The following is a 72089-nucleotide window of genomic DNA, read 5'->3' as shown; positions in this document are numbered from 1 at the left end:
TTTCGTTTGGATCCTTGGGCCTGGATTGAAGAGTTTGCAGCTAGGGTTTCATGGGTTTGTCTGCAGCGGCGCAGTGGAAGGCTGAGAAGGAAGATGAACAGTGGCCGGATCGGTTTGACCCGATCCACTCCCGATCCAATCTAGCACATGCATGACCCAAATCCGGCCCATTTCATTGTTGACTTATTTCTGGTCCAAACGAAAATTACTCCATTAACCCCTTAATCAATTAATCACCCAATACACTTATCTTAAAGATAGTAATAATAATTGTTAATACTTATCTAATAATAATTAATAATACTAACACTAATAAAATCATAATAATAGGATTAGTAGTAATAATATTAAAAAAAGATAGTAAAATTTTAAAATCAATATGATAACCTTAAAGAAGATTAATATTAACATATTAAGTTAAAAACTTTAAATGAATATTAACTTTCTTCTTTTTTTTTAGAAGAGAAAAAAAAATATATTTATACAAGGCTTTAAAGAATGTGAATGGGCCTAGTGTTATTAAGAAAAGTTTGCTACTCATGCCCTTATTTTATTTTAAACCAATTTATACAGGAGTTTTATAGGAGAGCGAGTTTAATAATAGATATATCAAACCCTATGGCTCCTAATTTTTAACGCCCTTGATAAATTGAAACGGGAATCACATCGGGTAAATTTTGGGGTATGACAATGATTGTCACAAGGACAATTTTTTAACTTTATATAATATAAAAAATAAAAGCCTAATAAATTGGAATTTTTAAAAATAAAATAATTATTAAAATTTTAAAAATATGAATACTAAATTTATTTTTTATCAAACTAAATATATTTTCTTGCAAGAGTAGTTCTGTCTTTTACATATTATATATACACACCTTTATTTTACTTATCTAACATATGTACTATAATTCATGATATTTTTCAAGAAAAACTGAAATTACATATTCAGTAGTGTTGATGAGTTTTTTATTTATTTTAAATTTATAGAAAATTATTAATTTTTTACCAATTTATAAGTTTTTAAATGTTTTATAAAATAATTTGGAAATAATGTAGTTGTTTGACAAGGATAAATTTGTTATATATATAATATTATTATATTTGATATCTTGTATGAACCAAATTTATGATATGATAATTGTGAAGAATATAATAGATACTCAACAATGATAAAGACACAACATGATGACAACTAGAGCTGACAAAACGGGCTATCCGATCCGCTTTAGGCTGACCCGTGACTAGGGGTGGCAAAGCGGGCGGCTCGCCCCGTTTAGGCCCGCTCCATTTAAGCTCGTCCAAAAGCGCGGCGGGGCAGACCTACTTAGGTGTCCGAGCTCAAAAGTCATGCCTGCCCCGCTTACTAACGAGTTGGCGGGTTGGCGGGCCGGCCCGCCAATTTTTATTTATTTATTTCTTTTACTGTTTGATTTACCACATAATTTACAAAAAAATTAATTATAACCAAAAAGGTCGATAAAATATTTTTTTAACAACGCACGATAGAACTTCAACATATCTTAAGTCCAAACAGTTAAAAAAATAAATCAAATAAAGATCAATTATAACAAAAAAATTAACGAAATAAACTCAACCACAATAAAAAAGCGTATCAAAATAAATAAATAAATAATATATATCACTCTAATCCTATTTAAAAACTAACTACTAAAATATCCAATTAAGAATTTACATAAGACAGAAGTGATAACAATTACACCGCATAATACATCACAATGCATAAAATAGTAGTGCATAAAATATCAACACCAAACTTTGTCACTAATTACTTCATATAAACTTTTATATTAACTGATTCCTTAATAGTTAAATCCAAAATTTGTCACACTTATAGACTCATCAAATCCCTCCTTTTCTTAAATCAACATCTATTTCTAAAGAAAACATGCGAGCTAATATATTAACAACTTAATAATTATGCATGTTATACAACTGTTCTTTTATTTCAAACTTTTCCAATCAACACATGTATTAGAAAGTTATAGAAAGAACGTACAATTATAATTCAATTTGTATATAATAATTTAAAATACAATTCAATCAACATAATTCTAAGAGAAGAGTGTTGTTTTAATAGTTAAAGTTGTTTTAATTCTAAATAAAAAATAATTTTTTTTAGCCAAAAGTCCGCGGGCTAAATCCGTCCCGCCCCGACCCACTTTTTTAAGCGGGGCGGGCCAACTTAAGGTACCGAGCCGAAAACCTCAGCCTAACCCGCCTAAAATGGTGGGTCAAACGGGCCGACCCGACGAGTCTGACCCGTTTTGCCACCCCTACCCGTGACGAGTTTGAGCTTTTCCGTGACGAGTTTGAGCTTTTTGCGGGCCGAGCTAAAAGGCCCGGAAATTTAAACGGGTTACATTTTGATTGTTCAAGCCCGACCCTTTACAGGCTACAGTTATTCGAGCTAGACCAGATTTATTTAATATTTATTTTTTATCTTTAAAAAAATAATTTTTTTACTATAAACACTTAAATAATATTTTATTACATGTTATTATTATTATTATTATTATTATTATTATTATTTTTATTATTATTATTATTATGGTTAAGCAGATACACAATGCTATATTAGTATATTCCAGTATCCATCCAATTTAATTATTTATGAAGTAAAATTATAAATAGCTATTTAGCATAAAAAAGCCTCATCTATTCACACTCCAAAAGACATATAAATACATTGTTCTCATCATAGTGAAAAAGAAAAATAAAGTTGTCTCCATGGACTTTACAAACGGACTTGGATCCTCTTCTGCATTTTTCTCTCCTTTCCTCTCCATCCTCTCTATCTCTCTCTTAATATCACTCTCACTCATCATTAAAAAACAAAATATAATAAAGAGAGAGAATGAAATTAAGAGAGAGATAGAGAGGATGGAGAGGGAAGGAGAGAAAAATGAAGGAGGGGATCCAAAGTGCTTTACAAACAGTATACAAGACATACATAATTCACTAATAACAAAACAATTTTCACCTCATACATTCACTTATTTTTAAATAATTATTAATATTTTTAATTTTTGAACTTAATTATTTTTCTAAAATATATTTTAAATTTCAAACTTTTATTTTTTATTAAATAAACGAGCTACTCGCTACTCGCTACTCAGTCGAACTAACCCGATTAAAATTTAGGCTTCAACGTGCCAGAAAATAATTTTAACATTATATATTTTTGTTTAAGCTGCACGGAATATAAAAAGTTAGTGGAAATAAATTAGCTAATAATTAATAAAATAAAATCAATATTTTTGTTCTATGAAATAATTAAAAAGATGAAATCATAATTTAAAGAAATCACTTCTAACACATAAATAGCTTTGCATATTAAATACGTGTTCTCCACACTTCTCTCCAATGTATTTTGAGAGGTAGTGTTACTATGAGTATCAAAACTTTTATCAGTTTAGTTTTGTTTATAACTACCATTGAAAGTTAAGTATAAAATAAAAAATAATAATTAGTTAGTTTACATTTTTCAAACACAAACTATACCTGTAAATCAAAAACAAAATCATCAGTTAAATTTAATTACACAACTGAAATTGACTGAACACAACTATAATTCAAAAATAAATTTAGCAGATATAAATAAGAAGATGAGAGGTGAGAAAGTAAAATACACTGAGAAAAATATAACAAATGAAGTTTGTATTGTAATTCTTTGTCAATAATAAGAATAATATGAATTATATGAGAATTTAGTTGTTAATATTTAATAAATAATTAAAAAACGTGGTTAGTTAGTGGGGAAAATTTTGATTATTAATAATAAATTATGATATCTTAAAAAATAAAAAAGGTTATTTGCATTAATAGAAGAGATAATGATATTTTAATATTTAAAAAGGAAAAATTAATTAAAAAATTAAATAATTAAAAAACATGGCTAGTTAGTGGGGGAAAATTTTGATTACTTAATAATAGATAATGATATTTTAAAAATTAAAAATAGTTATTTGCATTAATAAAAGAGATAATGATATTTTAATGTTTAAAAAGGAAAAATTAATTATAAAAAACAATTAGAAAATTTTGGATAAATGAAATTACTAAGTTATCCCTAGTTTTGCCTTCAAAGATTTCCTACTAACTTAACCATTTTACCTGCAAAACTTATTCTCCCCATGATGGAAAAACCTGTTGTGGGATATTATTCTTCATCAAAGTCATCATGATGGAAAATGTGATGAGGAAGTTTAGTTTCGTCAGAAATGAAGTGGTGTGTGATGAAATCAATTTTCTCATTTAGTATGTAAATTTTTCCGCATAAAATTTTCATCAAATCTCTGGTTGTGAGAATGTGAGGAGTGGAATCATCACTTTCAATAATTTTTATGGGTATGTATTGACTACTGATCTCTCTCTCTCTCTCTCTCTCTCTCTCTCTCTCTCTCTCTCTCTCTCTCTCTCTCTCTCTCTCTCTCTCTCTCTCTCTCTCTCTCTCTCTCTCTCTCTCTCTCTCTCTCTCTCTCTCTCTCTCTCGTTGATAACTGGATTTCCTATTTTTTTTACATTCTTCAACTCATAATGCATTAAGAGTAGGATAGATTTTACTATTTTTGTGGTTTTCTGATTGAAGTTTGTTTTCTTGTTAAGGTTGAATTATGTTTTCTCCAATATTTTTGTGACCAGATTCCCATATGGTATAGGTGCATTTTTTGTTCTAATTTCTAACATGTAATCAACTAATAGTTGGGCCCAATTTAATTTTACTTTATTTTCTATAAATCATATGGTCTTTACATATGTTTGGGTTAGAAAACTAAAGTTTCCCGATCTGAGAAAGAGAATGTAGATTAAAATGTAGTGGATCATTATACTTTAAAGGATTATATATCCGGCTGTGAGTGGACAAGGAAGTTCTCTAAATTGTTAAACTGTTGATTGTGTGATTGATACATAGAGATTATTTCTTCGTCTAATCCTTCAAACAATCTTATTGATTTGATTACAATCTATGTGATTGTTATTGGCCTCTCATATCAACAAAATTCAAAGAAAAATCTGGTTTGAATCGATTGCACACAAAGTGTTTGACAAATTGCTTAATTTGATTTTTGTGTATTATTTCATTGGAATTTGGTTACTACTGTGTCATTTATATTCAAACTCAAATTTCTGAAAATATATTGGTTCTCTTTCTCATCTCACGTATTCGTTCTACAAGTTTACTCATATCCGATCTTTTTGATAACGGTTCAGGATAGATGATTGTCGATTCGTAATTATTTCTGCGCACCATAGTTAAACACTTTTCAAAACAAAATTTTAATATGAAAATTTCATTTGCAATCTATTCACCCCCTCTAGATTGTAGCTTATCATCTAACATACTCTTTCTCCCTTTGAATCCCCAATCCATGAAATACTGATTGATTATGCTATACCAGGCTTGAGGTGTTTGCTTCAGACCATATAGTGATTTTCTTAGTCTTAACACTTTGCTTTCTTCCTCTTCAAACAAGAATCGTTGTGGCTACTTCACATATATCTCTTCTTCCAGTACCCCGTTAAGGAAGATAGATTTGACATTTAGTTAATGGATACTCCATCCTTTTAGTGCCACAAGAGCTATTAGAGCTCTTATGGTATCAAAACGAGCTACTTCTGAAAGTGTCTCATTGTAGTCAATCCCTAGTTGTTGTGAGTAACCCTTAACTACTAGCCTCGTTTTATGTTTTTGAATGGTGCCATCAGGGTTGAACTTTGTCTTATAATCCCAGTTAACCCCAATGATATCTTTTCCATTGGGACAATTTACTAACTCCCATGTGTTGTTTTTCTCGATCATATTTATCTCGTCTTCCATTGCCTTGACCCATAGTTCCTGGTTTGACGCTTCTTCAAAGCTTCCAAGTTCAAATATGGTCAGGTTGGAGGTTTCATATATGTCCACCAAAGACCTTACTCATCTTGAAGTAGACTCTGGTGATGATAGTTCTTGTTCTCGTTGTTGAGGTGGAGGAAAAACAAGTTCACTTGGATCTTCTTCCTTAGCTTCTTTTTGAGGTAGTTAAGTTGGTATAAGGATGTTCTTCTCCACTTTTTCTTCATCACAATTCCAAAAAGCACTCTCATCAATTTCAACATCTCGACTGATGATGAGTTTCTTAGTTTGCAAATTGTAGATACGATAACCTTAGAGATTGTGCTATACCCCGGGAAAATACCTCATATAGTCTTATCTTTAAGCTTGTTCCTTTTCACTTTTGGAATGTGAATGTAGAAGATAGATCCAAAGACCCTTAGGTGCTTTGCCGATGGATTCTTCCCGTTCCAAGCTTCAATTGTAGTCTTATCTTGTACTATCTTATTGGACATGTGTTAAGTATGTAAATAGCAGTGTAGACTGCTTCAGCCCAAAATGTGTTAGGGAGTCCCTTCTCCTTAAGCATCGATCTATCCATCCCCATAACTATGCAGTTATTTATTTCACACAGACCATTTTGTTGAGGAGAATATGCGACTGTAAGTTGACGCTCTATGCCTTCATCCTTGCAAAAAATTTCAAACTCACGAGCGGTGTACTCTTTTCAGCGATCATTTCTTAGTACTTTTATCTGTTTCCCAATTTGATTTTCAACAAGGGCCTTGAACTTTTTGAATACTCCAAAGAATTCTGATTTTTCTTATAGGAAATAAACCCATTTCATTCTAGAGAAATCATCAAGGAAGAGTATGAAGTACATGTTGTTCTCATTTAATGGCATTCTCATCGGTCCACTGATGTCAGCATGTATACACTCCAATAGGTATTTCACTCTCCATGCTCTGCCTATTGAGAACGAAAATCGGTGTTGCTTATCGAGGAGACATCCTTTGCGCGCACATCATTATTCTCCTTTATTCTTGGAAGATCTCTCATCATGTTCTTCTAGTGTAACAACTTCAAGGCATGTATGTTGAAGTGACCAAATCTTTGATGCCAGAGCCATGAACTATCAACTTATACCTTCATGGCAATGTTAGTTGCATATTTCAAATTTAGCGGGAAGCTTCTATCACTTTTCTCCATCTTCACTTGGGTTATCTAAACCCTTTTATTTTTATTGACGAATATTTTGCATACACCATCTTCAAAGTAAAGTGTGTAGCCTCTCTCCATCATTTGACCAATGCTTAGAAGATTTTCTTTAAGGCTGGGAACTAGTAAGACATCATGGATGAGTGGCATACCTTTATTTGTATCCACCATGATAGTGGCTTTTCCTTTTGATTCTACCATACTGCCATTTTCTAGTCGAATTTTGACTTTGGCAGTCTCATCAATGCTTTTGAAAATGGTCTCATCCTTGGCCATGTGATTTCTACAACCACTATCCAAGTACAAAATTCCTCCTTTTCCTCTAATTGAGTATTGACTGACATAAAACGTACTTTGTTCTTGATCATGCTCCTCTGTGATATTAGCTTGATGCCTATTTTTGTTGCTATAATTTTTCTCTATGTGCCTGAACTTCTTGCAATGGTTGCATTGTGACATATTATAATTTACAGTACCAACAATATTTCTCTATGTGGCATGGTCTTTTGTAGATATTACATGGAGGATTTTGGGGCTGAAATTTGAGCTTTGACTGGAAGGAATTTTCAAGTGTATCTTATTTATGCCTATATAGTCTTTGCTCATATGCTTCAAGACAGTCTACTTGTTCTATCAGTGATAGAGTAGACAGATCTTTACTTTCCTCAATCGTTGTTATGATTGAGCCGAACTTGGGGGGGAGTGTGATAATTAGAATTTTCTCAATAATTTTCTTGTCAAGAATATCCTTCCCAAAAGCTTTCATTTGACTAGTTATTTCTTTAACTTTAGAATATTAATCTTTAACTGTCTCTATCTCCTTCATCTTGAATAGTTTAAAATATCTTCTTAGAGAAACAAGTTTAACGGGACATACCTTGTCGCTACCTTGAAACTCCTCCTGCAATGCGTTCTATGCTTCTTTGGCAATCTTAACACCCATAGTTCTTGGAAAATTACATCAGTCACTACTTGTTGCAAGGAGAACAACGCCTTTGAATTTTTCTGTTTATTTTTCTTCAACTCTTTTTCTTGAGCTGCATAAAGAGTTGAAGTATTTATGGGAGCGGTGTCCCATAAATCTCGAGATGAACAAAATGTTTCCATTTTAATACACCAAAAATTATATTTTTCACAATTGGAAACAGGGAGAAAAATAGATGACGATGATTGAGTGGTGTTATTCATAGCTTAGGAAAATTATTAGTGTGAATTAATAGTACATGACAACTTTTTTAAAGTAGTTGAGAAAATTTTGGAATAGTAGGTAGGTAATATAACTACTCCCAATGTACGACTCAACGAATCTCTGATGTCACTGTTGATATTTGAATAGTTGATAGTTGATATAAGATAGTCTTAGAGAGTTGTTTAGAACAAAGACAATATGAAGTTTTTTGGATGATCAATTATAAAGTACCAATTGCCTATTTATAGGTTCAAGTTAACAACCTCTCAATAATGATGGCCGTTTCTAAATTATTTGACTTCTTTATAGATGTTTCATGATAGTTTAGTATCATAATAATTCTAGGTTCTTCTAGCACTTACTTACACATTATTATCTAAGAAAATTCTAAAAATTTGTAGCAATTTCAACACAAGCTAAGGAAGACAAATACATACCAACAAATGCATACCAGGACAAAACAGTAATAAATAAATATCACGATCTAAAGAACAAGTTAGATCTCAAGCCAATAGTGCTATAACCGTCTAATCAAAGCCTACCAGAAAAAAGAATTGAACACTCACTCACAATTTGACGAAAATATCATCCGCTATTGATCATTAATCAGAGTGATAGAATTTCGAAGTCATTCTATAAAGGTGTAAGAGTTATCACCTGATCTACTCAAAATCCATTTCCATATCAAATTGAAACTACGATTTGTATAGTTTTTTTTAACATGATTTTTCCACTCAAATTTATTATATTTAAAGTCAATTTGAACTAAAATCAAGTTTACAACACCAATTCAATTAAAATTAAATTTTGTCAACACATACACTCCATTGTTATCGCATACTTAATATATAGTACTTGACTTGATTAATTGTATTTAACAGCAGCACATGAAATGTCAAAGAGATATCCCAATTTCAAAAGTTTAATATGTACTTGGCCATACACACACAAGCTATACCTAGCTGTCTAGCCTTTGTACTTGAACTTAATTTCAACCTGTCATCCCACACCACAATAATAATAGTACAACATATACATTGCATGCAACAGAGAAACTAAAGAAGAAAAGCCAAAACACAAGATGATTCATGTCATTGCTGAAACATAATGTAAAGAAGCAATAGAAAAAAGTGATAGATGAATTTATCAATGTGACATAACTGGCAAATTAAAGTAAGCAGAGAAAAAGTGTTTCTCTCTTGACCAAAGGACCAGTACTTTGTAGTAGCCAGCCACGATGTGTCCCTATCTTCATGTGAAACAGTGTCTTTTTCTTCACCTTCTTTTACACTAGACAACAATCTCTATTTAACAATGTCTCATTACACAATAACGTGAAAAAAATTCCTGCAAATGTTTTCACCTCCCATTTTGTCATTCTAGCTAACTCATCAAAATCTCTCATCACTTTTGATAATACAAATAATAAACTACAAACACTAATACCATAATATTTGAAACCTAGAACTAATTAATGTTACCTTAATGATGATAATGATGTTGTGTAGTGTGGTAAATGAATGAATATATCAATATTGTTGTTCGTACTTGTGCCAACATAGTAACATGATAATGCACCTCTTTAGTATGTAGAGTCTTGACCTGTGTTCCTTAGCTTTCTTGAGGAACCTTTTCTTCAAGGTGGAGTTAGGTAGGTTTTGAGAATTAGTAGGATATGTTTTTGAATAACAGTTATCCATGTTTGTTGAAGAATATTTATGAGAAGGTGGAAGTGAAAGTGATGATGATGATGAGGAGAAGAGGGGAGTGAAAAACATGAGATATGAAAGAATGAAGTAGTAATAGTAGAGTATGTATGGGAAATAGTACGAGTAGGAAGCATTGTAGGGCTTGTTTGGTACGATCTGAGTCATAATCTCTGTGTGGGCTTTCTCTTGGTTTGGGACTCATTGGATAGATAGATAGATAGGCCCGTGAGAGAGAGAGAATCCAACAATCTTGTGAATGGATATATCCCAACTTCAGTTACTTTCCTTGCTTCAATACAATATACAAAAATCAACTTACTATTTTGTTTTATTTGTTGTTTGTTTTTGTTATAAAATTAAACAAAGATAAGTTACTATTATTGTTATTATTATTATTATTATTATTATTATTATTATTATTATTATTATTATTATTAAAAATAGGACTAATAATTACTTTTACAACTATAAAGTGAATGTGAGATTTGAATCATGTTCTTTGCAGATATATCACTCCCTCCAGTGAGATAGCACCAACCCAACCTCCCTCCATCCAGGGACGAAGCTACATGATGGGAAGGGTGGGCCTATGCCCCACCATCTTTTTAATTTTTAGTATATAAAATATATTGTTTTATATTAAATGCAATATAAGTTAGGAAGAAAATTTTATATTAGTTTACATTTGATAAAAAAAATAGTGATTTGTATAGTTTCCAATATCATCATTCCAGCCATTTAAAATGTAACCATTATTTTGGCTGCTTTGTTTTTTTTTTTAAATGTTTGGTTTAAAGTAATAAATTAAGGTGAAAATATAACCATTATTTTCTTCTTTATTGCTTACCTTTTAAAAGATAAATTTTTAATTTTAATCTTTATATATTTATTATTTATTTTTATTATTGTAATAAGATTGAAAATATATGTTTTTACTTTAACAAGCTTGAAACCATGTATACACACAAGTGAGAATGACTATTGTCTTTGAAGGATTCTTCGTTATCCGATTTCTAAATCATCTAACAACAAGTGAGAAACAAAGAGCCTTGATTGGAGACCGCATTATTTTTCATTCAATTATATATATCATCGTCATAAAAGTGAATGTGACATGGAAAACAAAAATTATTCCAAATTTGCATGGCATTAGGACAATCTATAAGAGTGTGTAAGATAAGTTACACCGCATCTATAACAAGAGGCATCTGTTGACATGTGATGAGTTACTCGTGTATAATTGGTAGGTAACTTCCCATGCATGATGATCCACACTAAATGAAGAATATTTCCAAATAACTTGATGTTCCAAAAAGTGGAAATATTCTCTTAATGTTAAAGTGGGTAATCATTCAAATTCTATAGAGTAATGTGAACAAAAAACTGAAAAAATTATTATAAATATGGAGAGTTAGTTTGAGTTTATTTACCACAACACTTGTTGGGAGGGTTTTTATTTTCTGTCCAAAAATAGTTATTGAGAGGTTTGCAATTTTTCCAAAAATGTTGCTGAGAGAATTTGCAATGTTTTCGTCCAAATTTTTTTGTTAAGAGGGTTTACAGATTTTTCATCCAAAAATTGCAAGTAAGTTGTATTGTATTTGTATTCAATTTTTGAAGATTTACTCTAGTTGCATACTCAACAACTGGCATCAGAGCAAAGATTCTAATCAAGGGAGAAATCATAGGTTTACTACCATCTCCTTGTGGCAATGCACGATACAAGACTATTTGATCCAACAAGGTCTTGATTGTGCTTTGGTAAAGGAAAAATCGAGTGAGATGAAAGAATATGATTCGAATACAATCTCATTGACACTTACTGCATGTAATAAAATGTATGTGATGAAATAAATCTCTCCAAAGAAATTGTGTGATTTGTTAGAAAGTAAGTTTGCATCAACCATATTAACCAATCGATTGATGATGAAAATGATTTTATAGTAATTAAATATGGAAGATGGTGGCATGATATATTTGACCATATTAATAAATTTAATAAATTGGTATCTAGAATCATGAATGCAAGGAAGATATCAAAGATGAAGAGAAAACACTATTTTTGTTGGCTTCACTACCCAAATCTTACAAATCATTAGTGCAATCAATATTAGCTGGGAAGAGCACACTACAATTAGATTAAGTAGTGAAATCATTGAAGGAGAGTCAGCAAATGACGGGTACTGATAAATCTCCCAAAGAAAATCATATACTAGTAGCCAAAGGGGGACAAGGAATGAACTATGATGATTAATATGGTAGAAGTTTTCAACCAAGAGATATGAATTATGTCAAGTGCCATTATTATTAAAAATTTGGTCACATACGATCTAGATGTCCAAAATTCATAGAGGATGTGTGAAGCCTAAAGAAAAAGACAAAGCAACTAAAAAGAGCTCCTTCTGCAAACATGGTTCGTTGTGAAAATGATCTTTTAGTTTGTGAGGATGAAGATGACTATGAAGTGGAGATATGTAAAATTTTGCATGAAGGGAGGATATGTGGTGTTAAAGTGGATACTCATCCAAGTTTCACATCAAGTGGGTTTTATATTTTTCCATCCAAAAATAGTGGTTGAGAGGATTTTCTACCTTTCCGTCCAAAAATAGTTGTGGAGAGGGTTTGCAATTTTTACTGTCCAAAAATTGTTGCTAAGGGTTTGCAATTTTTCGTCCAAAAACTGCAAGTTAGTAATGATTTTTTATTGTGACTTTATTTTATTTTATTGATATTCATTTTTTTTTAGATTTACTCTAATTACATTCCTAACAAAAAAAATGATACAGTGAAAAAACAAAGGCAATGACAAGCGTCATCACGCAACTTCCTCCACTATCTTTGCTGAAGTAGGGAGTCTTCTTGATCTTATCTTCAATATAAAGTTATTGGATCCCCATAAACCATGGTAATAATAGACTTAAGGATTTGATATTCTTATCTAACAATAGTTAATGATGATTGATAAGCAGAATCTTCAACTCATAAGGTGGAAGAGAGCATAAGTGACCCTAATATCATTGTATATCAATTGTAGTCACAATGCTGGTTGAAAGAGCATTTTGTGCTAGAGAAAACTATCAAGTTTGTACATAATTTCGTCGTTGAATTTGAGCATCACCAACACCACTCTCTACCATATTTCAAAACTGATAGTAGCTAAGACAATGCCAAAGAGAAAAAGGAGGAACTCCTAATTTAGAGTGACTTAAGTCTCCAAGTAAGTAAGTATGGTTGTCAAATTGCAGTAGGGATGTGATGATAGTAGAGATAGAAAGTCTTCCACTAGCGATCCTGACACTAGTACTTAAAGTCAAAGTCTGGAGCATGTTTGACACATTCAAGTGAAAATTTAATTCTCATGTTGGTTTGCAAGGAAATATTGCCAACACCAATTAACTTATAATCATTATCATTTGTTTAGCGTTCTGCTAAATTTGGGGGAAATAACATGGTCCCTATATTTTATTTAAACATATATGGAGTCTTAAGTGTCCTAATTGAGTTAAATAATTTGAAAATTATAGATAACATCCATAGTTATTAATTTTACAGAACAGCGGAAATTCATAGCAAATGTAAAGGGTGTATGTAAGTTCCTTGATTTTATGATTGACAACAATTTTGCTAAAACATGGTTCACACCAAGATATTGTGACAGATGTCTTGATATGTTGGCAAGACATCTTAGAAGACAGATGTTCTGAGAGATGTCGTAGCATGTTATACCAGAACGTCAGGACATTTCAGGTTTTTAAATCTTCGAAGATTTGTTTTTTTTTATGAAGATTCGGTATGGTTTTAGTACTTATACAATCGCAGATAAAGAAGGATATTTTAGGAAACATTACAGATTTGATTTGGTTTCATAAAAAGGATCTTGGAGACCTTTTAGAAAACTTTGAAGACTTGTTCCTACTTTTGTGAAAAAGATTTTGAAGAAGATTTACAACTGAAATAATGGATTTGCTTGATGAGTCCAAGCCCATACTGCAAGAGTCTATTTAAAAGAACTTTCAAGACCTAAAAACACTTTGAGAAGTCGTGTGCATGAGATAATGGTTTAGAGTTTTAGTGTGTTCTTTGTTCATTTTGATACACTCGATTATCTCTTTGATAATCAGAGTTAGACTGAATTTTTATTGTTTATTAATCAATCACTCACGAGCTTTTAAGCAAGAGTGGATTGTGTGTCAAGTTTTCTATTATTTATCAATCAAAAGCTTTTAAGCACCACTCATGAAGGGACTTCAATAGTTAAAATTTCAAGACTTCAGCTTCTCACTACTCAATTTGAGAATCTCATGATGAAGGATGATGAATTGATGCATGACTTCCACATGAGCATTCTTGATATTGCCAACTCTACCTGTGCCTTTGGAGAGAAAATGTCAGAAGAAAATATGGTTAGAAAAATTCTCAGGTCTCTACCTAAGAGATTTGACATAAAGGTGACAACCATATAAGAATCCCAAGACATTAGCAACATGAGAGTGGATGAACTTGTTGGGTCACTTCAAATATTTGAATTGACTATTAGTGACAAATCTGGAAAGAAAAATAAGAGCATAGCTTTTGTCTCCAACATTGAAGATGAAAAGGGTCAATATGACCTTGATATTAAGGAATATATGTCAAATTCTATTGTGTTACTTGGGGGGCAATTTAACAAGGTGTTCAAGAGAATAGACAGAAGGGTGAGACCTAATGTCAAGAACATATTACTTGACATTAGCAAGAACTATGATTTTCAGGGAAGAAACAGAACTGGAGAGAAGCCAAATCAAGATAAAGGTATTCAGTGTCTTGAGTGTGAAGACTTTGGTCACATTAATTCTGAATTTCCGGCCTTTCTCAAGAAACAAAAGAAGGGTCTTTCCATGTCTTGGTCTGATGATGATGAATCAGAAGATGAAACTAATTATGTGATTGCTCTCACTGGAAGATGGGGATATGATGTAGAATCTTATGGTGAGAATGATCTTTATGTGGACCTGGATGTGTCTTACAAGGAGCCATGTGTCAAGTGTGATGAAATCTATAAGGTAGAAGAAAATCAGAAAAAGATTATAGCTCAGCTGAAGAATGAAAGGGAGAAACTTGAGTACTGTGTCTGATCTTCAAAAAGAGGTAACCTTTCTAAATTCCAAACTTGACAATTTGACCAGATCCTTGAGAAGGGTGAACAATGGAACTTATGTGATGAAAAAGGCAGGAAATATGAGTAATAATGATCAATCACTTAATCAATAAGGCAAAGTTCCTGAAGGGAAGTTCAATTCTTCTAAAAGGAAGAAAGTGATCACCATGTCCACCCACATGTTACAACATCCTGGAAAACATCTTGAACCTCCAACTAAAGCTAATTCTTTACCTTGGAGATGCCATTATTGTGGTGAGAATGGTCACAAAAGCCTTTTTTCTACAAATTGTATGGAAGTTCAAAAACCTTCAACTCATTTTAAGGCTAATCTAGTGAGTAAAAAGAGATGTTCTAAAGATAGGGATGTTATCCTTATAGCTCATACTTCTTTGAGAGCTTCAACTAGAGAAGATTGGTACCTTAACAATGGATGCTCTTAACATATGACAGGGGCTCAGAAGTTGTTGGTGAATATCAGATCTCAGTCCATCGATTCTATCAGATTTGGTGATGGATCTAAAGGTGAAATTAAAGGAGTTGGATAATTGGTGTGTGTTCTGGCTCTCCTATTCTAGAAGATGTTCTTCTTGTTAAAGGACTAACTGCTAATCTTATTAGCATTTGTCAGTTGTGTGACCAATGATTGTTATTCAACTTTTTAAAGTCAGAATATTTAGTCAAGGATGATAAAGATGTTATTCTGATGAAGGTTATAAGGTCTAAAGACAACTGTTATCCGTGGGAACCTCAAATAACTGATTATTCTTAACCATGTTTAATAACCAACGAGGATGAAGTGAAGCTATGGAACCAGAATGTTGGACACATTCATCTCAAAAGAATGAACAAAATCATATCTGAAGGAGCTATTAGATGAATGCCAAAACTAAAGAATGAGGATAGGAAAGTCTGTGGTGAGTATGAAATTAGGAAGCAAACCATGATGCCACACCCAATGTTGCAGCATCAGGCTACTTCAAAAGTTCTAGAACTTCTTCAAATGGATTTAATGGGACCAATGCAGATAGAAAGCATGGGTGGAAAGAGGTATGTCAATGTGGTTATAGAAGATTTTTCTGGGTTTACAAGGATGAACTTTCTTAGAGAAAAATCAGACACCTTTGAAGTCTTCAAAGATCTGTGTCAAAGTATTCAAAAGGAGTAGAATTGTGTGATTGTCTAGGTTAGGAGTGACCATGACAAGGAGTTTGAGAATGCAAAATTCTTTGAATTTTGTGCTTCTGAAGATATTAGTCATGAATTATCTTTTTCCATCACTTCTCAACAAGATGGAATTGTTGAGCAATATACTAGGGCTATACAAGAATCAACTATAGTGATGCTTCATGCAAAGAAATTTTCATTGTAGTTTTGGACTGAGGCTGTGAATATTGCATGCTATATTCATAATAAGGCCACTTTGAGGGAAGACACTTCAGCCACTCTCCATGAGTTATGGAAAGGAAGGAAGCCTACAGTCAAATACTTTCATAACTTTGGAAGTAAATACTATGTCTTGACTGACAAAGATCAAAAGGATAAGATGGATCCCATAAGTGATGAAGGGATATTTCTGGGTTACTCTTCAAACAATAGAGCTTATAAAGTTTTTAACTCCAGAGTTAGAGTTATACTGAAAAAGAGATGGATGTCGAAGACAATGTTGGAACACTTTTGTGCAGACTCATGAGGCAGGAAGAGAAGTAATTTGTGAGTTCACAAGTATTGAATCAGGTAACTCTCAAGTCACTTCAAGTATCTCTATTAGAGTTCAGACAAAATAATCCAAGGAAATATCAAATTCATGTCTTGTCTCTAAACTTGAACCAAGGATGAGCCCTATTATTCAAGAAAAGAAGATCTTGAAATGTATCATTGGAAAAAGTTTTTATGGTGTGCTTTACTCTCCTGAAAGATTTTTGCAATGCAAAGTGGGATAGTAGTGTTGATGGATGTGTCTCTTTGAGAAACAGTCTAACTTCCTGGTTCAATAAGAAACAAACATGTGCTTCTTGGTATACTGCTGAAGCTAGTATGGTGAAACAAGAAGAAGTTGCTCTCAACTAGAGTGGATGAAACAGATGCTAAAGGAACATAATGTCGAACAGGATGTCATGACATTACATTGTGAAGATTTGAATGAGATCAAATATTTCATTCAACATAGCTTTCATCTGGTTTCACAATATTCTTGATCACTTCAAAAACATCTTGATAACGAAACACCACTTTCATCTGCTTACGCCACTTATCATAATTCTCCGCGTCAAGAATTGGAAGGTTTGCAAGAATTCGCTCATTCGAGGTTGAGACCATCATACACTAGATCAAGGAACCTGACTCTTGATGTCAAATGTTGGAACAAGAAACACAATATTACAATTGATAAAAAAGTAACATTGCACAAAAGACTTTAACTAACTAACTTAACTAAAAAACCTAAAAGATTACACTCGTGTCGAATACAAACATACCATAAAGTTGTATTCGACTACCAAACAACTGTATTTCAATTCCACAAAACTTGATTTACAAGTTTTACAAGAGAGGAATCCTTTCAATCTAAAAGAGTTTGTTTTCTTTCTGTTTTCTCTCTAATCATATAAATACATTTGTTTGTTATGAACACTTTCTTCAATACTTTACTCTACCCTCTTGGATCTCCTCCTTACCTGACTCTTTTGGAACCTGCTTATACAATATGTGATTTTTGTTTTTTGGTTTTTTTGTTTTTTTTCCTTTCTTTTTTGTTTTGTACCAAAAAAAAAAAATTGCATTTACTAGGAGGAGGGTAGATCCATATCTTTGTTAGCTATATTCTAATTGTTGTTTTTTTATATAAAACAATAACACAATATATTTTAATTGGCATTTAAATTAGTTAGGTGTCTACAATCTACTTAGAATCAACATTATCTTGAATCAAGTTGTAATCCTCCTTATACTATGCCGAATAATTGTTTTGCTTATAAAAAATTCATTCAAACGAGGTTATGTTATTCAAAATGGCACCAACAAAATAAAACATCTAAATTCATCAAAAACTAAAAATTGTAAGAGAAATACAAAACTAACAATACATGCTATGCTATAGTGATGAATTAAAAAAAAAAAAGGAACACCAAAATATCCTCCCATTAACCCAATTGCTTAGTTGCTGTCTTTCTCTTGCACAAACTTTTGAACCACTTGACACAATTTGATGCAGTTTCTTTCACTTTGCTTAAACCACCCTTACCATTTGAGTTCTTAATCTTTGCATCATTTTGAGATTTAGTGTTGTCATCTTCCATTGCACCAAAACCACCAGCACCCCATTGATCAGCCCAACTTGGTGCCTCACTTGCCATTTCTTCTAGACCCTATTAGACCATATAATAAAAAAAAATACTATATAAATCTCAATCTTATGATTATATATATGATGAAAATAAATAGAAATTGTTTAGATACATGAATAGTATACCTTGAATGATTGAATTGGAATTGGATGTAGAAAATTGTAGAAAATCAGAGAAGCTTGATGGAGGTGTTAAAAATGGACAAAAAGAGTATTGAAATGAATTATAGCTATATAGGGAGATAGATATATGTATATATATATATATATATATATATATATATATATATATATATATATATATATATATATATATATATATATATATATATATATATGTAACCATGTTATATATGTTAGATGGGCTCTCAATGTTAGATTGCTTTTTCTTTTTCTAATTTATATCTTTTCCTTTTTCATGACTTGACAACTCACCTTATGCTTTGAGTATTTCCATCCTGTTAAGCAAACTATGTGCGACATCTTTACATGCTTATTTAATTTTAAATATTCATATACTTATCATATAATAGTGGGTTGATACTTTGGTTACCAATGTGACTTAATTATATGCTCCACTTAGACACTATGTGGTATTAATATAATTTTGATGAAAGGTGTGGATGGTATCCGATTCGTGATTTGAATTTTGATGTGGTAGAGTGAGCTTTTGATATGAATTTTGATGTGGTAGAGCGAGATTTTGATATGGCAGAGCGAGATTGAACATGCAAATTAGGGGATAAGTGATAAAACAGTTTGAATGTGTGAACGAGAGATAATCTAAAATGATATATGCATGTTGGACTTTATATAGCGTGAACGGTTAGAGATGCCTAACGTCTCATGTGGAAGACCTTCCAATTATATCTAACGCTCGTTAGCGCTTTGAGCCACTAATATTTTAACATGCACGTTCTTGAACTGGATCTCATTGTATTTGTGCTTTATCGTATTTGGGCATGTAGTCGGTCTGGAACATAATTTTTATGTGTTAAGTTGATTAATTATTGTTAGGCTTGGTATGGTTGTGTGGCACTTTCATAGAAGGCCAAAGGTATTTGTCATTCAATTAATGTTGTTGGCATCAACTTATCCACTTTTTTTTTTTTTAATTCATGCATTTGCAATTATAGATCATTTCTATTAACTTTTGAACCTACTTTTAACATTTACTTGAAGATTTTTGTTGCCTAAGGAAGAAAAATAAATCATTGAGTAAATTAGATTCTGTAAATAAATTAAATCTACCTAAATTCATAACTATTTTTATATAGTAACATCATCTATTTGAGTAGATTCTATGAATATGAAGTACATCTAATATAAAAACTAACTATAGTAATAATAGTAGTTACAACTTATTGTTTGCTGTCTTTAGTTTACACCACTATTACTATTTTAACTCACCACAATTTGATATTTTAGATTCTTGAAATCACATTTGTGAACATTTCTTTAAATCATGAAAATGTTAAATATACTGTTTTTATTTTTATTGGTTAAGAATACATTATTTGTAAAAATGAATTATTTTTAATAAACATTTTGTTTCCTCTCCATAGCTATTAATTATTTAAAAATCTCACATTTAGCAAAACAAAAAATATTTTAATGACATTAAACGAGACTTAAACTTTCAAGAGGCTGTTTTTCTTAACCTCAATTGTTTTTCATGACAATATAGTAATTTGGAAACTAAATATTTTTTCAAGCGATTCATTCTTAATTGAACGTCATTAAACACTAATTCTTCATTAAATTTTAAAAGCTTTTTTTAATTAAGGAATTTACAATCTACTCTATATATTTAAACATATTAAAATATACTAATAAAAATATTTTTTAAATAATATATTTAAAAAAAATACATTATCAAAATCTTCATAGTTCAGATTGTTTAAAATAGTCTCACATTTCTTAATAATCGAGATTAAGGGTAGTTTATATACAACACTTATCTTATACACCTCAACTAAATGAGATGCGTTTTTTAAATAACAAAGTCATGACACATTTTCACATTCAAAGCGGACAATACGTCGTAATCGCAGTAACGCAAATTTGAAGCCGACCAAAATATTTGTGTTGTATGTGTGAAGGCGACCCACATGCTCGAGGCTCACATATCGCCTCTTAGCTTCGACTAGGGACAATTTTTCTTAATTAGCCAAAATAGTCTCATATTACTTAGATATCGAGATTAAAAGGTAAGTATGAAAAGCAATCTAATAGGAGTGGTGGTGAATTGTATTCGATAAATTTTTTTTGTTATTAGGCAAAGTTTCTTATCTTTTATTTTTACCAGAAATAACAAGGGATTGATTGTAACTTTAATATGAATTTAAGTGTACGTGAAAAATTAAACGCAAAATGATAAAGGACACACAAAAATTATACTAGTTCCTTTATCAACAATGGTATATCTAATCATTTTATTCCTTAAAAAAATTTCACTATGTTTAAATCCTTGTACAAGTCTTCACACCAAGACTTCGTTATAACTTTCTAAAACATAAACAAAAAAGAAAGAACGCTATTTTCTTTCTAATACAACTAATCCTAAACTTTGTGGTGGCCTTTGAATCACCCCAACTCAAACAAAAAAATTCATAATCACCAAACACTATGGTGAAAAAATAATATACACTTTGTAAATGATTTGAATAATATTTGTCTTGCCTTAAATTCCATGTTGAATGATTAATTTAATATTTTCTTTCTATATTTCACAATTTAAGATAATATCATTTGAGTGCTCATATTCTGGTTTAAAACATGTTTGAATTGTGTAAAGATGATTTTATGAAAGAGGCACACATGTATTTATGATGTATAGACCCTTATATACATCCTTAAACACCCATTTGAAATGATGCATAAGTTAAAAATTAAACCATGAAACATTACAATGAGTTACACACATCATAACTTTGAAAAAAATGCAATGTTTCAGGTTGGTAGTCGAATATACCAATATGAAATAGTCGAATACCACTGTCTCAATGTTTAATTTTTCAAAATTTGAACATTGGGATAGTCAAATACCATTTTTTCCCGCACTCATTTTTTGCAAAGTTCATTTTTTTACCATTCAATTTTTTTTTATCATTTAGAATACTTAAAATAAATTTTAAGAATATTTTTTTATATAAACGAATTCAAACCAATTTTTTCTACAATTAAGAAACTCTTTATAAATTAAAAAAAAGGAAAGCTTGCCTAAAAATAGTAAGGAGAAAATATATAAAGATTATGGATAAAAGTCCTTTGTTCTAAGGACTCTCAATTCTTTGGAACAAATAGATATTAGACTTTTGAAGTTAACAATTATATATATATATATATATATATATATATATATATATATATATATATATATATATATATATATATATATATATATATATATATATATATATATATATATATATATATATATATGAACTTAGTTATATATATGAACTTAGTCTGGTACCTTCTCTCCATTACAATTATTTATTTTAAAAAATATTATGTATTTTTCTTCAAAAGTTAAAATAAAGGTATATATTTATTATATAAAAAAAAAACACTTCGACATACCGAAAAGGAATGTTAAAAAAGATTTCATCTTTTTGAAGTACCGGATAAAGATACGTTATTGTGTTTTCTTTAATAGAACTGTTCAATAGAAAGTATCTTTAATAGAAAGCTGTGTAGATTCCCTAAAGATACATTATAAATACCTTTTTGTAATTTAATCTTAAATTCAATTGGTAGTGAGAATAGGAAATGATGGGTGTACTAGCAAATAATTTGAGGCTAAGTTATTAAAAGTCGCGAGTGTGGGTGAGGGTTTAGAATATTGTAGATTGGAAGTAAGAAAAACAAAATAGGGTTAAATTTATGTTGAATTTTAAAAAAAAAAAAAATTATACTTATATAAAATGTGTATGACAGTGGAAAGTAAAGAGAACAACTTGTAGGGACTTGTTGTCTTAAACTTTGAATGTGTTTCTTGTCGAATGAATTCTAAGCAGCATTTAAAACTTTAAGATATTAGAGATATGTATCATTCTTCATTTTTAGTCGATGTGGGACTTGACCACTCACACTTAGTTCCAACAATTTCTTCCACAGATATGAGTCACTCACATTACAAGTCTTGATTCACACTAGGATCTAGTCTCGCTCCCCCCACCGAGCCTAACCAGACTCAATAGAATGAAGCACTGAAATTGTCAATAGGCTAAATATTCAGGACCCAAGAGACATTAACACCACATATTCACTCAAAATCTTAAGGCATTATGAATATGAGTCATTAATCTTAAAAAGCCAACATTTCCTCCATTTCTAGTCAATGTGAAATTTAACCACTCATACTTGAATCCCAACAATCTCTCTCACAAATATGAGTCACTCACATCACTAGTCTTGATTCACACTAAGATCCACTTGCCCTCTTCCACCGAGCCTAACTAGGCCCTGATACCATTTGTTGGGGAGTCCGGAGAACGAAGCGTCGAAAGTTAATGTTCAGAATCCAAGAGACTTGACACCACATATCCACTCAAGAGTCATGTAGCTCATTAATACATCATAGTACTATTTTCTTAAGAAATTTGGTGGATGTTTGATTTACTTAGGAAGAAAGGTAGCTTCGGAGATGTATCTGCAAATTTATCTTTGGTTTATTCATTGATGCATCTCCGAACTAAATTTAGGCAGAAAATAGTATTCTTTTGTGTTCGGAGATATATCTCCAAATTCATCCAAAGATATTTTAGAATTTTCAAAAGTGTGTCTCTGCAATGAAATTGCCTTAATATAGTTTAAAGAAAATTTTAGAAAGGTGTAGAAGTAGATCAGTAATGTAGAGACATAGTATTGAATGTATGTAAAAGATAAAGAGCTCTGCAATCTAAAATTCTAAATTAAAGGGCGCAACTAAATGATGTTATAAAATAACATAAAAGAGATAGAAAAATGAGGATTTCATCCTAAGATAAACTATGACAAAACTTCTTAGGAAATCAACATTATTTCTAAACAGGTGCCTGGAGTAATGCTTCTCTCCCTTTGACTCCGGTTGTAACCTAGCCGCTCTTGCTGTAAGCAAGACAAACAGCATCTATGGTTGCTTCTAGCTATACTTTAAAGACGTTGAAGAACTTCTATACATGTGTATCCATTCGATAACAACCAAAAACTCGAAGAAAACTAGCAATTTCCTGAAATGTAAATGCAAAAAACAGATTTTAATTAACTCGAGATGGCTTCTGATATGAACGCTTAACATAGAACTAGAGAAGGGTTTTTTTTATCATGGGTGGATTCATGTATTTCCACACATGCAAGGAATTTTAATAATGTAACATGCAACTTATATGGAAGAAAATTTTCTAACTGGGATGCTGCTTGGATCGAGTGATTAAGGAAAAATATTTAGAAGAGATAAGGTGACATAGAAGTTAGAGATGGTAATGGACGGACCTGCAACTGTCCTAAAGCCTTTTGTGCACGAGGCTCTGCCATTGAAGCTTCAAAATCGATGTAGAAGAGGTAGTCAAAATACCTGTCAACAGAAACACATTTACAATAAACTTCCATGCAAAATACCAGAATAATTGATAATGAATTAAAACCACAAGAATAGCTTTGAAAACTGGATCAGTCGGTTGAACTGAAAATGTGTTAGGTATAAGCCATTTTAAACCTATGAAGCATACGTTGGTGTCTAACACTTGTATGACACGTATATGTCACATGTCAAACAATTCAGACAAATATTTCAAAAAAAAAATATATTGTTTTTTTCTTTACTTCAACACTCTTCGAATCAATGTCTGGCACCCGTAACATGACACTCATACAACACTTGTATGAAAGCACTAGTTACTGTTCAATTTGTGTTAAAGTTGAAAATTTTACACACTAAACTCAACTATGGAAAATCTTAAATAGTGAACAAAGCAACTCACTTGGAACTCCCTTGATTTGAATCATCAACAATCCTTAAGGGGCGCTGCTTCAGTGGACGACTCTCTATCTGAAATAAAAAATACTGAAAAAGTTAGACCAATGATTGAATGTGTGTTTTAGTTTCAAAAGTTCAACATCAACTAATCAACTCGCCTTTGACAAATTAATATTCCTCATAGAAAACGCCGACAGTGCTTTGAATAGTGCACCTGGACCTCCTTGTAAGCTGAAAACAATGCTAGTCTGAAGAAGAAAAAAATCATGAACATGTCAGTAAATTCAAAAAGTAACAAGTATTTAAATACAACTTGTATACCTTATGTGGACCGTCAGTTCCTGGAATTCTAGGCTCCCTCGCAAGAACCAAGAAACGCGTAACATTTTCATCATCATCCTATAAAGATAACAAAAAACAGCTCAGCTTTAATCTTGACTTAGACCAGCACACGCAAGAATATATTATTACACGAGTTATGGCAATGTTCTTTGGCAGCTCAATCTTCAAAAACGTATAAATGAAGTATTACCTGAATTCCTTCAGCAAGAATGTCCAGGCCATATATTTCTGCAGCTCGGGAACTAGCAATAGCTCCAATGTGTCTTACACAATTTATGGCCACTCTCTGTCAACAAAATCTTAATAGTTATGACATGTCACTCTACAACCAAGTCGATACGTACTTTCACACAAAGAAAAATCATAATATACCTTAGCAGCAACAGCAGTATCCTGGTCACCAACTTTGTCAACACCTAAATCGTCAAGCAGCGTCTTACATTGAGCAAGAGCCTGCATACGAAAAATATCGGTTATTCGTTGTCAACATGTAAGCATATTCTAGAGATACAGTTTGCAGTATCAGGAGTCTGCGCAAATCATAAACCAGGTTAACACGTGAAAATCGGCATATTTAGATAAGCCAATAGATTTGATTCCATTGAGAAATAATCACTAAATAACTGACAGTAAATATGGTTAAGGCAATTTAATAAATTGTATTAAAGTCACTGCAAATTTTAAAGCATATCTATTCAGCGTAATTGAATAAGAAACATAACGTATCATCTTCATTCGTTCTCAATCAAAATGGAAAAAAATAATTATACAAGATACATGATAACCAACCAACCTGAGGATGACTCATAACACTGTTGAGCTCCTCCTTAGACACACCAGGCAATCCTAAAAGACAATGGTTGACAAGCAGTTGCACCTCTCCGACAATGTGCAACCTATGTCGAAGAAGTAAGTCATAATTGCGGTGGATGCTTCCATCCACAGAATTTTCAATTGGTAGAACCGCTTTATCAACCAACCACAGTTCAACTGCCTACAATTAGAATACAAATATATCAATACAACAATTACAAGTCATATATTAAAGCATCAAGTAAGTCGATTCACAAAAAAAAAATCAAGTCATAAATTGAATAATTGAACCTTAAATGCAGCTTCGTAATCCTCACAAGGCACAGTCTCACATTTTGGATACGCTCTAAAAGCAGCATCCTCACCGTATGCTCCCGGCACTCCCTATATCGAACAAATTATTAGTTAGCACAACAAACAATTTCATGGATATTTCAGTTGAATAGTAGATAGAAATGCTTACGCATGATACCTGATAACCCACGCGCAACTTTGATCCATCACTCGCAGAAGAAGAATCATCGATTGACGTTAACGGCTCTGCAATTATACATTTTACATCGTCATGCTAAAACGTATAGTAAAATAGTAAAAGGACACGAGCACCATGTTCATATCATATAACATTACAAACACAAATCATAATTAGTCTACTGCCTTTCTGCTAATACCTAGCAATAACAGCTTCAACCACAAAAAAAGCATTTCCCCCAAGTTCAATAGGAGATATACAAGTTCATAATCGATCAAATAATAATATTAATAATAATCAATGAGAGTTTGAAAAACTCACTGGGAAGCCTGTTGATGTCTTTATGAAAGCCCTTGGAGTGATTCTGCTTAGCAGAACGAAGCAAGTGTTTTTGATCTTCAACAGGAGTGGTAGCTCTCTGATGAACTGAAACTGAAACACTGAAACAACTACGTTTGTTCACAATTTCGTATCTCAAATTCCCAATCAACACAGAATGAGAAGGAGAATTGGAGCAACAGCCCAATATGAATGTAGTAGAAGTACCCTTATTAATAACAAAATCAAGAGCCATCATTTCAAAATCAAACAAAAAACAGTCTACACTATAGTTCAGAGTTCAGAACTATTCTTGTGACTTAAGAAGACACTGTAACTGACCCAACCAATTCTGCTTATATATGTACTTGAAATATATAGATAGATGACATGCTTTGAATTTTGGTGTCATGTTTTTTTTATATAAAATACTTGGTTTAATTACCAACTAAAGTTTTCTTTGGGTGATGTACATATCTAAATAATGTTAGATATGTACATAGAATATAAATGGCTAGATGGAAAGGATGCATTTTTACCAAAAATGAAATAAGTTAATGCAATGTATCAAATATTGTTCAAGGAAAATTCAACTAATACCAAAATAGTGAATGGAAAAAACATTATAATCATAATAATAGTATTTTTTTTTTTACCATTATAAGGTTAAAAGATAAACATGTAAAGAACATAAACATTAAATATAATAATAATAATAATAATAATAATAATAATAATTATTATTATTATTATTATTATTATTATTATTATTATTATTATTATTATTATTATTATTATTATTATTATAATATGTATCAAATCTCATTCCTAGGGATGTAAATGGATATCCATGGGGACGGATAGTATGATATCCGCATCTGCTCCGTTGGTTAAATATGATATCCATATCCGCCCCATATCCATGCGGATATTTGTTAAACGAGTAATCCGCGGGTTTAAAGGTATCTGCAGATATTTACAAATATCTATGGATAACACTATTTTTTTTAAATTATGTTTTGAAAAAAATATTTACAGTCTCTTTTAAAGACACAAGACGTTATTTTCACATAACATTCATACAAATCTCTCTTATTTTAACAACAAAATTTCTTCAAATTAATTCCCTTCATTTTCACCAAAGCATAATATCCCATACATTTCTTTTTTAACAAAAAAAAAAAAGAATGATATTGTGATTGTGAGCTATGATGGAAGACCGGACGACGGAGGAGTAGAAAGGATGATACTGATTGGGCGGGAAAAGAGCGGTACTGGTTGGTTGAAAGGTGGAATTGTTGATGTGAAGTATGGAGTATAGAAGAAGCTTAAGGGTATGTTTGGTTGGGGGGAGTTTGGAGGGGAGGGGAGTGAATATTTTAAGTTAATTATGTTTGGTTCAATTTTTAATGAGGGGAGGGGAGGGGATTGGAGGTAATCAGATTCCCTCTTAGAGCAATTTTTTGTTACCTCCAATTTGGAGGGGAGGGGAGGGAGAGGAGTAATAATAAAATTTATTTTTGTATATATTGACAAAATTACCCTCACTTTTTAATTAAAATCCTAAATTGTTTTTAATATATATTATATGTTATTTTTGTCGCTTTATTAGAATTCCTCACTTTTTTACGACAACTCTATTATTTTTTTTATTAATATGCTGACTCAACTTTCTTTATTTTTTCATGTGCTTTATTTTATTTATTATTTTGTTTATAAAAACTTAATTGTTTTATAAGATATTTTGTTGTATTACATATCTACATATAATTGTAGTGTGTGTGTGTGTGTGTGTGTGTGTGTGTATATATATATATATATATATATATATATATATATATATATATATATATATATATATATACATATATATATATATATATATATATATATATATATATATAATTTTATAAATATTTTATGGAATTAGATAGATCATCAAGATGATAAGTGATTCATCTGATCATAGATTATATTATTATTGTATGAAATTTATCAATATTTTATTTACGTTTTAATATATTTTAAAGTATTTGAAATATTAAATATTTTGTGTTAGATTATCTATGTTGTTTATGAATTGACAAATTTTTTTGTGTGAATATCACATTGTTTTTATTTGATTTAGCATGAGTGTTATAATATTTTAAGGGTTAAAAGGTAAATTAGTTTTAAAATCCCTCCCCTCCCCTCCCCTCTTGAACCAAACACATTTCTGATTAAAAATCCTCCCTCCCCTTCCCTCCCCCTCTTTTGAACCAAACATACTTTTAATTAAAATACCTCCCTTCCCCTCCCCTCCCCTCCCTTCCCCTCCCCTTTATTAAAATCTCTCTCCTCCCCTCCCCTCCCCTCCCCTCCCCTCCCCTCCCCTCCGTTGAACCAAACAGACCCTAAATATGAAATGGCCAATAAAATTTGTATACAGTATAATGGTTTTCACAAATATAACACTACACAGTCCCTCAAGCAGGAGGGCTTGTAAAAATGACAAAGTGTTTTGAGGCGTACTTCAAATTTTTCCCCGTGGTATGGGGTGAGTCTTTTAATAGGAGACATGTCCATTGTCTTAGGGCATAACCCTTTCGAATGGGAGGCAAGACCCTCAGCTTGGGGCGAATCCCTCAACTGAAGGCATCCTTTCGAAAGGGAGGCAAGTCCCTCAACTTGGGAACAAGTAACTATCTCTGGCTAGATGTTTCCTGGATAGCTAGGCATTAGTGGGATATGTCAAGTTTCTTTTGATTGAACTTTGAGACGTCAAAACGTCAATCAATTGTGAAAGCTTGAGTGCTTTAGTGGAGAAAAAGCGTGGGTAGCATTTAATGCAAATCATAATGGCATTCCTGGGAAAACCAATCAGCCTCTTTTTCTTACACGCATCTTCCATGTGTAATCTTTTCCATTCTTCGCGGCAGTTATCCCATTGGCGGGATTTATTGCTTGTGCTATTAGATTTCTATAAAGAGATTGATAGCCTGCCCTAGAAAATATTTTTTTCTTCTTCCTCTTGTTTCTACTTTTCCCTTCTCAGAAAAATACACAGGCCTAAGACAATTTGTTCCTTTCCTAGGGCAGAAACACCAATCCTTGCTCTTACTTCTGAAGAAAAAATGGGTAAGAAGAACATCAAGCATATTCATGCTCGAAGAGTATGATATATATATATATATATATATATATATATATATATATATATATATATATATATATATATATATATATATATATATATATATATATATATATATATATATAAATCATACTCTTCGAGCATGAATATGCTTGATGTTCTTCTTACCCATTTTTTCTTCAGATGTAAGATTTCTTCATATATATTTAGTCCATTAGTTAGGCCCATTAGATTACCCATTAGATTAGAATAGTCTTATATAAAGAGATTAGTGCTTGAAATTTTAAGATACTTGAAATATATTATTCAATTCCAGAGATGATATCACGATCTTTCGTTCGAGAGGGTTTCGCGCATAAAAAATCCTAACCGCCTTAATTGCGATTCTTTTTACAAAACCCTAGCTGCCTTAAATGTGGTTTTTCTTTCAAAACCCTAGCCGCCTTAATTGTGGGGGTTTAGGTTCAGAAACATTGTTCACCACAGGATCACTGTTCATCCACATTACTGTTCATTGTCGGCAACATTGTTCTCCACAGAAATATCGTTCACCAACGGTACTGTTCACCAGCGGAAACATTGTTCATTTGCTTCATTGTTCATTGCGGAGGCACTATTCACTTTAAAAAAACAATTAAAGGTTGTCGGCCTCTTTACGACTAGTTTGCTTGTTATTTTTTATTTTATTAAGTCAGACACATTCGCATGACGTCCATCAATATGTCAAAAAGAGAATTGGTTCAACTCAACAAAGACGAAGTAGAGAGGCTGAGATCTCTCCTTAATAAGTTAGAGAAACCAACATGTACTTCTATGTTGGTACATTCAGGTACGTTTTCATTTTCACTTCCTCTGGGTAAGTCTCAATTTTCTTTCGAATTTAATGCCTCAGATAAACTCTTTAACCAATATTGAATACTGGATTCAGGAGCCACTTACCACATGACACCTTTACCCACACACTTTTCTACTTATTCACCATGTCCTAGCAACAACAAAATATCCACTGTAGATGGTACCCTTCTAAATGTAATTGGCCAAGGAGATATCCAAATAAGCCCATCTATAATCCTTCGAAATGTTCTTCATATTCCCAAATCTATCATGTAATGTTTTTTATAACAATGCTTGTGTTTTCCAAGACAAGAATTCAGGGAGGAAAATTGGAAATGCTAGAGAATGGAATGGCCTTTATTACTTGGATAACGAAAATATTTCTCCAAATCTATTCACCAACAACAAATCATTTTATTCAGAATCAATTAAAATCAACATAAAGAAGGTCTATTTGTATCATTGTCGCCTTGATCATCTATCATTTAAGGTCATAAAACAATTATTTCCTTCATTATTTAAAAGTTTAGATGTGGAGAGTCTTTTTTGTGAGGTGTGTGAGCTTGCTAAACACAAGTGTGTCTCTTTTTCACTCAATAATAAAATGAGTACTTTTCCGTTTTATTTAATTCATACAAATGTTAAGGGTCTGTCGAATGTTCCAAATACATCAGGTGCTCGTTAGTTTGTAACATTTATCGATGATTGCAGTCGGGTTACTTGGTCTACTTGTTAAAACAAAAATTTGAAGTTTGTTTCGTGATTCTTCACTTCTTCTCTATGGTTAAAAATCTGTTTGGTGTGAATATTAAGAGAATTAGGTCTGTTAATGCCAAAGATTTAGATCATGGGAAAATTGAAATACTTTTTGGGAATTGAAGTTGCCCACTCTAAGAAAGGAATCTTCATATCTCAACAAATATACATTACTAATCTTCTACAAGAGACGGGTAAGAGCATGCAAGCCTGCAAGTACACCAATTGATCCAAGTGTAAAGTTGGGGAACGCAGAAGAAAATATTTCGTTTGGTAAGGGACCTAATTTCACGCACCCAACTTCAGCACAATTCTTGACAAGGATCTAATTTCACGCAAAACTATTTTGGAGATGCATCTCCAAAAGATTTAAGTAGATGCATCTCCAGACGCTACCCGTTCAAATACGCGCCAGAGCCCATTCGTCTTCCTCACTCACTCAAACTCAATTCAAAACCCATTTCCAAAAACACTCCTCCACCCCATTTTTTCAAACTCACTCATAACACACCCAAACAACATCAAAGAGCATCAATCTTCATCAAACATCTGACTTCAAACAAAATTGAGCAACAACAATCAACTTGAAGACACAAATTGTAAGTTTTTTGTTAAGTTTATTGAGTTTATGTAAAATTGTGTAGAAGTTGAGTTTTAGGTTATGAAATTGAAAGATTTTTAGTGTTTGATAGCTTAGAACTAATGAAGAACGATTTAGTTAGGTATTTTTTACGATTAATGGATTATTTTTTATGTTTAATGGGTATGCATTCGGCCGTTCACGGTGCTTGGAGTTGCCGGAGTTTCCGGATATGCATATTCGGAATGTTTCAACGTTTATCCAGAACTGCATATGCATCTCCTTAAACAGTCTGTGCAGTGTTTTTGCCTTTTTTCTTAATGAAATCATCGTGTAACGCTTTTCTTGTCTATTTACATTAATTATGGCTAAAAGACCATGCCGGTTGAGACACGTTAGGCTTGCACAACATGTATCCGTTCTGAGAGAAAAAATGTAAGCAATCGCAGGCTCCTTCTACCACTAGACCGGTTGATGCAGAGGGGTCAGGTTCCGGGACTCAAGTATCTCCGCCTTCTTATTCGCCTTTCCGTAGCAGGCGAGGGTCTCCTGCTCATGCTTCCCCTGCTCATGAGTTCAACTATTCAGGCACCTGAGGCACGAGAGACATCTCAGGCCCAGCGACTGAGGCGACACCTGAGGCATCCCAGTCCCAGGCGGCACCTGAGACATTCCAGGCCCAGGTGGCAGAGTCGGCAACTGAGGCACCTCAGGGTTGTGGAGGAGGACCATCAGACTTATCATTGCTGCCTCTTTACCCGGACCATGTTGCCAGACATATTTGGGACAGAGAGGTAAATTTTAGTTGGAATTATTCATTTAAACCAGTGTTTGTTTTATTATTAACTTTTGTTTGTTTGAATCATTCTTATTAAACCATGTATGCAGGAACATGATCCGCTAAAAATCATCAACCATATGCGGAAGATCACTCGCCTGGAAGAGCCCAATGAGCAGTGGTTTCAGAATGTTTTGCAACTATCAGAGATTCGAGACTTGAGAAAGACTGGTTGTGTTACAGTTAACCATGGTATGATTAATGCATTTGTAAAGAGATGGCACATGGAAACCTCATCATTTCCTCTACCACATGGTGAGATGTTTATCGCACTGTCTGCTGCATCTTCCGGTTAGGGAGAGACTTTTAGATTATGGGAGGTGTAACAAAGAGAGGCCCTGGAGTTAATGGTAGACTATCTAGGAGTTGACTCAGAGGCTGCCATGGAGGAGCTTGACTTCACCCGTGGGACTCATACTAGGTTTAGCTATTTGCAAAAGGTGTTTGATGATGAGATAGCAAGATCACGGCAAGTTGTTTGTGATAACGAGCAAGTATGGCTGTATAGAGGGTATGCTATGAGATCTATTGAAAGGAATGGTAAAAAAGCTGTTGTATTTTATTCCTCAGCTCTAGGTTGGTATATATAATGGTGGCTGATATATATAATGGTAATACAATAATGATATTAATTCTTTCCTTAATGGAGAATAAAGGGAAATAATACAAATAGAAATAATATATTCCAACACCCCCCTCAAGTTGGTGCATAGATATCTATCATGCCCAACTTGTCAATCAAATGCTCAAAGGTTGGTCTTGCCAAACTTTTGGTAAGGATATTTGCAGTTTGCTGATTTGAAGTCACAAAAGGGAGACATATGATTCCAGCATCTAACTTCTCTTTTATGAAGTGTCGATCAATCTCAATATGTTTGGTTCTGTCATGTTGAACTGGGTTATGAGCTATGCTAATGGCAGCTTTACTGTCAGAGTATAATTTTAATGGAAGCTCAATTTTCATCTTAAGTTCTTCTAGGACTCTAAGGATCCATAACCCTTCACAAATACCTTGAGACATAGCTCTAAACTCAGCTTCTGCACTACTTCTTGCTACAACTCCTTGTTTCTTACTCCTCCATGTCACAAGATTACCCCAAACATAAGTACAATATCCAGAGGTTGATCTTCTATCAGTGACTGAGCCTGCCCAATCAGCATCCGTGAAGATAGACACATTTCTTTCACTAGTTTTCTTAAAATGTAAGCCTTTACCAGGCTTTCCCTTCAAATATCTCAGTATCCGGTAGACTGCCTCAAGATGTTCCTCGTAAGGAGAATGCATAAATTGACTTACTACACTAACTGAGAAAGCAATATCAGGTCGGGTGTGTGACAAATAAATCAGTTTTCCAACCAACCTCTGATATCTTCCAGTGTCAACAGGAACACTACCTTCTCCCCAAAGTTTAGCATTAGGATCCATAGGGGTATCTGCAGGACGACATCCACTCATTCCTGTTTCTTTCAATAAGTCTAGAATGTATTTCTGCTGTGAAACCACAATACCCTTCTTTGACCGAGCAACCTCCATACCAAGAAAATATCGCATGGATCCTAAGTCCTTGATTTCAAAGTCTACTGCTAATTTCTCTTTTACTCTTGCCATTTCAACCGTATCGTCTCCAGTAAGGACAATACCATCAACATATACAATCAGGGCAGCCAATTTCCCATCATGGGAGAACTTTGTGAATAAGGTGTGATCAGCCTGTCCTTGAATGTACCCTTGTTTCTTCATGGACTGAGTGAATTTTTCAAACCAAGCTCTAGGAGACTGTTTTAATCCATACAAAGACTTATTTAATTTGCATACATTTGATCCAAATTTGTCTTCAAAGCCAGGAGGAATGTCCATGTATACTTCTTCTTCTAGATCGCCATTAAGAAAGGCATTTTTAACATCTAACTGATGTAGGGGCCAATCCAGGTTAGCAGCAAGAGATAAAAGAATTCTTACAGTGTTCAGTTTTGTAACAGGAGCAAATGTCTCTGAGTAGTCTATACCATAGGTCTGAGTAAATCCTTTAGCCACCAAGCGAGCCTTGTACCTTTCAATGGACCCATCTGAATTATACTTCACAGTAAACACCCATTTGCATCCAACTGTCTTCTTGTCATTCGGTAGTGTCATAACACTCCAAGTTTTGTTCTTTTCTAGAGCTTTCATCTCCTCAAGTACAGCTTCCCTCCACTTTGGAATTTCTAGAGCAACCTGTACATTTTTTGGAATTTCTACACTAGACAATTTTGAGGTGAAGGCAGACAGAGATGAAGACAAATTTGAATATGATATAAAATTGGACATGGGGTGTTTAGTACACGATCTAACAGGTTTTCTAATGGCAACAGGATCATCTATATCAGGATACAAAATACGACTTTCAGAAACAGAGATGGACTTACCTTTCCTATTCTTAGGAGGTTGATCATTCCCCGGTTCAGATTCCTGACAGTGTGGAGATGTGGACTCATCCATTCCTTTGTGGTTCTTTTTTTCAAAAACCTTCCCTTTCCAAATCCCGTTTCCTAATTCAAATCTGTTTTCCTGAAGTGACTCATTATTCTGTGGCATTTCAATTAGATCATCACTATCATCGTTTTCAGGAATTTCATTGTTTTCTACATGAGAAAATGTAGGCTCAGATTCGCAAGGATCGTTACTCATAACAGGAGTAGGATTAAATAAAGAATCATGGCCATTTTCTGTTGGTGCAGAAGTATAAGTCTCAGAACTTTGTGATACAGGCAAAGATAAATTATTTATAAAACTCATGTTCTCAATTTGAAACAAGTCTTCCTTTATATCCCCCCCTTGATGAGTGTCATCAAAAAAAGGTTTATTTTCAAAAAATATAACATCCATAGTGACAAACATTTTTTTGGTTTTTGGATCAAAACATTTATATCCGTTTTGGGTTGGGGAGTATCCAACAAAAACACACTTTATAGCACGTGGTTCAAGTTTTCCAACATTCTTATGTTCATGAACAAAAGCTGTGCAACCAAAGATTTTTAATGTCAGATCAGTTAAAACACGAGAACTAGGAAAACATTCTTTGAAAGTATTAATCGGAGTTTGAAAATTAAGAACTTTGGAGGGCATTCTATTAATTAAATATGCAGCTGTTAAAACGGCTTCGCCCCACAAATATTTTGGTACTTTATTTGTGAAAAGTAAAGCTCTAGCAACCTCCAATAAATGTCTATTTTTCCTTTCGGCAACTCCATTTTGTTGAGGAGTATTAGGACATGAACTTTGATGTACAATCCCATTTTTTTGAAAAAAATCATCCAGGATAGTGTTAAAATATTCTTTTCCATTATCACTTCTAAAGACTTGGATATTTGTTTGAAATTGATTATGCACCATTGTAAAAAAATTCTTTACAGCCTGACAAACATCTGATTTCCCCTTTAACAAGTACACCCAACATACTCTTGTATGGTCATCTATAAATGTGATAAACCATTTTTTGAGAGAGAGTGTACTTGTACGGTTAGGGCCCCAAACATCACTGTGAATAATAGAAAAAGGTTTTGATGGTTTATAAGGCTGTATTGAAAATTGGGAACGATGATGTTTTGCAAACTCACATGCTTCACATTTAAACGAAGAAAAGTTCTTATTATGAAATAACTTAGGAAACAAGTGTTTTAAGTAACGAAAACTAGGATGACCTAATCTTAAATGCCATGTCATAATGTTTTCATCTTTATTATTCAAAACAGAAAAAGACTCAAAACAGGAACTTATTGTTTTTGAAGGTAGTTGTGATGCAGATCTAATGTCAAGGTAGTAGAGTCCTCCACTCTCCTTAGCACTGCCAATCATCTTCCCCGAGTTCAAATCCTGAAAGACACAGTGAGATCAGAAAAAATTAGTTTGACAATTTATATCTTGGGCTAATTTACTGACGGACATTAAATTACATGATAAATTTGGAACATGAAGAACATTTTTCAGAGTTAACATTGGAGACAAGACAACTGACCCTTTACCTGCAATGGCTGAAAAAGAGCCATCTGCAATTTTTATTTTGGTTACCTGCACATGGACTATATGAAGAGAAAAAAATAGATTCACCTGTCATGTGATCAGAGGCACCTGAATCTACTATCCAAGTATGACTGGGACTGACACTAATAAATGCAGAATTACCTTTTGTTGCTATAGAGCAAGAAGGAGTTGGAGACTCGAGAAGTTTGTACAGTCTGTCTAGTTGTTCTGTAGTGAGTGGAAGCTGCGGTGAAGAAATTTGCTGCCCTTGATCAGAATTACTAGCCTGAAATGCACGACCACCTTTCTTCTTCCAGTTAGGAGGTTTCCCTTTGAGCTTCCAACAGGTTTCACGCGTATGCCATTCACGCTTACAGTGGTCACACCAAGGAACTTTGTCTACCCTTTTTTCCTCGTCAAGGTTCCTAGTAGCCAAAGCTGAGCCTTCAGATTCAGAGCTTCGTGGTGTTTTGCCCATCATAATACCTTGTCGTGCCTCCTCCCTTCTTATTTCTGCAAAAGTTTCACGAAGAGTTGGCAATGGTATTTTTCCTAAAACTCTACCTCTTACCTCATCAAGGTCTTTATTAAGCCCAGCGAGAAACATGAAGACGCGATCATTTTCTTGTCTTTTGAGAAACAAAACACTATCTTCTGTACACCTCCAATTGTCATCATAACATAGATCCAACTCTTGCCAAAGGGTCAACAACTCATTGTAATAAGCAGTAACATTCATGTCCCCTTGTTTCGCATGCCATAACTTTGATTTTAAACCAAAAATTTGGGAAGAGTTTTGAATATCAGAGTATGTTTCCTTAACAGCTTCCCATACATCCTTTGCAGAAGGCAAAAACATATAAGGCTTACCTATTCCAGTTTCCATAGAGCTTACCAACCACGCAATAATCAAGGAGTTTTCAGATTTCCATTGTTGGTAAAGAGGGTCTCCTACTGCCGGTTCAGCTACTGCTCCAGTTAAAAAACCCAACTTCCCTTTGCTATCCAATACCAAGCGAACTGTCTGGGCCCATTCATTATAGTTATTCCCATTCATCTTAGGAATATTGACCTTGAGGGAGTATGAGGAACCCTCTTGGTCATTGCCGCCTATATTGAAATAACTGCCATTGTTTGTGACACCCGATGTTTCGTCGCCGTTTCCGCCACCATTGCCATTTCCGCGGCCACCACCGTTACCGCGGCCGCCGCCATCACCGCGGCCACTGCCACCGCCATTATTGGATCCGGTGTAGGCAAAACCTAGAGCGGGCCAATTCGTGCCGTGATTCGCCATAGGGATTAAACGGGTATGTCAATCGGAAGCTGTTGTGGAAGTTTTACAGTAAACCCTAACCCAGAGCTCTTGATACCATATTGAAAGGAATGGTAAAAAAGCTGTTGTATTTTATTCCTCAGCTCTAGGCTGGTATATATAATGGTGGCTGATATATATAATGGTAATACAATAATGATCATACACCTTGTATTAGGTTAGTACTGCCATTTTTGTGGACAAGAGTGTCATTTATGTGGATGTCATATACATGCGGTACTTTGAGGACTTTGAGCAGACCCATGAGTACAACTGGGGGATCGTTTGTTTGGTCTACTTGTACTCTAAATTATCTGAAGGTAGTATGTGGAAGACAAAGCAGGTGACCGGCAGTATCACACATTTGACGGTAACATTTCTTGGTCTTCTATTGCATATGTGTCATTTTTTTAATTATTTCAACGCTGTTACTAACTGATGATTCCTGTTTTCAAGCTTGGATCCTCCAGCACTTCCCACGCATCTCCGGTTGGTCACTTGAGCCGACTTATATTGAGGATAAGCTGCGTGCCTCTGCATTCTTCCCGCTCAAAAGGAACCAAGCGATAGAGTCGTTCAGAGTGTATATTAACTTCTTGGTAGCAGAGGATGTAAACTTCCACTGATACGTCGATCACCGTGAGACGATTCCCTTTGATGACATTGTCTTATACTCGGAATGATTGGCTTGCGGATCACGTTCGTCGGGTCTTCATCTGACTGAGCGCGTCATGCGTTAGTTCGGGTCCTCATCTGACTGAGCGCCTCATCTGAGATCATTCTATGTTTTCTCCTCCCACTGTGAAACGTAGAGAAATGGATGCTATGTTTGATGATTATGTTAATCATCTAGTACCAGATGAGGCACAGAGTACCATAGCAAAGAACGACTGGAGCTACGTAGACGGTTACATCTGGTGTTTCTTTCGGGTGTCACTTCCTTATATGGTATATGATGCTCCAAGAGATCCACCTAGGTCAACTCATCAGGAGATACTAGAGGAGGAGCAAACTAGGGCAGATCATGCTCATGATGTCTTGCCTAGGTGTCGTCGTTTCATGCCGATTGGGAAAGCGGATATTGGCGGAGGACTCTTTTCGGATGGCTCTGAGGCGAGGGGCATGTAGATGCCATAACGGAGGAGGCTCAGGAGGCTCTGCAGTACAGGATGCAGCGTAGAAATAGGGGGCACGAGGGTGAGGCCTAGTCCGTCATACGTAGTAGATTATTATAATTGTACTCTTGATATATTTTGGGTTGTATTAGATATATCAACTTCCTTGTAACTTTTGGATTGGGTTCGTGTAATCTTGACTTATAACTTTATATATGTTGTTTTATTCATATCCTTAGTCTTATCGAATTCTAGAATACCTTCTAACTATTTGATATGAGAAGCATTTAAAAATAATATGTTCCGGAGATTCATCTCTGAATATTTTACGAAAATGTATCTCTTAAACAAACTACCTTATAACTAAAAAAAAAAGTTCCGGAGATTCATCTCCGAAATAGACTAACATTAAACCAAAAAAGGTGCGTCCAGAGATACATCTCTAAAAACTGAGGGACATTCTAGGAATTGCATAGGGTCTTTTTTTTTTATACATAAAGTGCATTAAGAATATTCTTATATATATATATATATATATATATATATATATATATATATATATATATATATATATATATATATATATATATATTATGTGAGTTATTGGTTTTATATATTTTTTTATTTTGAGTTGTTTATTTATAATTATATGTTTTATTTTTAATTTTTTTAAAAGTCTTTTTTTTTTTAAATTGTAGATTTGTTGGTTGAAATAATGTATCGGAATGAAGATTTATCAGAAGAATTTCAATTGGTAAAGCTGATGGTGCTCTGAGTGATGACATTGGTTGATACTTTGCTTTTGGTAGATAGAGATAGAAACACAATACAATGTAAGATGTATAATAGAATGATAACGAGTGAAATTACTCGGTTGAAGGAATATCTTGCACACATGCCAAGTGAAATAAAAGGTTGTGCTAGTGTCACAATTCTTGTTAGAGAAAGTATGATGAAACTTCTTCTATTAAACGTTAAGGCAAAGAAAAATGATCCATATAAAACAAAGGAAGAATTTGTTTCGCATTTAAGAGGGGACTACAATGATGACAATGAAGATGCCCAGAGACAAGCTACACAAGCTACACAAGAATCTGGTTTAAAATTGATGGAAAAAAGACATCATCTTTATTGGTCTTGGATTTGTGTTTAAGATATTGGTTTAAAACTGGATCAGTCGGTTGAACTGAAAAATTGGTCAGGTATAAGCCATTTTAAATCTTTGAAGCACGGACACCTCTAGAATCAGAGGTTATCTTTCAACAGATGTGTCGAAGTGTCCGACACTTGTAGGACACCCTCACCACATGTGTTGGAAAACTCAAACAAGTGTCACCAAACAATAGTTTAAACTTTTACACACTACACTCAACTATGGAAAATCTGAAATAGGGATCAAAGCAACTCACTTGGAACTTCCTTGATTTGAATCATCAACAATCCTTAAGGAGAGCTGCTTCAGTGGACGACTCTCTATCTGAATTAAAAAATAGTGAAAAAGTTAGACCAATGATTGAATGCGTGTTTTACTTTCAAAAATTAAAACATCAATTAATTAACTTGCCTTTGACAAATTAATATTCCTCATAGAAAACACTGACAGAGCTTTGAAAAGTGCACCCGGACCTTCTTCTAAACAGAAAACATCGCTAGTCTGAAGAAAAATCACGAACCTGTCAGCAAATTCAAAAAGTAACAAGTATTTATATATAACTTGTATACCTTTTTGAGGCCCTGTCGGTTTCTGGAATTCTAGGCTCCCTCGCAACGCAAGGACCAAGAAACGGGTAAGATTTTCATCAACATCCTATGAAGATAGCAAAACATATTATTACAAAAGTTAAGGCAATGTTCTATAGCAGCTCAATCTTCGAAATCGTATACATGAAGTATTACCTAAATTCCTTCAGCAGGAATGTCAGGCCATATATTTCAGAAACTCGGGAACTTGCAACAGCTCCAATGTGTCTTACACAATTTATGGCCATTGTCTGCCCACAAAATCTTAATAGTTAATTAAGACATGTCACTCTATAAATTAGTCATACTTTCTTTCACACAAAGAAAATTCATAATATTACTTAGCAACAACGGCCGTTTCCTGGTCACCAATTTTGTCAACACCTAAATCATTAAGCATCGCCCTACATTGAGCAAGAGCCTGCGTATAAAAAATATTGGTTATTCATTGTCAACATGTAAGCATATTCTAGAGATACAGTTTGCAGTCGCAAGAGTTTGCGCAAATCATAAACAAGGTTAACACCTGAAAATTGGCATGTTTAGATAATCTAATAGATTCTATTCCAGTGAGAAATATTCACTAAATTATTGACAGTAAATATGGTTGATGCAATCTGATAAATTGTATTAAAGTCACTGCAAATTTTAAAGCATATCTATTCAGCGTATTTGAATAGGAAATTCATTCTTAATCAAAATGGAAAAAAATGATTATACAAGATATATGATAACCAACCAAGCTGAGGATGACTCACAACACAGAGGAGCTCCTCCTTAGTCACACCAGGCAATCCTAAGAGACAATGGCTAACACGCAGCTGAACCCCTCCAACAATGTGCAACCTATGTCGAAGAAGTAAGTCATAATTGCGGTGGATGCTTCCATCCACAGAATTTTCAATTGGAGGAACCGCTTTATAAACAAACCACAATTCAACTGCATACAGGAAGTATACAAATATATCAATACAGCAGTTATAATCATAAATTAAAGCATCAAGTAAGTCATAAATTGAACAATGGAACCTTAAATGCAGCTTCGTAGTCGTAACATGGCACAGTCTCACAATTTGGATACGCTTTCAAAGCTGCATCCCTATATCGAGCAAAAGAAACAACGCCGTTGATTTTTCAGCTCAATAGTAAATAGAAACGGTTGCGCATAATCTGATAAGTCACGCGCACCTTTGATCCATCACTTGTAGAAGAAGGATCATCGATTGACGTTAAAGGCTCTGCAATTATACATTTTACATCGCCGTGCTAAAGCGTATAGTAAAATAGTAAAAGGAATTAAATTGCAATGACACGAACACCGTGTTCGCATCACACATACTACCTACGGAAAGCCTAAACTCATAAATTTCATTCATTACATTACATCACAGCCATAATTAGTCTATGGCCTTTCTGCAAACACCTAGCAATGACAGTTTCAACCAAAAAAACCATTTCCCCCAAGTTCAATTGGAGATATACAAGTTCATAATCGATCAAATAATAATATTAATAATAATCAATGAGAGTTTGAAAAACTCACTGGGAAGCATGTTGATGTCTTTGTAAAAGCGCTTGGAGTGATTCGGATAAGCAGAATGAAGCAAGGGCTTTTGCTCTTCAACAGGAGTAGCTCTCTGATAAGCTGAAACACTCAAACAGCTACATTTGTTCACAATTTCATATCTCAGATTCCCAACCCCATATGAGTGTAGTAATACCCTTATTAATAACAAAATCAAGCGTCGTCATTTCAAAATCAAACAAAAACAACGCAAAATTTGTTAAGGTAGATGTATTGTACTAAGTCTGTTAAGACGTAAGAAGATACTCTGTAACCAACCCATCCAATTTTGTTTATATATGCAACTGAAATTGAAAGATAGATGACAACTAAGGTTTTCAATGGAAGAATATAATTGGGTAGATTGGAAGGATGCAATGTATCAAATAGTGTTTAAGAAAAATGCAATGAATAACAAAAAAGTAAATGCATGCAAATTATTATCTATACTAAAATAGGAGATTTTTTTACCATTATAAGGTTTAAAAATATTTATATAAAAAGTATGTCATGTTGTGTGGTTAGGCCTAACTCAACCATACAAAACCGGCTTGTAGGGTGAGGATTGCCCCCACTTATAAGGACATGTTCAGGTCATATATTGTCCGATGTGGGACTCTTAACATGTCAAACATTAAATAATAATAATAATAATAATAATAATAATAATAATAATAATAATAATAATAATAATAATAATAATAATAATAATAATAATAATAATAATAATAATAATAATAATAATAATAATAATAATAATAATAATAATAATAATAATAATAATAATAATAATAATAATAATAATAATAATAATAATAATAATAATAATAATAATAATAATAATAATAATAATAATAATAATAATAATAATAATAATAATAATAATAATAATAATAATAATAATAATAATAATAATAATAATAATAATAATAATAATAATAATAATAATAATAATAATAATAATAATAATAATAATAATAATAATAATAATAATAATAATAATAATAATAATAATAATAATAATAATAATAATAATAATAATAATAATAATAATAATAATAATGAAGTATAAAAATTCTCATTATCTAAAATATTCTCTTTGTATAACCTTCTTTTCCAACACAAAATAGATAACAAGGTTCTCCCTCAAAAATTTGATGGAAGGCCAACTAATATGATTGGAGAGGTTGACACTCTTGTAAAGGAGGCTCTGAGACAATGTGCCCAGGAGTCTGTAGTTTGTTTTATTAAAAACTTTGATCTTTAACAGCGTTTTGCGCTAATGAATGATAATATAAAATAACATAATAGAGATACAAAAATGAGGATGCCTGCATGGCATTATTTATAAACTGGTGCATCTCCCTTTGACTCCGGTTGTAGCCTAGCCGTTCTTACAGTCGGTAAAACAAACAGCGTCTACGGATGCTCCTAGCTATACTTTAAATACGTTGAAGAACTTTTATACATGTTTATCCATCGGATAACAACCAAGAACCCGAAGAAAACCCGTAACTTCCTGAAATGTAAATGCCAAAAACAGATGTTACCAACAACTCGAGATAGCTTCTGATATGAACGCTTAACATACTGTTGAAGTCACTAAAGAAACCTAAAACCTCTAGTAAATAAAAGCATAGTGAAGACTAGACAAGGGTTTTGTGATTATGTGTGGATTCATTTGTTTGCTGCAAAGGGAATTTTAATAATGCAACTTATATGGAAGGAAATTTTCTAATTGGGATGCTGCTTAGTACAAAATCACAATGACGCGGCTTTCCTAACAACGTTGTAGAGTAAATTTGGCTGAGTGAGTAAGGAAAAAATATTAAGAGATAAGGTGACCTAGAAGTTAGAGATGATAATGGACGGACCTTCAACTGTCCTAAAGCCTTTTGTGCACGAGATTCTGCCATTGAAGCTTCAAAGTCAATGTAGAAGAGGTAGTCAAAAAACCTGCCACCAGAAAATGTTTATTTCCAAATCATAGTTTGACATTAAACTTCATGCAAAATACCAGAATAATCAATAATGAGTTAAAACCAAAAGAATGGCTTTGAAAACTGGATCAGTCGGTTGAACTGAACATTGGTCAGGTAAAATCCATTTTAAACCTAGGTAGCATAGACACCTCTAGAATTAGAGGTTGTGATCTTTTAACAGATGTGTTGCAGTGTCCAACTCGTGTTGATGTTTGACACTTGTATGACACTCTTACAAAACATGCCGAACAATTCAGACAAATGTTTCAAAAAAAAATTTTCTTTGCTTTGACATATGTTATATATTCCTTAGACAAATTTCAAATACATATAAAAAGGTTAAAGGTGTGTAGAAACAATGTTGATCAATGAAGAGTTAAAAATATTAAATTCGATTAGAACATTTTTCACGTTTTCAGTAGTAGACCGATAAATGAAGGTCAAATTCTATCATATATGTACTATGTCAGTGTCTTATGTCTTTTACGGTAGCGGTGTCAAAATGTGTGTGTCATGTAAGGTATATGTGTTTCAGTCCAATCTGGTGGTCAGAACCAGAACCAGTTTGCACACATCATTTTTTTTTATTATAAACTGTTAACGTTAATGACTAAAGGGATTTCAACATATCATGAACTACAAACTATGTTCTCCCTTCTTGCCTGTTAGTTTTACTTGAATGCAAGCACTTATTATTGTTCAATTTGTGTTAAAACTGAAAATTTTACACACTAAAATCAACTATGGAAAATCTCAAATAGGGAACAAAGCAACTCACTTGGAACTCCCTTGATTTGAATCATCAACAATCCTTAAGGGGCGCTGCTTCAGTGGACGACTCTCTATCTGAAATAAAAAAATACTGAAAAAGTTAGACCGATGATTGAATGTGTGTTTTAGTTTCAAAAGTTCAACATCAACTAATCAACTTGCCTTTGACAAATTAATATCCCTCATAGAAAACACTGCCAGAGCTTTGAATAGTGCACCTGGACCTTCTTCTAAACTGAAAACAATGCTTGTCTGAAGAAAAATCACAAACCTGTCAGCAAATTCAAAAAGTAACAATTGCTGGTATTTAAATACAACTTGTGTACCTTATGGGGCCCGTCAGTTCCTGGAATTCTAGGCTCTCTCGCAAGGACCAAGAAACGGGTAACATTTTCATCATCATCCTATAAAGGTAGCAAAAAACAGCTCAACTTTAACAGAACATATTATTACATAAGTTAAGGCAAAGTTCTATAGCAACTCAATCTTCGAAAACATATAAATGAAGTATTACCTGAATTCCTTCAGCAAGAACGTCCAGGCCATATATTTCTGCAGCTCGGGAACTAGCAATAGCTCCAGTGTGTCTTACACAATTTAAGGCTACTGTCTGTCCACAAAATCTTAATAGTTATGACATGTCACTCTAGAACCTAGTTGACAAGTACTTTCACACAAAGGAAGTTCATAATATACCTTAGCAGCAACAGCAGTATCCTGGTCACCAACTTTGTCAACACCTAGATCATTAAGCACCGTCCTACATTGAGCAAGAGCCTGCACACGAAAAAGATCGGTTATTCGTTGTCAACATGTAAGCATATTCTAGAGATACAGTTTGCAGTCTTAGGAGTCTGCGCAAATCATAAACCAGATTAACACCTGAAAATTGGCATTTTTAGATAAGCCAATAGATTTCATTGAGAAATAATCACTAAATAACTGACAGTAAATATGGTTGATGCAATCTGATAAATTGTATTAAAGTGAAGTCACTGCAAATTTTTAAGCGTATCTCTTCACCGTGTTTGAATAGGAAACATAATGTATACAAGATACATGAAAACCAACCAACCTGAGGATGACTTATAACACTATTGAGCTCCTCCTTTGTCACACCAGGCAATCCTAAGAGACAGTGGTTAACACGCTGCTGCACCTCACCAACAATGTGCAACCTATGTCGAAGAAGCAAGTCATAATTGCGATGGATGCTTCCATCCACAGAATTTTCAATTGGTAGAACCGCTTTATCAACCAACCATAATTCAACTGCCTACAAGTAGAATATGAATATATCAATACAGCAATTATAATTCATAAACTAAAACGTCAAGTCATAAATTGAATGATTGAACCTTAAATGCTGCTTCATAATCATCACATGGCACAGTCTCACAATTTGGATACGCTTTCAAAGCTGCATCCTCACTATAAGCTCCCGGCACTCCCTATATCAAACAAATGATAAGTTAGCACAACAAACAATGTCATGTCATGGATATTTCAGCATAATAGTAAATAGAAACGCTTACACACGATACCTGATAACCCACGCGCACCTTTGATCCATCACTTGCTGAAGAAGAATCATCAATTGATGTTAACGGCTCTGCAATTATACATTTTACATCATCATGCTAAAACTAGAGTAAAATAGGAAAAGCCTGAAATCATAAATTTCATCCATTTCATTACAAACACAAATCGTAATTAGTCTACAGCCTTTCTGCAAACACCTAGCAAAAACCATTTCCCTCAAGTTCAATTGGAGATATACAAGTTCATAATGGATCAAATAATAATATTAACAAGTCAATGATGATATTATAGAGCAAAGAGACAGCACAAGAAAAGAAGAATGGTTTGAACAACTCACTGGGAAGCATGTTGATGTCTGTGTGAAAGCCCATGGAGTGATTCTGATAAGCAGAATGAAGTGAGGGCTTTTGATCTTCAACAGGAATGGCAGCTCTCTGTTGAGCTGAAATTGAAACACTGAAACAACTACATTTGTTCACAGTTTCATATCTCAGATTCCCAATAACCAACCCAGAATAAAAAGAACCCAATTGTGGTTTTGAACAAGAACCCCATATGAATGTAGTTGTAGTACCCTTATTAACAACAAAAGCAAGAGCCATCACTCAATCAAAATGAAACAAAAACAATCTACACAATAGTTCAGAGTTCAGAATCATCCATAAATCAAAATTGAATTTTGGAGAATGTTTAAAGTTTGAAGAAAACGAAAAAAACAAAACAGCACAAAAATGGTTAAGGTAGATGTACTACGTTTGTTAAGACTTAAAGTGACACTCTGTAACCGACCCAACCAATTTTGTTTATATGTGGAACTGAAATTGAAAGATAGAAGACATGCTATGAATTTTCGGTGTCTTGTTTTTCTTTTTTTTTATATGAAATAAAAAATTAAATTGCTTAATTACCTACTTAAGGTGTTCATTGGGTGATGTACATTTCTAATTAATGTTAGCTATGTTCATAGAATCCAGTTGGATAGATTGGAAAGATGGATTTTTACCAAAAAAAAAATGAAATAGCTTAATGCAATGTATTAAAATTTGTTTAAGAAAAATACCATGAATAACAAAAAGGTTAATTCATGCACATTATTGTCTATTATCTATTATCTATTATCTATTATCTATTATCTAACATATATTAAAAGATTGACCAAACTTTCTAAATTGCCCTTTTCTCAAAATAAATTTACACTACAAAATGGACAATTTGGTAACTAACAAAATAACCCTTCACCTTTTTACCTTTTGCACCAAGTGTTCCACTCTCATTGGTCCACCAACTTTCTACAACATAATACACTACCTCATTTTCTCTCTCCTTATAAAGTACAATCTATAATATAAGAAAATTAATGGCTCTGGAAAACACCAATTTAACCTTTTCTCTTTGCCCTCCACCTCATCAAAATGAGGGTATTTTGTGTCCAAAAATTACTTTATGCAACCAAAGATGTCACTCAATTTCATTATAACTACATGGTTACTAAATTATGTCTTTGATTTTCATGATTGAACAAAATGCTGATGTCATTTTGTTCTCTTTGGTTCTAAACTAACTAATACAAACAAATTTTTTCTGCTTTTTCACCTACACCAATGTCTCATCACATCACTTTTTGAATTTTTTTAGCCATTTTCTCTTTCTTCCTCCACAAATTTTTTATCCTCTCTCTTCCTCCGTTGTTCCTATTCTTCACATTTCTAACTCTCGCTTTTTCTCTTTCTGTTTCTTCTCTTCACATTCCACATCTTTCTCTCACTCAAATTTCATCTGAATCTCTTCTATGAACCTAAATGCCTTTCCATCACAACCGTTAAATTGCGTCTGAGAAGGCAGAGGAGTTCAAGTGTAAATCGGCGCTAGCTTATGGTTCTGGAAAAAAATGGTGTGCGAATCAGTTTGTGTTGAAAAGGCACACGACGGAGACAGCATCAAGCGGTGGGGTTGATATGTTGAAACTCATGAAAATAGAGTTGTCTGTGATTAGGGTTTACTTTTGCAGCTTATTAGATTAGGGTTTTTCAGTGATTGTTTTTTTTTTGTGCAGATTATTAGATCTATTTGGAGAAAAAGAGTCGGAGAAGTTTGCAAATAGAGGTAGTGGAGTTAGGGTATGGAACGATGATGAATACGGAAGGTTTGTTACGGTTATGAGATAGATTTGTGGATTTGGTTGAAGGAAATACATGGCTGGTTTTGTGATGTGTTGCATTTTTTAACCGTTTATCCCAAAAGTTTTCTACCAAATTTTGTTTTTCTTTGACTTTTGATATTGGAGTTATAGTTCTGTTTAGATATGCAAGTCTCAACTTTTAGGATCGAAGAATCAAAGGGCGATGTTGGTGAAATCAGAATTGCATTATAGTAATGAGCAGTTGCCGCGGTTTGAGATTTTATTCTGTCATCATGGAAACCGAACTGAGTAATAGCAATACTAGAGGAAGAGGTTTTGGTACCATTTTTGGTTTCACTATTAATCCTAGATCACTCAAGTTTCAACCTTCTGGTTTGTCTTTTGTTCCTGGCAACTTTGATTTCTCAGTTATTTCAATTTTGAGTTTGATTTTGTAGCTCTTGGTTTATCTCTCTCCCCATCAATGATTCAGGGTTTTGCCTTTAGTGATTTAATGAATGGCTTTATCTCTCTCCCCATCAAGGCTCATGGTTTTTCTTTCAACAAAGCACTTAAGGTTATAATCTATCTCTTATTCTTGATTTTAAGTTATTTTCATGATCAATGATAGGTTTATTTTGTGCTCAACCTCAAAGACAAGAACTTATACAAGATTTGTACAAAACTTGGCACGATCCTGTTCGTGGCATGGTTAGTGGTGACATGATTCGGTATATATATATATACACACACGCGCGCGATTTCAACTTTTAGTAATACCATTTTAAACTTCATGTCCTATTTTTGCATAAATTTGTTGGTTCCCTTTAGAAGGGCAACAAGACGGAAGCCGCAAAGGATTTTATTTTATACGTCTGTATCTTTAATTTATATGTATTTTAAAAAATAATATCATGATATATCTAAATGATGAAATCTAAATGAACTACTAATTGTACAGGGATGGTGTAAGTGAATCACAATTTTACCAAGTTCTACTAACGAGCTGATGTGATTCAGAAGGTTTGAAGGAACCAATAAAGATGGGAACCTGTTTCTTTTTTTCAATTTCTATGGTATGAAATTTGATAAAAGTTAGATATTTGAAGTCATTTAGTTATGAATTTTATTTTGTAGATTACAAATAAGATATCTTCATTGTTAATAATTAAATCAAGTGAAATTGAATGAATTTATAGTCTGTGATAATTGACAGTGGCTTCATCACAAATTGAGTCCAATTGAATCTGGCTGTTGTCGACCGCCTTATGAGTAGGTTATCCTTTATTTTCAAAGAGTTTCTTTATCTATAATAATCGGTCAATCAATATAGATTGCAGATTTTTATTTAACCAAGCTTAGCGATGTGCAAGTTCAACGGATAACATTCTTCCCCGTCTACTACTACTTCACGGAGGCCCCGGGATGGTGCGGAGGGTGCTTCACAGATGCCACCATTCCTCAGACATTGTCGTAGCACTTCTTCTACTTCTACTCATGTGCCTTCTACTCCTACTTATGTGTCTGTGCCAGTGACGGGCGATGCAGGATCTGTTGATTACTATTTATTTTCGTCATGTGCCTTTTATTTGTTGATTACTATTTATTTTCGTCAGTTCTGACCTTACTTATTACTAACTGTTTGAATTTTTTAAAAATTTCAGAGTAGGGATCCCCTGAGGTTCTACAACCATGGGCGGAAGATTAAAGATCTCGCGCAGCCTGACGAACCATGGTTTCAGGAGGTACTGGCAGCTTCAGGCATGAGGGACCTCTGTACGCTCGGCTACCATACTATACATAATGGTATGCTTACGGCATTTGCGGAGAGATGGCATCCTGAGACATCATCATTTCATTTACCCCACAATGAGATTATCATCACCCTAAATGATGTGGCATGCCTACTCCATCTACCTATCAAGGGTACCCTCCTTTGTCACAGTAGGCTGACAAAGGCAGAAGCTCAGGAGATGTTGATTGTTGAGCTAGGGATGATCCCGATGACGCCCTTGAGGAGGTGGAGAGGACACGAGGGCCCCATGTCAGGTTTAGCTTCCTGTAGAGACAATATGCTGCGGAGATCACTGCGGCACAGCAGGCTGAGGGGGACGAGTTGGAGCAGGCTACACAGCGAGCGCTAAGATGCTACTTCCTATTTTTTATAGGCACTCAACTCTTTATGGACACGAGCTCGACGTACACAGATGTCGCCTACCTGACGTACTTATCGGATATAGCATGTATCCATGAATACAACTGGGGAGCGGCTATACTGGCGTACAATTACCACAGACTTTGAGAGGGATGCTTGTGGAAGACAAGGACAGTTGCGGGCAGCTGTACTCTTTTGGTGGTAACAATCTTATACTCTTTTATTTTTTTATTTTTTTTATAGTACTTTAAAATAATCGTGTTTTTTTCAGGGTTGGATACTACAACCCTTCGCAAACATTATTGGCTGGGGAGAGGTAGAGGAGTACACAGAGGTCATGCCGCGTGCCAGTGCTTTCACCCCCTTAGAAGGAATCAGGTGCCTGATCCCTACAGGCACGGTCTTGACCAGATGGCCGCGTAAGACATCAGGTACTGCTTCTATGATGAGCACCAGGAGACGGTTCTGTTTGACGAGATAGCTTTGTATTATGGATGGTTGGTCGCCAGCTCGACCATTGTTGTACGCTATCTTCCGGAACGCGTCATGCGTCAGTTTGGATATGAGCAGACGATACCCCGTGATTCTACTGTCTCAGCTCCTATCGTCATGACCCGCAGGCAGTTAGATGAGGTCTTTGTAGACTGGGAGCATCACATGGTCCCTAAGGAGACACGGGCGACGAGAGCAGAGCACGACTGGAGCTGTGTCGAGGGGTACATCACTTGGTACTACAGAGTCTCACACCCATACATGCTTCTAGCTGCAGATGGGGGTCCGCTCAGACCAGTCTACGAGGAGATTCTCCGTGCGCATCAGGCTCAGTTGGACCACACTCAGGATCTTCTACCTCTATGTCGTCAGATAGCTGACAGGGGCATCAGAGCCATTGCAGAGGGTTTATTCCCTGACGAGACTGCTTTTAGGTGTGTGCTGGATGATATGATCAGACTGGCAGAGAGTGTATTTCTGTACTGTTGACATCGTGCCAGGACTCGTGGAACACTTGATGCTAGGGGTAGAGCCAGCATAGCCCTTGGTGGACTCAGAGTGGATGGTACGCAGGATGACACCTGGCATACTCAGTAGTTATATTAGATGATGTATTTATATTTTATTTTTGTATGTATTTGATGATGTACTCGACACTTTGACTTTCATTATTTATATATTGTATTTTTATTGGTCTACCTACTCTTGTCTTTTAAATGCATGATTGTTTAAATAACTCTCAATTGGCGAGAGTAAGATATGACAGACATGCCATAAAATTAACTTCAAAGAAACGAGTGTGATGTCTCTTTTGGACCACTACAAAAGTAACGTTAGGTAGATACCCTTCCTTTATTGATTTACAAGCCTGATAAACATATATAGAATTTAGCGGTGTATATTTATGAATAATAAAGCAACAAGAAAACATTGGGTGATCTACAATACATTCAAAAAATTCAAAAAATAGCAGACTGTTCTGTAGATGGATCTACGGAAGTACCTTTGTTCCAAAAACATTGGGTGCTTCCGTAGATGCATCTACGAAAGTATTTCTAAACTGAATATAAGGTGAAATTAACTGTGTTTTCTTTTGTTTTATACGCTTCCGTAGATGCCTCTACGAAAGGAATCAAATTTTTTCAAAATATGAAGTGTTTTCGGATGTACATCTATATAAACTGGAGGCAAAATTAGAATTTTGCATAGTGTATAAAAAATGCATGGGGTTGGATGAGAAACTTTCTAAAATAATATCTTACTTCTCTTTACATTTCATTTTTTCTACTCAAAAGAGAACAAAAATAAACCGCAAAACTTTTTTAAAAATATTTAACAACTATCCGTAACAAAGTAGAAATATTCATTTAAAAGTCACAAATATAATTATGAGTGTTAAAGATAAAACTCTAACAATAACGTCCAACTTGATTTTTAATTAAGGCATTTATGTTTGAGAATTTCTTTACCTACCTCCTTATGGGGGTCACCCCCAGTGAAATTTCCCATTTTCCCCTGCTTCGGAGATGCATCTCCGAAGTAATTTTTTTTAAGATTTTTTTTTACTTCGGAAATGCATCTCCGAAAACACCACTTTTTTGGTGTTTTCGGAGATGCATTTCCGAAATGCATGAAAATTCAAAAAAGGGTGTATTTTGGAAGTTCATTTCCGAAAAAATATCTGCATATACAATTTTCCATCCTTCACTATTTTATCATTTTTTCTCCAAAACTTCTCCAAACCCTCTCCAAAACTCAATCAATCTCCATCCATTTTTCGTCTCAAAATCAAGTTTAAAACCGTTGATCACGTTAAAGGGAGCATAGAAAGCTACAATTTGAGGTAAACATCTCTCATTTCATCCCCTATTTCACTACATTGATTGATGAATTTTCTGCTGAAACCTACGATGGTTCGGAAGTTCATTTCAGAAATATGTTACCTAACGAATTTCGGAAATGTACTTCCGAAATAAGCCCTGGCAGTAAAAACAACAGTTTTGGCCAATTTTGCTAATTTTTGCATATGTTAGGTATGATACATCCGGACAACATTGTGCACGACGACGTAGTAGCTAACGTTAGTAGCGATCTGGCTATCGACGTTAAATCGATGATCGATGCGGTTGATGTTCGGCAACAATTTACAAATGATCGGAGCTTCGCTATAAATACAACACACTCTTCTTCATTCTCTTCACACCAGAAAACACAAATGACACAAACCTACCCCCACCTAGCATTCGTCTACTTCACCACTGGCTACCCGATGCCGTTCCAATTCCGCTTCTCGCGCGACACGCGTTTGCGGAGTTGATAACGTCGCTCAACACGCTATTGCAATATCCGGAAAATCGAAAGGTTGTCAAGCTCGAGTACCGCTCGCCATCGCTTAACGACGACGGAGACGTTGAGTTCACACATTTTGAGATGAAGAACGACGAAGATTTAGCGGTTTTGTGGACAACTTTCGACCAATTTTCTTCGAAGGGTCCGATCGAGTTGGACGCGGAGCTTCAAAGATCGGGGGACGACGTTATCAAAATGTTGACTCATCCTCACCTACCCGTGTTTAACAATATGTAACTTTAATCTTATGTAATGTGATCGATGTAATCTTCATCCGATTAAATAAAGCGAATCGTTGTTGTTTGTTATTTTTATTCTGTTCAGACCTTATTTCGGAAGTACATTTCCGAATTTTTTCAAGGGGGGTGAATTCGGAGATGAACTTCCGAATACACCAATTTTCTGGAAAACAACTTTATTTCGGAAATACATTTCCGAAATCAGTGTTTTTCATAAAAAAAAAACACGTTTTCGGAAATACATTTCCGAAAACATCTTTTTTTTTCTAATAAAAGCACTTTTTGGGAGATGTATTTTCGAAACAGAGGGTATTTTGATAAATTCACCAGAGGTGACCAAGAAGGTTAGGAGGTGGGTAAAGAAATTCTCTTATGTTTAGTTGGATATAAGATAAGAAGAAGAAAATAGTCTAATCAAATAATTCTAATATTAGTTTTGATAAAATAATAATAATTGTAATTAATTTAAGCTATTTAGTTCATTAAAATTAAATATGAATAATTTTTTATCATAGTAATTGAATTGAAATTATATTATATTTTATTAAATAAGTGTTGGATTAGGATTTTAAAAGTCGTTATATATATATATATATATATATATATATATATATATATATATATATATATATATATATATATATATATATATATATAATTTAAAATATTAAATTTAAATTATTACAGCACACTTTCTAATAAATTATTCAAATGTACTTTTTATTTCATCAAAATTCAAATTATTTTTATAAATTTTAATTTTATTTGCTTAGAATTATGTTAATCCTTATTATACCAACAATAACATTAATGAGGTATGGAAAGATTATCAAATTATTTTCATTTTGAGGATTGTTATTTTTATGTGCGATATTTTCATTGTTATCATATTGATCATATTTTTTAAGAAAGTACATCTATGAATAAATTTATTTTGAATTTTTTCTAAGATATGTATGATTATTATATATCACACACTTCAAAATGGAGCTAAAATTTGACGTTTTTGAAAAGTGAAAAACAAAATCTTTTTTAATGTTGCCTGGAAAAAAATTAAAAGATTTTAGTTTTAATAATAATCACGCTAAAGACTGAAGTTGTTACGTCCCTCTAAGATTTCTAAGATTTCGATTTGGACGTTGGTCTAATTTTATATATTGCTTTATTTGGGATTGGTTGAAAATATATTTGTTAAAAAAATTTCACATTGCTTATGGTCCGTTTGGTTCAAAGGAGGGGAGGGGAGGGGAGGGGAGGGGAGAGAATTTAACTAAATATATGTTTGGTTCAAGAAGGAGAGGGGAGAGGTTTTTAACCACATGTATGTTTGGTTCACAAAGGAAGAGGAGGGATTTTAAAATCAAATTACTTTTTTATCCTTATAAATATTGTTATGTGTACTTCGTAAAAATAATTATAAATAACAATAGTATTGAGTAAATTTCTCAAAAAAAAAAACTTATTCGTTCATAAATCATACTATAACAGTAAACAACAACACACATTAGTTGAACTATAGATCTTCAATGCAAATCAAATCATTATCTGATCTTGATGATTCATCTAACTCAATAAAACAATTTATATAATTTAAAATAAATAAAATAATGTTAGAATGTTAAAAAAATTGGACAAATAATATTAAACTTAAAATTTTTATTTATAATATAAACATAATGTATTGCATATTGTTATTATTATTAATAATATAATAAAAAATCTTATTACTATTATATATTATAAATAAGAGCTGATATAAGGATAAGGATGTTATTTTTTTTTTTGAGAAAATATACTGTAATTTTATTCAAAAAAATAAGTTAATTACAAGCGATCCCACATGGATCCAGCAACTAAAACTATCCAATAGGACAGAACGAATCTCAGCAAAACAATCTATCAATCCTCAAGCATAAGGATAGCTATGTGATTTCTGAGTTTTTTATTTTCCCACCCTTTATACACCAGAGTATCTATGATATCTTTCCTTACTTTATCGATATCTATATCATCCCCGAGTATTCTTGCATTTCTGTATTTCCATAACGCGTATATGGTTTCGGTGGCTGCCATTTTAATGATAGCAGCACAAGAACCCTTTCCTTTCGTATTTTGAACTAACCAATTTCTTTCATCATTCCAATCACCAGGACTATGATTAATCTGGATCCAAGCGAGTACTTCCTTCCAAACCTTTTTCAAACTTTCGCACTCAAAAAACAGGTGATTAACTGATTCATCTTTTACACAGAAACCACATTTTGTATCTTTCACAAAACCAAACTTGCAAAGTCTATCCTTCGTCGCCAACCTCTCGTGACATGCCATCCAGAACATAAATTTTGATCGAGGTTTAGCATTATTGTTATACTGCAAATTTCTCCATTCTACTTTTGAACCATAGGTTTGAAGAATTCTATACATCTTACCCATGCTGAATTTTCCCCATTCTTTAATTTCCTGCCATTCCTGCATCTTTATAGCTTCATCTCGTTGCATCATAACAGCTTTCATGATCCATGTATCATTCGACCTGGTACCGATTTCCATCAGATTTTTGTTTCGGACGTAATAGGCTTGAATCCAGCGAACCCAGAGCGAATCCGCTTTACCACTTAAGTTCCAGAGAAGGCGAATCAGATTCAATTTATTCCACAACTCTATATCAATAATATTCAGCCCCCCATAACATTTCGGTCTACACACATTCTTCCAAGCGATAGGTGAAAGGATGTTATTATTATATATAAAAAAAACATAATATTAAAAAGGGAAATTCAACAAATTAAAAAGGAAAAAATTCACTTGAGAGCAACAACGCCCAAATAGTAATCGCACAATAGAAGAAAAATGAAATGTGAAATAACACAGAAAAATCTAGTCTTTAATAATTAAAATAAGGACAACCTTGGAATTAAAAATAATAATTGAGGATAAAATAGGGAAAATAATAAAATTTTGATTATGATCTTCCCTCCCCTCCAAATCCCCCCAATTTGGAGGGGAGCAAAAAGTGAGTCTAGGAGAGAATCTGCTCCCCTCCCCTCCCCTCGTAAAAAATGAACCAAACACATATATTTATAAATATCCCCTCTATTTACTTCCTACCAAACGGACCCTTAGTTTTATGAAGAAAGAGATGGTCCAATACTATATATAAAATTAAAGTTCTTTTAAATTTCACATTTCTAAGTTTAGTGAAGGAAGAGAAAGTCCAAAGTTATATATATGACTCAAGTTCTTCTTTCCAAAACTAATAACAAACTCGTGCGTACGCAAGGGTTCTGGTTGAACACGTGCATTATTTCTACAAATAGTCATTGTTGTTTATAAAAAAAATACATTAATGAGAACAAAATAAATATTTGAAATACAGATATATTTTTATTCAAAGTAAATTATAAGCGGTTTTTTAAAAATAAAATTACATAGTATTTAATAATTATTTAACAACTAAAATGTAGGATTAGAAAGAGAAACTAAAAGAGAGTCAAAGTGTATGGAAAGTACCCGTGAGGATACACGAGTACTGATTTGTTACGCGCATTTGTACACAAATTAAGAAATTAATAAAACAAAAATATTTTGTTTTGACATCATTTATAAAAATATTTGAATAAGTAGTATTTTTTTCTCGTATATAAAAATAATATCATTTACAAAAATATTAGAATTAACCATAAATTATTTTTTTGTATTTTAATATAATTTATAAAATTATTTGAATCTATAATACATTTTCCCGTAAATAAAAATAATACTGTTTATTAAAATATTTGGTCCACATTCAACAGTGTTTTAAAATTTTCCAATTCATATAGATGAATTGAATGGTTAGAATATAAATTATTTCTTGAAACTTAAATATCAAATTAATATAGCTATTGTTGAAATTCAATTGTGAGTTAAATTTTGTCTTAACATTTAAAATAAATAGTGCAAATTGAAAGCTCATCATTACACTAGAATGAATAGCCTAATAAATAACCTTATAACAATTTTATTTTAATGAATAGCATTTTTGCTCTTATATTAAATTATATATTTTTGCTCTTATGTTAACCTTCCACTTGTACTATAAATATGTGATATAAGAAAACCTTTAAAAATGATTTGAATTGTAAAATCTAGAATATGTTTAAATATAAAAATTAAAAATTTCAATTTAAAATAAAATTTATTCAGGAAGAAAATCTCATTTTACATGCCAAAATACCCAACTAAATTCAATTTTAAACGTATCAAATTATTTCTCAAAATAAATGAATCCAAATATCTGCTTAAATATAAACGCAACATAGCAATGGCACCACGGCAAAATCGACGTAATTCAAACTTAGAACTGATTTTCAAAACCATAAGCCTGCAAGCATTAATTTTGGGTAAGAAAACCACGCACTTATAAAATTGAAAATGACTTTAAAATTCAAATTGAAAATGATGATTTCATAGTTCATTTTTTATGTACAGGTATCATGAGGCAATTAAAAAGCACCAAATTACATGAAAATTCACTCACTTATAACGCTCGCAAAAATGTAAAGTCATCTCTCCTACTGCCCCTCTGCTTACAACCACTTTGGCACCAGAATCAAGTACAGCCTTGATGAGCTCCTCTACTTTAGCCTCTTCAGTTTTTGAATACTTCTCTAGCTATAGAAACCAAAAACTCAAAATTAAGAGCATTAAGCACAAAAGTAACCGTACTTGTTAAAAAACAAAAGTAAATAATCCATGAACTACAAAAGAAAAACCATGTCCATCAAATAATAACAGCATCAAAATCAATAAAATAGTTCTTGTCATAGTGTTATAGTTTAAATTAAAATACTAAAATAGTTTCCAAACAAAAGCTCTACCAATGACAGTTTTAGATAATTATTAGTGCCTCTATTTTCATGGTTTTTCTTTTCACTTTTTCTTCCACTGATACCAACTTTGAACCTCTTTCTCTCCCTCACCAAGCACTGTCCCATTCCCCTCCCCTACTGTCTCCTTTTCCCTTGTCCCCTCCAAATGTTGTCGTTCTTAAATTCCACGCCACCCGTAAATGATTGAATGAGAATAGTTCCTTTAGTTTCAGTTGCAGATGTATCAACGCCACTCGCAAACACGACAACCTAATGTATGTCATTCAAGACCTGCTACATAACAGAAAAATGCTCACATTAAAACCAGTCCAGTTCAGCTGTGAACATGTGGAAGTTTGAAAAAAAATTCTAAAACTTAAAACCGACAACCCAACATCAACGGAAAAAACCATTATCTGCAACTTTGTAAAATAACCCTAAATCTAACAATTGTCATCTCAAAGATTCAAGTCAAAAAACCCTAAAACCTTAAACTCACCTCTTTATCAACCAGTATCATCTCAAATTTTTATTTACTCTTGAATACAAGTGTCTATTGTGATGGCATCTGACGGCTATCTTCCAGAGTTCCTTTGTTTCATTGTTGTCTTTCACTTTCTCAAAAGTTCTTGCCATGTTGAAGTGGAAAACTAATTCAAAGTTTAGAAGAGTGGTGGATTATGCCTTGGTTCAGCAAAGAAGAAACAGAGGTTGAAGAATGAGTAGAGAGAGATGAAGGCCAAAGGATGCAAGGAAAAATAGAAATGAAAAGACAATAGATGAAGTAGCGTGTACATGTGACCATAATTCTAGGCTTTGGCGCGGGCTTTTGTCGTGAAGAGGAGAAAAGTGGTATGCTAAAAAGTAAATCATAATAACGGGCAAAGGGGAATGAATTATATTTAATCTACTTTATGTTGTTGTTGGCCCACTAAAAATATTATATGGTTGGAAGAAACCAGCAAAAGATATTATTTGCCCCAAAAATATTAATTTAAACTAAGATAATCAGAGGGTATTTTGGTGAAATCTAGAACAGTAAATTTTCTTATATTATAGATGTTTCTGTCAAAAACACTTTAAGTTTGTATTTGACTTTTTATAATTTCTATTACACTCTTGTTTTAGAATGTTGTGATGGGTAGTTAAATATTTTATTTGAAAAGTGTGTATGTATTTGGGGCCTTGGAGTGGTTGAGGGTAATATTTTCAATTAAATTGACAATTTTTTTTTTAAAGTTGTTGATTTATGAATATCAACAACCTGTTTACAAATAAATGTTGCTGTCAGGTATTGAACCATGGACCAACAACTTCCTTAGCCCAACTAGCAAGTGTCAATTGAGCTACCCCATCCACCTTAAAGACGAATATAATGAACTAGTATAAACTCTAATGCAATCTTCTCTTTCCTTATCTCCTTTTAATTTGCTGTATAGAAGTGCATGTTTAGATTTTTATCGTTTTTGTTAAAAATTGCACATTGTTAGGTTTATTTTGTTCATAGCGTTTTGTTGAGTAAAGTAGGTCTGGTAGTGATAAAGTCACTTAGATTATCTATCTTACAATTATAGTTGTTTGTAACAATAATGTTAGATTGGTTCAGGTAATCAATAAAATTCTATTAGACACCCTGTTTAAATTATATTTTTAGTTGATTAATTCATGTATTGAATAAATTGTTCATAACTCCATACTTCATTATATTGTTTTAACATATAGTAACATCTAATATCGAATCCAGCGCATACGCAACAAATTTTTCGCTTCTCGTTTTTGAAGAACTGTGATTTTTTAGAAAACCTTTTTGAAAATAATTTTTTTAAGGTAAGGTCTATTCAATACCGCCCTCTCCTTTTCTAGACCTTTATCACCCATATTCTCCCCTAAAAAAGATGTTTTTCTCAATTATATAAATGATAACTACTCACAAAAGTGGTTACATGTTGATTCTTAACAACTAGATGATGGAGTAATCAAAACATAACTTCCCTTTTTCTTGGACTTAGATTTGAAACCTTTGCCTCTCAGGAAAAAAAAAATTGTTTTGGTTAGTCGTTTACAACTCAGTCCCAAGTCTTTTCATGTTGCATTGCCATAATATAACTACATCAACTTTTTACACCTTTTATAGTTTAGAAGATGAGTATTTTCTTTTATGTATATACGATTATTATGCATCCAAGAGTCTCTGGCAGGACCTTGAATTTTCGAATGTGGATTTCTTTCGTAAATAAAGATGGCAACAATTGGATAAATCGACATATTTGGCGCTCGTTACAACTTACAGTCTTTTTGTTACGTGAATTTTATGGGCAAGCAAGAATATAAACTTCACTTCTACTACTTATGACAACGTTCCTTTATGTCTCCTTTATCTAGCTTCTTACAACATGGAGGACTCATTTCTCTCTTGCTTCAACAAGCGAAATCATAAGCACACTAACGAAATACTCATCAAATGAAACTCTCGCCCCCTTCTTAGAATTATCATAAATGCTTATGGGAGTTGTCTCATGACACCTAATAGAGCTGAGTTTTGATGGATCGTCTACAATTCATTTGGAGATTAGCGGTGAGATTTTTCATATATCCTTCAGGAGGAACTTCGTGTCATCAGACAGGGTCTTGCAATCATAAAATACATGGTCATCAATGATTTATCTTTCCAAACAAACAATGTGTTATATATCAACCTTATCGAGACCTCCACTAATAAATACCATAAATGCATTATTTTTATTCAAGACATCGAGGACATTATATGTGTAAATGGTCAATTAAGAATCGCTCAAACTCTTCATGAAGGAAACCATTGTGTAGAATTTGTGATCATGCTTGACACTTCTTCTAACCAAAACCTCCTTGTTCACACTTTTTCTCCCTAAAGACTTAGTCGATTTCTTATGGTTGACAGTGCAAAAATATTTTTTTTAGAGTTTAATTTGTTACTTTTTTAGTCTTGTTGTAACAAAAAAAAGGCATATACTTGATGACTTACAAACGAAAATTTTTGCTAAATAGAAAATTTATAATAATTTATAAATTAAATCAAAATGAAAAAAACAACATAGATTAGAGGAAGCATAATTGAAGCACATAAGAGTGGAATTATTTGAAAAAGTAACGTATTGCATTATGTCTCTTCATTTACTCTTATAACACATATAATTTCACCAAAAGAGTTTATGTCTCTCTGCATGTTCGGGAGCACTGATAATCGCACAAGTATCAATATGTTTCTTCTTTTGTTGAGAAGGAGACACTTTTTCCATGGCTAAATCATTCATCATAGTCGAGCCCTTGATACCAAGAGCAAAAATCCTCATTCATTTTTACTTGCTCGGAGGATAAAGAACTTGTCTCGGTATGGTAAAAAGAAAGGGGTCGGCAGAAGTGAACTCAAGACCAGTACTTTAAAAATCCACTCTTGCAAGAGCGAGCAAACCCAATTGGGTTCGAGGACGAGTAGAATGCAAAATGAGCCCCAGGTATGATAGGTTTCACCAACATGAAACGTTCAAGAAAATTATCCCAATCTTTGGTAAAAGAGTCAAACCAAGGGACATTGGGACAAAGGGAAATCAATCCCTGATCCCAGAGTTTGTCTCAAGAGGTACGGGCCATGTAAAAGAGATCAAATAAAAGCTTAAGAGAAGGTTTCCAAGATTTATGCCCCGCACTGAGTTGAAACATCTTCATATAAGCTCAAGCTCATGGATGAAGTTTTCACATATGCCTAAGGATTGCACCATTAAAATGTATTGTTACTGTTAATCTAATGCTTAGTATTATTTATAATTCACTAATAGTCATTAGGAATTAATTTAATACTAAAGGTTTATTCCCTAAGTAATTATGGATAAATAATCTAAGAAACCAATAATCATACATAATAGAATTTTGTTATAACAAGGTCAATTTAGGATAAAAATGGGATTTAAAGTTTGACTAATCCATAATATATTTCATCATATTATTTTCTACGCCATTAAATGTATTATTTGCTTTATAGTTTTTAAACAAACCAATCCAAAGACCTCCCTTACCCCCTTTGTTTAACTGATATAAGATTTAAACCCTATGATAATATGCAGTCTCCGAGTTTGATATTTGGGACTTTCTGATATTACTACATTGAACTAGAATTATACCTTATAATAATACGCAGTCTCCGAGAATCTGTAATGATTTTTGCAGTGTCCCTTATTTCCATAATTTCAACACTCGATAGTCTTTCAGTTATAGAAATTACGATGATTTCTGGACTTGGATCAACTTTCCTTTGATTTACCACGTCCATATTCTTTAGCTGAATTTCTTACTGTTTACTCTAAATGTAATACTGAAGAGGATGAATATTTACCCAACTCTTTTTGTAGGATCTCTCCACCAAAAACCAAATCACAAACATCATCAAATTTCATCTTTTGACTTTCCGACGAGCTACTCACAAACGTAATAGTAGCACTCCTGCTATTTATCTGGTATGGAAGATAAAAGTATTAATACTTGTACCTCGTTAAATTTGATTCCCACTAAACTCGGTTGGGTAGTGAGAATATTGAGTTCCTTGATTTATTGTGCAACTAATGTGCCTCCATCATCTGAAGCATAAACAAATGCCTTATTAACTGAACTTTATTTAAGGTCGACTATTTTTCCATACATTTTAGAAAGAATCGTCATAATGTTAGAACTTGGTATTACAAGGTTGGTGAAAATGGAGTAATTGAGTATGGAGAGGGAGGGAGAGAGAGAGAGAGAAAGAGAGAGGGAGGGAGATAGAAACAGTATATTAAGGGTGAGAAATGCATATTTGCATTAACAGTTGATTAGGATACCCATTGGGTGTTTATACAAAAAGTTACAATAGATTATGATACAAGTAACAAAGCCAAAACAGAAATTTAACAGTCTGTAACCAATTACGCAAAACTTATAACTGGTTACACCTATTTCTAAAATAAAAATATAATAGTGATAATCGATTATTGCGAATGAGTAACTAATTACACTCTCGACAAAATCACTTACTTTAACTTTTTCACATAGTTATAATCAGTTACACCATATGGTAATCAGCTACAACACTTGAATTATGGATTTTCACTTAACACATAAGACTAGCTGTGGTATTTTCCTTTACAATGTTAAAAGCAACATTATGAGATAAAGACAATTGGATAACAATATATTCTTGTCTAACGAAAGGGTTCCATTCATCTTCTTACATTAAATCTGTTTTTTTTTAGAACTTTTCAATTTTCACCATTCCTTCGTCTATGACCATCACCTTTATAACAGTCTGGGCCCCTCACAAGACAATCCCGACACTGCTACCTCACGATCTTCTCTACCCCCCTCTCTAGTAGAATTTTTGCCTTTTGTGGGAATCGAACCTACAGAAGAATTGTTGATATATTTTAAAAACTTTTTATAGAATCGAACCTATAGAATCTAGTTCGTGGTAAAATTCTGCTTCTAATAGTGTATTCATTTGCTGGAAACCGTTAAGAATCATGATTTTTCCATAGTATATCATAGTAGTGTAATGTAAATGTAATGGTTTATATAATACATGAAAAGAAAATATCTTATAAATCTTACAAATAGTGACAAACATAATAAAAACAAAATTACATCAATCTAATAAAAATACAGACATCAAAAGTATCTCAATCTCCGACCGACATCAACAGTAAAACATAACTTATCCATATCCAAACAAAATAAGGCCCCCAAAAAAGTCTAGCCAACATCAACAGTAAAACATAACTTATCCAAGATAATTGAACTCTTCCGAAACGTAGTCGACCAACACATTACCATGTGTTGTATGATGAAAATAGATTCAGTGCAGAACAACTCTAAAGTTTTAGTTGTTTTAAATTGTTGTAGGACATGTGTCGGAAAAGTCAGATATATGTCAGAAAAGTCAGACAAGTATTCTCAAATAAAATATTTACTTTCTTTACTTCGACTCTTTTTAAATATTTGTCTGACACCCGTATAACATTAGTACACCACATATCATACATTTTATACAAGTATTTTCAAATACAATCATATATGTAGTGACTTCACTGTGCTATGTTTTAACATTATTGGAGTCCTATGTTTTTAACATTATCGGTGTCAGTATCTTTAATGTCTCTATCGTGTCGGGTCTTTGTGTTCGTGTGGGCAATAATATATATTTATGCTAATGACAATATCGGTTCAAATTGAATTTTTCTTGTGATTCAAAATGCAGATCCTACATCCAAAAACTCCAAAGAATACATGATGTACCATCCTTTAACAGGTCAATGTGCACAAGTTAATAAAAATAATGAAATTGAAATTGACAGCTGCAAGAATCAAAAGAGATGGAGCTATAATGGTTCTCAAATCTTTCTGAGTGGCTCTAAAAAGTGCTTATCTGCTTCAGGTGAAGGGCATCCAGTTTCTGTATCTGATGATTGTGAAAGCAAGAACAGCTCATGGAAAACAACATCACTTTCTGAACTTCATCTGGCCAGTATTGATAAAAATGGGAAAGAACTTTGCTTGCATAAGGATTCAAATTCATCTGTTATTGTGAGTTCAAAATGTATATGCATACATGATGATTCTCTTTGAACTATTGATTACTTTTCGGTTCTTTCTTAATGAATTGGTTTACCATTATGACATTTCTTTGTCTATTTCGTGTTGGTGATTATAACAGAACTATCAAACTTATTAGATTATGTCCAATGTATATGCACAAGTTAAAATAGGATTCTCCAAAGAAAACCTCAAATGACAAACAATTTATTGAACGACTTTACAAGTTTTTGTAATTGATTAAACATAAAGCACCAGTGGTCTAGTGGTAGAATAGTACCCTGCCACGGTACAGACCCGGGTTCGATTCCCGGCTGGTGCAAATATGAAGAAGCTATGATGATAATATTTGTGGTGTTTGGTAACATCACCTTTCCTATAATATTTGTGGTCTTAGGTTTTGTTTGCTAGATAAGTTATCCCAAACACTCTTAAGCTTCTTTATACCAATACACAAGCTTAAATAAGCCAATTAAGATGATCTTAAATAGTTTGCCACAGATTATAGCCTGTATCTCTCCAAACCGGGACTGCTTTTGGCTTTTTCGACCAAACCATTACATTACATAGCTTAGAAGCTGAACATTAACGTGTTTGGTTATTCTAAAGATCGGTAACTAGTATTTATTATGTCAGGGTGGCTCCATAGTATCTGTTATTGACTTATTGTAGTGATACAAATGCTGGAATATTAAACATATTCCGAATCAGAACTAGCTGGACTAGACCTATCTTAATTATGATTATTATGAAGAAATTCACACGAGCTATTGTTATTATCGCAGGAGTTTCCCACCGCAACCAATCAGGCAATCAATAATCTGTAAAAGCGTAAGAAGTGCTTCTGTAATGCTAAAAGTAATTCATATCCTATGATTGTTTGCATCTCTTGCTTATTACTTATGTCCTAATTGCGTTTTATATTATTTTAGAGTTTTTCAGATCCACACAGGATACTTGCCCTGGCTAATCTTCCACTATTCATTGTAAAAACATTTGTAGAAACTAAAATACCATCAAGTACAAGAAGCATTGTGGTAAGATCCTAATTCCTAAGGGAGATTGTTATTAATACACAAACCATAATTTTTAAGAGAGATTCTTAGTCACAAATTATGCTTGCTCCAGGATATAAGAGTGTGGCGATTATGTGTAATTTTCTTTATCTCAGGTATGTGCTGCAAAAGTTCCATGACCAAGATATCCTCGCGTTTGGAAGACCAATAAAAAAAATTGGAACCATTTCCAAGGCTGCTAAGCTTGTACAGTCTGTAAGTTCTGCCTTCCATTGGAGTATATTCATTTCTATCATTAACCTAGTAATTTAAGATCCTGTTTTTTGTTTTACAACTGGACAATTGTCATAGTGGTACGCTCGTTTTATACTTCTGGCTAATTTTTCCTTGGAGGATTTGCATATCTTGAAAAATAGTATTTCTACTGTCTTATACAGATTAAGGAACTTTCAAATGTCAAAGAGGAAGTTTATGGAGCTCTTGTTACCTATGTCGCTTGGGAGCTAGAGTTTCCATTAATTACAGTGAAAAAGGCTGTCAAGACTCTAGAATACGAGAAAGAATGGAAGCGAATAATACAGGTATTTGAAAAAAAAAAAATTACATCCTTATGGTTTTTTAGATTCATTATTGTAGCAGAGTTTGAGTAAACTCTTATTTTCTGCGATCCACCATTGCAACACCAGTGATTTATTTATTTATTTTTACTCGTCTCTTTTTAAGTTGTATTGACCTAGTGCTTTGATATCTCTAAAGATAGATGTTCAGCCTAAATTTAGTTTGTTTTTTGAATTTTATTTTAGTTATTACTATTTCCCCTATTCTTCCCGTGACTTCTATAACTTTATGTTCCATGTCAGGATTGCTTCTGAACTAATATATAATTATGTAAGTTACTTATGACACTATAGGTAACAAAATGGATGCTAAGCAAGGGTCAAGGAAAGACAATGGGAAGCTATTACACATTAATTAATGCTTTAGCAGAGGATGACCGACTTGATGAAGTGGAAGAGCTTTGGACAAAGCTATTAATGCAGTACACGGAAAGCTTGCCTCGTAAATTCTTTGATAAAATGATATCTATCTACTGTAAAAGGGGCATGCATGACAAGATGTTTGAGGTATCTACTGTAAAAGTGGGTGCTTTAGCTTGAAAGTTTGCTCATTGCATAATATACTGGAGTTTGAGGGCTCTGATTAGGAAATAGTTTAGCAGGTTTGTGTTATATTGTTGGTCATATATTTGCATTGTATTGTATTCAAATGCTTAAACCATGATAATTAATTACTCCTAGATACAACAAGCAATTCTCCTTTTTGTAATTTTATGAATCTAGACTTGTGCACCAGTATATGAAGTAGCAGGACTCAATAGTCGTTTCTATGCTATTCTCTACCATCAGTATACTTCAAGCTTCAAGCTATCTTCCCTTTGCAGGCTGGCATCTTTTTTTTGTTGTTGTTATTTCTCTACCTTTTTTCTTTTACTCATTTGTTTTTCATATTTCTTTTTCTCTTACATTTTGGCTATTATTTTTCTTTTTATTTTTTTTATTCCTTTATTATAACGGTTAGAATCTCAATATTATATATTGAGATATTCCTATCTGCTTATTATTATTAATCTAAAGATTAAGATATATTCATTTCAAAACTAACATGAGTTTTTTAAGGAAATTTATTTTAGCCATTGAATTAGTAACAATCAACGGGTTGAATTTGGTGTCAAATAATGTTTGACACCGGTGTCAAACGATCCCCTCCCATATATATATATATATATATATATATATATATATATATATATATATATATATATATATATATATATATATATATATATATATATATATATATATATATATATACACACACACACACACACAAACATAACTAGTCTTACTAAAGATCCAAACATCGATTTCCAATAATAATATTAAAAATAACAACAATAAAATAAATTATTTTTAACTCTCTGAGGCTCGTAAATGTATTTCATTTCAGTTTGAAAACAATTCGTTCAAAGTCATTGTTGTGTTTCCGTTTTGTTAGAAGATCTGCAATGTTGTCTTGAGATGAGATATATGGAGTGCAAATAAGATTATTAACTAATGAAGTGTTTATCAACTTCAATATATTTGGTTCCGCCATGTTGCACTGTGTTATGGGCTATTCTAAAAGCAAAGTTATTATCACAATAAAGTCTCATTGGTTCATTACATTTTTTCCTCAAATCTTTTAAGATCAATTGTAGTCATAAAGTAATTCACATATCCCTCTGTCATTACCCTGAACTCGGCCTCAACAATAGATCTTGATACTGCACTTTGTTTTTTACTCTTCCACGTCCTAAGATTTGTACATAAGAAAGTGCAATAATTTGTAACTGATCTCATATCCACAATTAACCTACATAGTCGACATCATTAGTATAAGCTACAAGACCCAAACTCCCATTTCTTTTAAACAAAATTCGTCTACCATGTGTTCATTTCAAATATTGTACTATTTAGAGTGCTACTTGTAAATGAATTTATGTTGGTCGGTGCATGAATTAGCAGACTAAGCTAATAATAAAAGCAACATCAGGTCTAATATATTAGAGGTATATAGGTTTTCCAACTAATCTCTGCTACATTTTCATATCAACCGAAATATCTTCTTTTACGTTTTTCAACTTCGCACTTGGATCAATTGGTGTATTTGCAGGCTTGCTGATGGAAAAAGGTAAAACACAACAAGGGTGTTGGATTATGTCCCTTTTTAAATTTGTTTATGTATTAAAAATTTGCTTAAAGAAAGAAGTATTATATGTAATAAATTAATGATTTTTGTTAACTAGGAATTATTAGTGTGTGAGATCAAATATAGTAGTGAATAATATAAGTAAAATATTATGAGAAAAGAACACAAAAAACTTATCCTGGTTCACCAACTTGGTTAGTCCAGTCCTCACACCTTGTGAGATTTTCCTTTTATAAATTCTTCTTCTGACAACTTTTCCTTCTATGTACTCTTAGCCTTATTAGGCTTACACTTCTGAATGATATAGCTTACAGACAGCTTACAAGATAATTGGTTTTGTATATCTTAGATGTGATATACTGTATAGTCTTAGAATGTTTACAATGTGTTTCTTATATACTCTATATATGGCAGTGAGTATTTGAACTGAGTTTAGAATGATAACTCTAAAATTTACGTGTTCACTATTTGGTAGTGAGTATTGAAAGTAATTTGTAAAATGAATGATAACTTTGGCTTTATGATTTTGGCTTTCTTTGTGTACTGCAAAAATTCGGTAGTGAGAGCATAGAGTATGACTTCTATTTATAGAGCCAAAGCTTGAGTACAAATACCAGAATAACCCTTGAAATATGTGTATGATAAGTACTGAAAATTACTTGAGTAATGTTGAGAATTTTTTTGTCTTATTCTGGCAGGACTTGGTCTTATGCTGGCAAGACTTGGTCTTATTCTGAGTAGTGTTGGCTTCTGGTAATTCTGACATTTGACTTATTCTTCAAAGACTAATTATGATGCTTGTTGAGAATAACCCTTGGCAACTCTAAGAAAGTAACTCTGGACAATTTCTGAGAATTACTCTTAGTAACTCTAAGAGAGTAACTCTGGACAGATGCTGATAATTACTCCTAATAACTCTGAGAGAGTAACTCTGGACAGATGCTGAGAATTACTCCTGGTAATTCTGAGAGAGTAACTCTTGACTTGTTCTGAGATTTATTCTTGGTAATGCTGAGAATTACTATAGATATTCTGAGAATTACTTATATGTATTCGAAGCTTGTTCTTTGATACTTAAGTCTGAAATACAATATTAGATCTTTGTTTTGATAGAGACCATGAAATATTTAGATTGATTAATTGATGAAATAAACTCAGAGTTTCTTTAATAAAATAGTTTGTAATATTCAAAATACTAACAAAATATGTTTCAACATTCTCCACCTTTTTGAATGGTGACAAACTTTTTATTTTAGTTCCTTGAGGCAAGACTTTGAAACCCCCCCCCCCCTGAAAAGATGCATACTTTGAAAGGGCAAATGCTCCCCCTCAATGTTAGTACATATATATAGTAGATGAACATTAAAGCATTTGAACAGAATATTAATTAGATAGCAGTGAATTTATTTGTAAATGTTTGAGGATCAATACATCAATTGATTGACATCAATATTTTGGTACATAAACAAAAAGATCCTAGTGAGCAACTGCTAGATACGAGATAAAATAAACAAAACAAAGCTTGGGACCAAGCTTGTTCTCCCCCTTTTGTCAAACATGCAAAAAGGAAGGGGCAAAAGGAGAAAACAAAAACGAGACTAAGGATCTGTAGTTTCATCATCAGATGTTGCTTCAGAAGATAGTGGAAGAATAGGAAATTGTATTTGTGAGATATCTGAAGGAACCATTCCTGGAATTCGAGGGCAAGCGTGTTCAGTTATGTATGTTTCCCAGAACTTGTTGGTTTCCATTCCTTGCTTTTGCAAAGCTGTGATAGATCGGAGAATAATGTCTTCGTGTGGGTTAGTCTGATCAAAAGAGATGGAAGTCCGAGGATGAGTGGGAGGACAGTTGCCAATATTTGGAAGATGATTAAAAAAGGAGTAAGTGAGGGAGGTAATGCGAGCAGTATTTGGGGGCATGGTGTTGGAGTTATTGGTGGTGTTTCGTGAAGGTGAGGAGTCATATTTTAGGGCAAGGAAGGTTTGGACATTAAAAGAATTGTCTTCATCCTTTGGGGAGGAGAAGTTACAGGAATAGCATATGGATCAAGATTTGGTACAGAAGATGCAACATATGTATCAGTAATGTCAACTTGTTCAGAAGGTTGATTTTGATCATTGAAGAAAAATCATCTAATTGATGATTAAGATCATCAGAGCTTGTTTGTTGGATGGAAGTGAGGTTAATTCTTGGGGGAGAAGGCTCTTTGTAAGAGGCATGTGAGTTTAGTGGTGAAATAAGATTTATAGGATTTGTTGAGATGGAAGGGGAAGTGTAGGTAGTAGTTTGTGGAATAATGGAGGTGAGTTGATTTGTAGAAGGAAGTGGAGTGAAGAGTTCAGCTTCAAACATTGAAATAAGAGAAGATAGCTGATTATCAGGAATTGTAGTGGATGTAGGAGTATGTGGAGATGTGGGTGTGTTGGACTGATAAATTTGGTCAGTCTGAGGACGTGAGAGAAATTGATCAAAAGCAAACATATTGATCATGTCAGAGTCAGACACATCAAGACTTGGGGAATTGCCTATTTGTTGCAAATTTTCATTTGGAGGAACAACAGAAGCAGTACAAACCATAGTAACAGTTGGGGATTGAACAACAAGACTGGGTGAGCTTGTGATTATAGCAATGTTTTCTGGAGGATTAGTGACAGAGGGATGAACTATTTCATTAGGAGTTGGAGAAATAGGTTGTGAAGGTTGTTGTGTATCTGGTGAGGAGTTTTGACCGTGTTGTATAGAGTCTAGGTCAACATAAGTTGGGAGAGCCACAGATAAAAGAATGGGACTATTGGAAGTTGGGCTAATTGGAGAGTCAGAAAGATTTATACCTGTTTTTAATGGTTCAGATGGAGCATATTGTTTAACTAGGCGTCTGCGTTTTGGTTTGGAATCCTGTTTGGGGTGAAGATGCACGCTTAAGAGACAGAATTTTCATACGTTAAAGTTTGGAAGCATCCACCATCTTATTGATTTCAAAAGGTTCTTCATCGTCCAGGGGAACATTGAAGTATT

At 33.2% G+C, this 72089-nt stretch overlaps 2 protein-coding genes, 1 long non-coding RNA gene and 1 other non-coding gene across 7 annotated transcripts; 3 read left to right on the top strand and 1 right to left on the bottom strand.

Annotated features, from left to right (window-relative positions):
* Positions 1 to 48196: 48196 nt before the first annotated feature.
* Positions 48197 to 50018, top strand: LOC131599969 (uncharacterized). Of its 3 annotated transcripts, none has more exons than XR_009282969.1 (4): positions 48197 to 48456; positions 48566 to 49024; positions 49125 to 49208; positions 49593 to 50018. It is a non-coding gene; the product is annotated as an uncharacterized LOC131599969 (long non-coding RNA). The 3 variants fall into 3 exon arrangements; XR_009282968.1 differs by having other exon boundaries at positions 49125 to 49504; XR_009282964.1 differs by having other exon boundaries at positions 49125 to 50018.
* A 5747-nt stretch (positions 50019 to 55765) lies between these two features.
* Positions 55766 to 56380, bottom strand: LOC131635498 (uncharacterized). Its single transcript, XM_058908825.1, has one exon. It carries the CDS (start codon positions 56378 to 56380, stop codon positions 55766 to 55768), a length of 615 nt encoding a protein of 204 aa, XP_058764808.1.
* Positions 56381 to 65558: 9178 nt separating this feature from the next.
* On the top strand, positions 65559 to 65629 carry TRNAG-GCC (transfer RNA glycine (anticodon GCC)). The gene has a single exon. It is a non-coding gene; the product is annotated as a tRNA-Gly (tRNA).
* Positions 65630 to 66180: 551 nt separating this feature from the next.
* Positions 66181 to 67728, top strand: LOC131599958 (pentatricopeptide repeat-containing protein At4g21190-like). 2 transcript variants are annotated; one of them, XR_009282962.1, is made up of 4 exons: positions 66181 to 66344; positions 66479 to 66578; positions 66761 to 66904; positions 67235 to 67728. XR_009282962.1 is itself a non-coding variant. In XM_058872196.1 (3 exons), exons 1-3 carry the CDS (start codon positions 66423 to 66425, stop codon positions 67478 to 67480), a joined length of 546 nt encoding a protein of 181 aa, XP_058728179.1. In that variant the 5' UTR covers positions 66353 to 66422; the 3' UTR covers positions 67481 to 67728. The 2 variants fall into 2 exon arrangements, 1 of the variants encoding a protein (XP_058728179.1); XM_058872196.1 differs by lacking the exon at positions 66181 to 66344 and having other exon boundaries at positions 66353 to 66578.
* The last annotated feature ends 4361 nt before the right edge of the window (positions 67729 to 72089 follow it).

The sequence above is a fragment of the Vicia villosa genome, linkage group LG1 (genome assembly GCF_029867415.1).
Source record: "Vicia villosa cultivar HV-30 ecotype Madison, WI linkage group LG1, Vvil1.0, whole genome shotgun sequence".
Taxonomy (NCBI): Eukaryota; Viridiplantae; Streptophyta; class Magnoliopsida; order Fabales; family Fabaceae; genus Vicia; species Vicia villosa.
This window is presented reverse-complemented; position numbering and strand designations above follow the sequence as displayed.

Excerpts from the sequence above, each read along its gene's own strand:
- LOC131599958 (XM_058872196.1), top strand. The coding sequence starts at position 66,423 with ATGCTTGCTCCAGGATATAAGAGTGTGGCGATTATGTGTAATTTTCTT. Across the intron at positions 66,579-66,760 it reads CTGCTAAGCTTGTACAGTCT|ATTAAGGAACTTTCAAATGT; the intron begins GTAAGTTCTGCC and ends TGTCTTATACAG. Across the intron at positions 66,905-67,234 it reads AATGGAAGCGAATAATACAG|GTAACAAAATGGATGCTAAG; the intron begins GTATTTGAAAAA and ends ATGACACTATAG.
- LOC131635498 (XM_058908825.1), bottom strand. The coding sequence starts at position 56,380 with ATGAAAGCTGTTATGATGCAACGAGATGAAGCTATAAAGATGCAGGAA.